The 71,611-nt window shown below is 42.8% G+C and overlaps 3 protein-coding genes across 5 annotated transcripts in view; 1 reads left to right on the plus strand and 2 right to left on the minus strand.

The window, feature by feature from the left end:
• Positions 1–27,352: 27,352 nt before the first annotated feature.
• LOC311136133 (cornifelin homolog A-like) lies at positions 27,353–32,452 on the minus strand. 2 transcript variants are annotated; one of them, XM_084170219.1, is made up of 5 exons: positions 32,370–32,452; positions 31,957–32,012; positions 31,548–31,789; positions 31,042–31,178; positions 27,353–27,920 (listed from the first exon to the last, which is right to left on the minus strand). In XM_084170219.1, the coding sequence occupies exons 2-5, from the start codon at positions 31,995–31,997 to the stop codon at positions 27,789–27,791; spliced, it is 552 nt and encodes a 183-aa protein (XP_084026345.1). In that variant the 5' UTR covers positions 31,998–32,012; positions 32,370–32,452; the 3' UTR covers positions 27,353–27,788. The 2 variants fall into 2 exon arrangements, with proteins under 2 accessions (XP_084026345.1, XP_084026346.1); XM_084170220.1 differs by lacking the exon at positions 32,370–32,452 and having other exon boundaries at positions 27,353–27,592; positions 27,756–27,920; positions 31,957–32,091.
• A 604-nt stretch (positions 32,453–33,056) lies between these two features.
• lars1b (leucyl-tRNA synthetase 1b) lies at positions 33,057–55,744 on the minus strand. Its single transcript, XM_084170086.1, has 32 exons — positions 55,650–55,744; positions 55,195–55,316; positions 55,002–55,089; positions 54,814–54,894; positions 54,572–54,709; positions 54,304–54,465; positions 53,148–53,260; positions 52,990–53,053; positions 52,341–52,408; positions 51,915–52,140; positions 51,654–51,741; positions 46,842–46,918; positions 46,659–46,712; positions 46,409–46,549; positions 46,146–46,223; positions 45,864–45,949; positions 45,567–45,632; positions 45,298–45,380; positions 44,224–44,362; positions 43,689–43,901; positions 43,162–43,219; positions 42,916–42,979; positions 42,163–42,346; positions 41,932–42,022; positions 41,696–41,836; positions 41,083–41,223; positions 37,879–37,989; positions 37,292–37,402; positions 36,738–36,842; positions 35,938–36,033; positions 34,065–34,197; positions 33,057–33,729 (listed from the first exon to the last, which is right to left on the minus strand). Exons 1-32 carry the CDS (start codon positions 55,653–55,655, stop codon positions 33,524–33,526), a joined length of 3,534 nt encoding a protein of 1,177 aa, XP_084026212.1. The 5' UTR covers positions 55,656–55,744; the 3' UTR covers positions 33,057–33,523.
• Positions 55,745–57,030: 1,286 nt separating this feature from the next.
• The window catches only part of LOC311135621 (RNA-binding protein 27-like), a 19,869-nt gene continuing 5,288 nt past the window's right edge, over positions 57,031–71,611 (plus strand). Inside the window, exons 1-17 of one of the 2 annotated variants that reach the window (XM_084169647.1) lie at positions 57,031–57,203; positions 57,933–58,051; positions 58,209–58,336; positions 58,453–58,535; positions 58,796–58,992; positions 59,784–60,086; positions 60,958–61,188; positions 63,955–64,119; positions 65,268–65,414; positions 65,730–65,874; positions 66,120–66,303; positions 66,534–66,755; positions 66,893–67,024; positions 67,170–67,298; positions 67,409–67,483; positions 69,082–69,243; positions 71,030–71,134. In XM_084169647.1, the coding sequence (XP_084025773.1) occupies positions 57,145–57,203; positions 57,933–58,051; positions 58,209–58,336; positions 58,453–58,535; positions 58,796–58,992; positions 59,784–60,086; positions 60,958–61,188; positions 63,955–64,119; positions 65,268–65,414; positions 65,730–65,874; positions 66,120–66,303; positions 66,534–66,755; positions 66,893–67,024; positions 67,170–67,298; positions 67,409–67,483; positions 69,082–69,243; positions 71,030–71,134 (2,586 nt within the window). In that variant the 5' untranslated portion in view covers positions 57,031–57,144. The remainder of the gene's footprint in view (positions 57,204–57,932; positions 58,052–58,208; positions 58,337–58,452; positions 58,536–58,795; positions 58,993–59,783; positions 60,087–60,957; positions 61,189–63,954; positions 64,120–65,267; positions 65,415–65,729; positions 65,875–66,119; positions 66,304–66,533; positions 66,756–66,892; positions 67,025–67,169; positions 67,299–67,408; positions 67,484–69,081; positions 69,244–71,029; positions 71,135–71,611) is intronic. The other variant, XM_084169648.1, reaches the window with a different exon arrangement.

A 71,611-nucleotide genomic window follows, 5' to 3' on the forward strand; every position in this document is an offset into this window, starting at 1 on the left:
AAGGGCAGCAAAGAAGCCACTTCTCTCCAGGAAAAACATCAGGGACAGACTGATATTCTGCAAAAGGTACAGGGATTGGACTGCTGAGGACTGGGGTAAAGTCATTTTCTCTGATGAATCCCCTTTCCGAATGTTTGGGGCATCCGAAAAACACCTTGTCCGGAGAAGACAAGGTGAGCGCTATCATCAGTCCTGCGTCATACCAACAGTAAAGCATCCTGAGACCATTCATGTGTGGGGTTGCTTCTCAGCCAAGGGAGTGGGCTCACTCACAATTTTGCCTAAGAACACAGCCATGAATAAAGAATGGTACCAACACATCCTCAGAGAGCAACTTCTCCCAACCATCCAAGAACAGTTTGGTGACGACCAATGCCTTTTCCAGCATGATGGAGCACCTTGCCATAAGGCAAAAGTGATAACTCGGGGAACAAAACATCGACATTTTGGGTCCATGGCCAGGAAACTCCCCAGACCTTAATCCCATTGAGAACTTGTGGTCGATCCTCAACAGGCGGGTGGACAAACAAAAACCCACCAATTCTGACAAACTCCAAGCATTGATTATGCAAGAATGGGCTGCCATCAGTCAGGATGTGGCCCAGAAGTTAATCAGCATGCCAGGGCGGATTGCAGAGGTCTTGAAAAAGATGGGTTAATACTGCAAATATTGACTCTTTGCATAAACTTAATGTAATTGTCAATAAAAGCCTTTGACACTTATGGAATGCTTGTAATTATACTTCAGTATACCATAGTAAAATCTGACAAAAATATCTCATAACACTGAAGCGGCGAACTTTGTGAAGACCAATACTTGTGTCATTCTCAAAACTTTTGACCACGACTGTATACAGTACATTTTGCATTTTGGCTGTATAAATTAAAATGTAAAATTGTTTTTACTTAGAATTAAATAAGAAAAAAACAAAAAATGCCTTATTAATAGCGCTTAACTTGAGCAGGAGCTCACCGGAGCAGAGTACCGGCACCTTTCATTTTCTACTGCTTGAGCTCCTGCTCCTCTTATAGAATATTGTATGAAAATGTATGCACTCACTAACTGTAAGTTGCTCTGAATAAGAGCGTCTGCTAAATGACAAAAATGTCAAATGTAATATTATAACTAAATGTAAACAGTACCGGCTTTTTCTCGAATTAATTGATGGTCAGATACTTCAGTTGTAACTGGTTTTGTTGTGCCACACTTTTACAGTTGAAAGACAACTTTAGCACTGTTTCAAACTAAACTATCATTTTTTTTAACAATAGCCTGTATAGAAATCAAAATGTCTCTGGTGCTGCAGCATGCGCTCATTCGTTGTCATGCTCTGTTGTGGTATTAATAATAATAATAATAATATGCCATTTAGCAGACGCTTTTATCCAAAGCGACTTACAGTCATGCGTGCATACATTTTTGTGTATGGGTGGTCCCGGGGATCGAATCCACTACCCTGGCGTTACAAGCGCCATGCTCTACCAGCTGAGCTAGAGAAGAAAAAAGATTTAAAAGATTAAAAAATATTCTGCATGTCTCCAATCATGTAGAATGAGGTAGAATTGTATGAAATGCATTTATAAAATGATTTTCTTTCTCAGACCGCAAATAAGAATAGTTTCTTAAACTGCACATCTAATGCTCTGGGCTGGGTTTCCTGCCCATTTAGTGTCAATGGAATTAAGATGATCTTAGTACTACCATGCTTTTGGGAAACCCAGCCCTGGTCTGTTCTAGGAGTGAGGGTAAATGGTAGGCATGTTCTCTGCTATCCACTTCATGTTTTAATTATTATTTTGGGTATAGGTGTTGAGGTAGAGTCAGGTAAAAATATATTTTACTGATGGGAGGGCCGTCAATTTTCATTTCAGAGAAGTCCGATTTTCTCCAGGTATCCCTTATTATAAATAACGTACAGTCCGTAACAACTGAGTTTCATCTTAGAGACTGTCTTAAACAACATTTCAAACAACATGTAGGCCTGTTAGAAGAACAAAACATTTATTATGAAATGTACAGGCAAATCATTATGGAATCCTAGTCTCTCAGCTGGCATCTTTGGTGCTAACGTTAGCAATTCTCGTTAGCTAAGTATCTAAACCTGCTGCAAATGAAATAAATGATAATGGTTTTTTAGCATCTATTTAAAAGACAACGAGAGCAGCATTAAGCAGGGAGTTCCAATATGATCAGAAAACTACAGACAGGTTATATAATGAACAAAAATATAAACGCAACATGCAACCATTTCAAAATTTTTACTGAGTTACAGTTCATATAAGGAAATCAGTCAATTGAAATGAATTCATTAGGCCCTAATCTATGGATTTCGCATGACTGGGTAGGGGTGCAGCAATGGGTGGGCCTTGGAGGGCATAGGCCCACCCACTTGGCAGCCAGGCCCACCCACTGGGGAGCCAGGCCCAGCCAATCAGAATTAGTTTTTCCCAACTAAAGGGCTTTATTACAGACAGAAATATTCAGCACCCCCCCACCTCCCCTCAAACGAGTTGAAGAAGCCGAATGTGGAGGTCCTGGGCTGGCGTGGTTACACGTGGTTGCAGTTGTGAGGCCAGTTGAAAGCACTGCCAAATTCCCTAAAACTAAGTTGGAGGTGGCTTATGGTAGAGAAATTAACATTCAATTCCCTGGCAACAGCTCTGGTGGACATTCCTTCAGTCAGCATGCCAATTGCACGCTCCCTCAAAACTTGAGACATCTGTGGCATTGTGTTGTGTGACAAAACTGCACATTTTAAAGTGGCCTTTTATTGTCCCCAGCACAAGGTGCACCTGTGTAATGATCATGCTGTTTAATCAGCATCTTGATTATGCCACACCTGTCAGGTGGATGGATTATCTTGGCAAATGAGAAATGCTCACTAACAGGGATGTAAACAAATTTGTGCACAACATTTGAGAGAAATACACTTTTTGTGTGTATGGAAGATTTCTGGGATTTTTTATTTCAGTTCATGAAACATGCGACCAACACTTTACATGTTGAGTTTATATTTTTGATCAGTGTAAATCACTGAAAATGACTGTCCATCATTTATTGTATTAGTCATTTCAGGGATCATACTTGAAAATGTCGCAGAGAAGCAATTTCCGGTTTTGCTAATCACTAAGTCAATAAACATGAAATCATATAATTACACTAAAACTGTGTAAGACATCACTAAATACTTCATAATAATAACCCAAATGTTAAAAGTGGCGGAGTTGTCCTTTAAAACAGATCATCATGCGTCAGAGGGAGGTTATGTTAACTATAGTTTGACGTATTCCGCTAGATTCTGTTGGATAATATGTTCAAGGCATTTTGAGGGGGATGACACGGTATAGCCTGTGGTAGGTAAAACCAGACGTTCATTTTCTTGGTCCTAAAGCTCCTGTAGAGTCTTAAAATAAGCTCTACGTAGTTATTTTAATGGATAATGAATTGAATGCCGGATGCCAATATCAGATATGACTGTGGATGGCTCCCATATGGCACCATATTCCCTACATAGCACACTAGTTTTGACCAGAGCACCATGGGCCCTGGTCTAAAATAGTTCACTATATAGGGAATAGAGTGCCATTTGGGAAGCATCCTGTGTCTGACTGAATCACATGCTGCTTCTGGTGGCGGTGAGCCTCACTGAGCCTATGATGCTTGACTGGTGCAGACTAACAGAGTGTTGATGCAGTGAAATGCTGTCTAACTCATTAGTGGGATGCATTATCCCAGCCGGTATGCAAAGTTGTGTCCATTTTTGTGCTTCCTGCACCTAACCACAACAGTAACCACAACAGTCTCCCTGCTTCCTGGGAAAGAACACAGGGAAAGAACACAGGACATCTACATAAAAACAGAGTGAGGAACTGAACCCACAGCTGCCAGATGAAGCAATGAAGCAACCAAGGAAGAGGGAAGTAGAGCATGAGAAGTATCTTTTAGACTTGGAGACTTCTGTCTTTCATATCACATAGCCATACACCTGGCTGCAGCCAAGAGTTCAAACTATAACAAGACCTGAACTACTGAAATAATATGTTCCACGTTTGAGTAAGTTGAGCGAAGAACCTGTGCATACTATTGGTCTGTGGAGGTTGAGGGTCAGCAATTTGAAAGCTACTGCGCAACTGCCTTCGGGACCCACAGTGAGTCTGTCTCAGCTCTCCTCATGCATTACTGTAAATTACTGACTAGCCATGGCTGTTTGGTTAAGTAGTACAGGGGACAAACGCTCCATCATTAATCACACTTACAGTTCACTGATAAACGTTGACAGCACTAAATAGAATCACTGAGTTTCTCATGCATTCCTAAGGAGCTCCACCTGTCTTAAGTGATGGGGTCCTGTGGCTCAAAGTGAACCTTCATATGACACCTAGTGGGAGATGACGAGGTGTGTGTGTGTGCGTGTGCAGGCGTGTCAGGTCCACACTGCTTCTGACCTCACAGATGTTGCTCTCCAGGCTCACGCCAGCCCAGACCACCGTGTCACAATGTGCCAGCCTTATTACAGGAAAAAGAGACACGCTGTGAGCTCATTGGGTTTTATCAGTGTTGTTGAGACCTCCTGCAGGCATTGGCTTTTGAGAAACAGTAGCGATGCAGGGCGGGATATGGATAAGCCATTTGTGCCCTGCCTAGAACTCATGCCTCAAACTCTGAATAATTCAGCAGTCCCATCACCAAACAGAGGCTAAAAGTGTTGCTATTTGTTGTTCACAGGCGGATGGATGACACTTTAACACGCCAAAGGCCCACAACAGGCCCAGTGGAGTGTGCAGGAGAGAACGTGTAAGGTCTTTAGAATCCATGCTCTCATAGTTCCTTATCTACCTTGATACATATTCAGTTAAATAAAATAGGTATTAAATTGAAGCCATGTCCTAAGAACATGTGCAGACCAGCTGGCTGGAGTGTTTATGGACATATTCAATCTCTCCCTATCCCAGTCCGTTGTTCCCACTTGCTTCAAAATGTCCACATTTGTTCCTGTACCCAAGAAAGCTAAGGTAACTGAACTAAATGACTATTGCCCCGTAGCACTCACTTCTGTCATCATAAAATGCTTTGAGAGGATAGTTAAGGATCCTATCACCTCCACCTTACCCGACACCTTAGACCCACTACAATTTGCATACCGCGCCAACAGAGCCACAGGCGACGCAATCGCCATTGCACTGCACACTGCCATATCCCACCTGGAAAAGATGAATGTAACAATGCTGTTCATCGACTACAGCTCAGCCTTCAACACCACAGTGCCCTCCAAGCTCATCACTAACCTCGGAGCTCTGGGTCTGTGACCTGCGTTGTGCAACTGGGTCCTAGACTTCCTGACGGGGTGGTGAAGGTAGGCAACAACACCTCTGCCACGCTGATCCTCAACACGAGGGCCCTACAGAGGTGTGTGCTCAGCCCAGCCAGGTCATCGACTACAGCTCAGCCTTCAATACCATAGTAACGTCAGTATTCGACGTCCATCCATGTCTGAGGACGTCGGGAGATGACATGGAAACCAGACACTAGGGGCAACAGTGAGCGCTGTTACCTTCAATTAGGTTTCGGTTTTGCTAAACCATTGTGGACAGGGATGGCGGATGGGCGTAAGCATCTGCCTCTAGTGTCAAAGGTTGCATGTTCAAATCCAGTGATAGAAAGTTAGAAAGTTTTTGAGATTTTTGTTTTAAGCCTATCCCAAACCTTAACCCTTACCTTAACCATTCTGAGTTAATGCCTAACCTTAAGATTTCGGAGTTAATGCCGAACCTTAACCTTAAACACTTCGAAATTTGACGTTTGCAACAACTTCTACATTTGACTTTTGAGAAACATGGATGAACGTCTAATTCTGACGTGAGACTTTGAGAGCTAGCCCCCTCCTGTACTCCCTGTTCACCCATGACTCCGCTGCCACGCACGTCTCCAACTCAATCGTCGTTTGCTGATGACACAACAGTGGTAGGCCTGATTACCAACAATGATGAGACCGCCTACAGGGAGGAGGTGAGAGCCCTGGTGGAGTGGTGCCAGGAAAATAACCTTTCCCTCAATGTCAAAAAAAACAAAGGAGCGGATTATGGACTACAGGAGGTAAAAGTTAATGTACGTTTTCTGAGAGTGAGACGTCATTGGTCCCAGATTTCAGTCTGTTTCAAGAGGAGATTCACTTGCATGCCTCTTCAGAGGCCGCAGTGTAGAGGGTCAAAAGCTTCAAGTTCCTCGGCGTGCACATCACAGAGGACCTGAAATGGTCCCTTCACACCGACAGTGTGGTGAAGAAGGTGCAACAGCGCCTCTTCAACCTCAGGAGGCTGAAGAAATTTGGCTTGGCCCCTAAGACCCTCACGAACTTCCGCAGATCGAGAGCATCCTGTCGGGCTGTATTACCGCATGGTACAGCAATTGCACCGCCCGCAACCGCAGGGCTCTCCAGAGGATAGTGTGATCAGCCCAACACATCATCGGGGGCACACTACCTGCCCTCCAGGACATCTACAGCAAACGGTGTCACAGGAAGGCCAGGAAGATCAAAGACCTTAGCCACCCGAGCCTCGGTCTGTTCAACAATCTACCATCCAGAATGTGGAAACAGTACAGGTGCATCAAATCAAACACCACTAGCCGGCCTCTGCCCAGTACTCTGCCCTGAACCTCAGACACTGTTACTAGCCGGCTACCTCCCGGTACTCTACCCTTCAACTTGAACAGTGTTCAATAGAGTCATTGAACACTGTTCATTTTAATAACGCTTACATATTTTACCCACATTTTTGTACACAGAACAAAAATATAAACGCAACATGTAAAGTGTTGGTCCAATGTTTCATGAGCTGAAATAAAAGATCCCAGAAGTGTTCCATACGCACAAAAAGCTTATTTCTCTCAAATTTTATGCACACATTTTTTTACATCCCTGTTAGTGAGCATTTCTCCTTTGCCAAGATAATAATTCCACCTGATAGGTGTGGCATCTCAAGAAGCTGATTAAACAGCATGATCATTACACAGGTGCTGGGAAAAATAAAAGGTCACTCTAAAATGTGCAGTTTTGTCACACAACACAATGCCAAAGATGTCTCAAGTTTTTAGGGAGCGTGCAATTGGCATGCTGACTGAAGGAATGTCCACCAGAGCTGTTGCCAGAGATTTTAATGTTCATTTCTCTACCATAATCCGCCTCCAACGTCATTTTAGAGAATTTGGCAGTATATGTCCAACCGGCCCAGCCCAGGACCTCCACATCCGGCTTCTTTACCTGCGGGATCATCTGAGACCAGCCACCCGGACAGCTGACGAAACTGTGGGTTTGCACAACCGAAGAATTTCTGCTCAAACTGTCAGAAACCCTCTCAGGGAAGCTCATCTGCATGCTCGTCATCCTCACCAGGGTCTTGACCTGATTGCAGTTCGGCATTGCAACCGACTTCAGTGGGCAAACGCTCACCTCCGATGGCCATTGGCACGCTGGAGAAGTGTACTATATGCAGGGCTTTACTTAGACCTACAGTAGGCTGGACAATAGAACAAGTCAAAATTCACCCAAGGCTGAAAAACGGCAATAGAACGTTCGCTAAGCTGGAACACTAGCGCGAGCCCATAGCAAATTCATTGAATCGAACATTCACAGAGCCTATTTTGACTGGAATGATGCTTAGAATTCAATTTCGCCTAAATGGCATAAAAGAATGTATCCCTTTTCAGATTACCACTACAATCTGTTCTTAGGACGAAACAAACAAACAAAAAAAACTTGTGTAGAAAGTAAACATCCGCACCTCGATGGTGTCAACTGTGCTTATGTCTGCGTAATGAGGAAGTAGGGAAAAAATGAAAACTTCTGACAACCGAGCTCGCTGCCCAGACTTACATAATTACAAAGAGGAGATTCTCCTGATTAAAATGGTGTCCGACTTCAAAAAATCTAAATATACTCATTGAGAGAAATTTGGCTAAATAGACCGGCATGCTTCTCCATAGGAAAACATTGGGCGGAGCTCAGGGTTCCAATGGCAAAAGGTATTTTGGTGCTAGCATTTGATGACAGCCGAGCTCACTGCCCAGACTTACATAATTACAAAGAGTAGATTCTCTTGATTAAAATGGTGTCCGACTTGAAAAAATCAAAATATACACATTGCGAGATATTTTGCGAAATAGACAGACATACCTATATTTCCCCTATAGAAAACAATGGGACGACCTCAGAGTTCCAAGAGTAATTTTTTGTTGTTGTTGACGTTTTAACTACCAGCATGGGCAGGTCTCATTGCCACCAATAGCAAAGCAGGCATTGTGACGTAGAACAATGGGCTGGGAATAGAACGTTCTGAAGGCGAGTTGGTGCCACAGTACTCAATAGAACTAATAGGAGCTGGCAGGGTGAAAAATGCCCTAAAATAAGGCCTGTTATTTTGTGCTTACTTTAAAACTATGACAAGCAGCTGGGACATATGGTAATATTATGAAACTGGGCTCCACGGCGGATGCAATGATATAGTTTTTATCAGAAAAAAAGCATTGTTAAAAATGTCATGTGTCCAGCCTACCTACAGGGGTTAATGTAGGAGTGGGAGGTATGGGAGCCTTCTGAGTAGTCCTAAGCTGTGTTCGAATACCCATACTAACATACTGTATACTACATACTTAATGAGTATATACTACACACTATATACTATTAGTTAATTTTAGTATACTGTAAACGAACGGTATCCTTTCAGTTGAGCGTACTAGCGCTTCACCAGTTTACCGGAAGTTGATGCTCTTGCTAGCTTATAGCATAACAAATTACTAGCTAGACATTTTATGATTTCGGGTGTGTTCGTAAATTCAATCTGGAGTGCCAGAGTGAGCTCAGAGTGCACTCTGGGCGTTCGTAAATCCAGAGCGTTGTCAGATTGTCAGTTCGTAAATTCAGAGCATTTCGCTCTCGGAGCGTACACTGGATGCTCTGGCCGAGGAGTAGGGTTGATCCGAGCGTTCTGACCTCTCAACGGCAGTCAAACACCCAAGCTAACTGGCTAACGTTGGCTAGCTACTCCCAGACACAAATGAGAGAACACCTCACTCTGACCATTTTACTCACCCTAGCAGAGCTGGTTAGGCTGTTTTCATGTTATCTAGAGTATAACTGTGCTGCTGGCAACAATTTAATTACTCTTTTTTTTGTCACTGCTTTTTTGCAGACGTTTACTGACAACAGCCATATTCAACAGGTGAGCGTTCATAAATTCATCAGTTATTCTGCGCTCTCTGAAATCGGAGTAGATAGCCAGAATTAACAATGTCCATTAAGAACGCACAACTACTATACTACTTAGCTAAGAATGACACGAATAATCAAGTCAATAAACGTTGGGTAGTTAGTTAGATAGCATATAGTTGCCTGGCAAGTTCGATGTATTAGTAGTGTTAGAAATAACGTTAGTTCAAATCTGGTATTGGAATAAGAGAAAACATGATCAAGAGGTATTCAATTCAAGCTAAATTTATTATATGCAAATGTATTTATGATAAGTATGAAGGTTCGAATACGGGCTCACTGAAATACCACGCAGGGCAGACAGAGAACTGATCCATTGTTCTAAGTTCTTCTCCAAATACTCTGACAGAGATAGTTCCCGCTCCCTGCTGGCCTATCAGAGTAGAGACTGAGCGTGGTTTAGACTTACTCAGCCTATCGTTGGCGCACAGGCTGGTCCCAGGCCCTTGGCGCTTCACTGTTGCCAGGCATAAGTTGTTATCATCACACCTTGTCCCGAGTCAGCACCCATAGACACAGTTCCCCTGTACTTTCCCACCCTAACTATAGTCTTGTACCTACGTCCTTGGACGGTTCACAAAGAGGCAGTGTTCGTGTATGTGAGACACAAGTTCTTATCTCCCCCTACTCCCTAACTGCTCCTCACATGAATCACAGCTTGTTATGTTAAACAGTCTATATCAGTACAGCACAAACCTATTATGTTTAATCATTAATGTATTCTTTCTAAGCTAGGCATCACATCTAGTTATAAGAAAATAGATCCCCACAATCCCCCTTTTCACACCCACTGGGTGTGAACCCAAAATAAGAAAACCCAAAATAAGAAATTTCAGGGAAATGTAGGGTGTCACTCATTAAAATACAATACAAACATAAAGAATCACACTTTTATTAATAGGCAATAATGATAATAAAAAGGCCTTCAGTCCTTCCATCTACACCCAACTTGTACTAGGTTGGCTACCAGCCACCCAGGAACATCAAACCTTCACATAAGGAAAGACAAACATTCACAATGGTTAACTTGATTAATAAAGCATAAAACACAGGATTAATAGAACACAAAACACAAGATTAATAAAACACAAAGATTAATACATTTTGGCCCCCTTTAGACACCCTCTAGGGTGTCACTCCACCACCTCACCAATAGCAAACCAAGGGTCATCCTCAGTCAACTTCATCTCAGTATCTGCATCCTCTTCTTGAGCCCCTAGGAGGGGCATCATACCAGCCGTATGCACGACATCTGTAACAGACTTTCTCAAACAAGCAATTACACAGGCAGTACAGCACATTAATATTAGAAACACAACTACTACGGTCAGAAATCCAGTAACCACCAATGATGCGAACTTAAAAATTCTATAGACACCACCCCTTTCTGCCTGATCTAGAGCCAACCTCTTTTTACTAAGTCATAAGAGTGAGATGGCGGATAATTGTTCAAAAGATCCCTTCCGTTGCATCCCTAGTCCAGCCAATAAATCGTTGTTGGTCGTAATAGATATAATTAATCCAATTCACAATTTTGTTTATTGTTACCCATCAAAATAACGTGGTAGTAAACCCTTCCCCTAATTGTTTCATAGCTCGGTATCCATCCGATACCCCCCTTGGTATCCCAATCGCATCCATCTAAATAGGGCTATTCTCCTTCTTGTTAAAACTCCTCCTACATCTGTTTAATCCTTGGTTCCTGGTGACTAATTCTAACTAGCTGAATCAGTAGAACCAGGGCGCATGTATCTAGCCACCCCTTTGGAATTCTCTGCCTTACACTGCCTTTACTGGCACACGCCCACCACACATCGGTTACAGGGGCTGTAAGGTTCAGAATTCTCTCCTGTGCTTCCGAACTTAAGTCTCCAATTGATAATTAGTGATGTCTTTGTTTCTCTTTACCCCCCATCTGGATGTTCAGTCCCCCTCGGTCTCATATCCCCATCCCCAAGTGTATTTAAACACCTGAGTCTAGGAACAATCCGCCGTGGGGTCCAAACATGAATATAATAGGATTTTATAATCCCAATTTGCTTATTGACATGTACCCCACCCGTTGGCTACGTTCCCAACCCTTATTTTGAATCTGACAGTCTGCCCTTCTCTGACTCCCATTTTGTAGGCCACTCGTCCTTGACGGTCAGTATGTCGGGTCGCTTCTCTTCTCTTTTACTTCTTAACAATGGTAAGGGCATAGCATAATTGGTGGTGGATCTTGACATATCAAGACCATTACAGAGACTATGATGCAACTCAAGTTATCCATGTTCCCAAAAACCGCCAACCCTCTCCTGTCCTCAGTCTTTCTGCTTGGTACTACCCCATACTCACACCTCTATAAACACCCCACAGTGATGAAAGGTCGGGGTAGGGGATCTTCATTAACAGAGTTTACCCCCAGACCCTATTGGTTCCAGTTCTTCTCTTTAACTATGTGTGTGTTCAACGGTGTTGGCATGTGGGCCTACCTTTTTGCAGTGGGTAACATTGACCCAAGTGGCTCTCTCAGCTATTACAATGGCAAAGGCAGTGACCAATATAACCTGATAGGGCCCTTCCCAACAGGCCTGCTTCCAGTTTTTCTTCTTTAGGGACTGGATGCTCACCAGTCACCTGGTTAGATAGAGTGGGTCACCTTCTCCTTTAGTTCACCTGTGGGGCACAAAACCTATGACATACGGGTGTGGTTAATAAATTATCTTCACACATGTTCAACTCTCAATTTTTTTTAAAAAAGTATTTTGTCCTCTCCTTCGTATATATATTTATTATTTAATCCTACCATCCCCCTTTTGACACATGATTTGCCCATGTGTCAATATTACCACCTACCTAAACAATCACTTAGGTAATATTGGTAATTTATCATCCAATTGCCATCCCTTATTTATTTTTGAGACTGTCCCTTGCTTCTTTATTGCTCCTATCTTCCTGATCTCATTACTAAATAAATGATCTAGGTAATAGCTGTTTCGCATTAGATTGTGCCTTCCTCTGATTACTGCAGCTCATTGCATTAATTTAGTTTCAAATACCAACTTGTTGTTTATCAAAGCATACTAAAAATGAAATTTAAATGACAACATTTGATAATACCTCAATTTACTTCTATCCCGTAAAAGTAATCCAAGATTTGTACAATTGACTAGCAACAGGTATCCCTCATTCAGGGAAAGCTCTCTCTCTCTCTTCTGTTGTTTTATGGTTCAAATCATATATATTATTACCAAATTATAATCTTCTTCACACTTTTCACAGTATTATAAATTACCCTCAACTTAGTCAAATAAACTATCTTAAAGTCCTCCTCTCATGCCTTTAGAATTTACTAGTGTGGATGATTAATTAACACCAGGTTAAAACAGAGTTCAGAGGCAATTGAAATTATTCAACGAACTGTTCCATCCCATTGTATACCAAACATTACCATTATTCTACATATTTCATAAATGTTACTTATCCCAAGTGTTCATTAAGTCCTCATGACATTCATTCTCATAAGAAATCATATATACCCCAAACTCAGCCAAAACCGAAAAACTCCATAAAATTCACTGTGCGTGCTCCTCTAAGACCTATCACCCTTGACCTGCTGAAAAACCCCCAAAATTGAAACAACAAGGCTTTATAAACATCATACTAGGTGTGTTGTTTTTTGTTTGAAAAACCCAATTTGAAAAACAACAACCACAAATAGCCAGGCCCCACTTAAATACTGCCTAACTTCACTACTGCTCCCCCTAGCCCTGGGCAACATTCCAATGAGATAAGCTAATTATCTTTCTCCTGGTTATAATTTTAGTTAACCTTCAATTACCATCAGTAATCTAAAGATGGTAGTACACACAAAACATGATACAGATATCCCCAGTCCTAACCCATCAATAATTGTTTGTATCAATCTAATTTCTCATAACTAATCCATAAAACCACTCAAAATTCCTAGAGTATACAATGATTATTTAATTGATTACCCTAACTCTGCTACATGTGATCTCATCTCAAATGATCCATTATCAATTATTTGATCAACCCCCTAGGAAAATCTGTCTCCCCTTCTATTGTTCCTGTCCCCCCTGTAAATGTCATATTTCAGTTTTTTAGCCAATACAATCACGGTTACATCAAAAGTAATGCAATGTCTATATTAGGGTGTAAGGTAAATTATTCCTGTTTTCTTTTTCAGCTAAACGTTTTATATCCCTCAGTTAATGGTATTTTCTCCCTAATATATCTTCATACTCTCCTTCTTTCCCTAAATGAGATTTAATCCCTTGCCTTTCCTCTACTATCCTTCTATCATTACTGGATCAATGATAATAACTGTAATAACTATTAATAATAATTGTAATAACTATTTCACATTAAATTGTGCCTTTTTCTGATAATGTTATAATTGTAGCCTATTGCATTACTTTAGTTTAAAATATACGTTTGTTTATTTAACAAATCTAGAACCCACCACAGGCTGGCGCTATTCCCCCAGCACAACAGCCAAAGCCACTTGCATTCCCTGGTCCCCGTAACGAAAATAAATTATCGTTCTAGAATTTACCAACTATTTGCATACACCACTGGTGTTAAGCAACCTATCGAATAAAGGAATAACAATTAGAATTTATCAAAGCACTGCCTTTCAGTCAAGTATCTAGACCTCTACTTGAAATCCCACAGTTCAATCTAACTCGCTTGACTGTCTCTATTTATTTATTTTTCGCTAACCAGAGCCATAAATTATTCTCCTTTGTCCTCAACTCAATTTTCACAGCTCTATCGCCATTTCAGTTCGCTATTCAATTTCTTTAACTGTTCTCTCTGATTAGGCCCTAATTAATAAAACAAATACTTGCTATCGTTGATAAGCATGCATTTAATGATATTCCTATCATTTGAACTATGTACTGTCTCTCACCCCTCCCCTTGCTCCTTCCTACACAACGGGGAAGCCGCGGGGACCTTTTAACATATTTTCATAGACCTTTCTAGAATACATCTACTTAAACTATCTAATTCAACCTTTCACATTTCTCAATCCACGTAGTAATCTAGGTCTATAGCCCCAATGCGAAAGCTTTACCCACTGTCCCTACCTGTGTTCGAACCCGGGACCTTCTACATACATCGCCAGTCACCCCACACATTCCGCGATGCTTTCAAAGTAAATACTTCCAGTTCATAGAGCAAGTGACGTCAAATGAAAATCGCACTAGCTTTCACCTCAGCAAAAACTCTCTCCCTTCACCCATACCAGCCGCCGAATTCACACATACACACAGATTTCACCTTATGCCATTGAAATGCCCAACAAAAATTAATAGTTCAATGGAACCCTCTATTGGCTCTCTACTATTTATACATTACTTCCATAACCACACCAGTCATGGTCCGATCACCCATCAAACCCCATCACATGATCAAACAACGGCACAACCTTAAACTCATATGGGGCGGCAGGTAGCCCAGTAACCAAGAGCACCGTGCCAGCAACAGAGAGGTCGCCGGTTCCAATCCCCGAGCCGACCAGTCGAAAAATCTGCCGATGTGCCCTCGAGCAAGGTACCCAACCCCAATTGCTCCTGCAAGTCGCTCTGGACAAGAGTGTCTGCTAAATGACCGCAAATGTAAATATTCTCTACTTTATATTTCAACCATAAAACAAATTAATTCAGTCTAATTATTTAACCAGTATTTTTCAGGGTCAAACATCAACCGTTAAATTAAATAATAAACCAAATAGCTTCAACTTAATTATTTAAAACCAGTATTATGCTATGTCGAACATCAAACGTTACAGTTCAATTATATCAGTTCAAACGTTTCAGTTTAGTCATACTAGTTATTCATTATTTTACCTTTATGTTCCCAATTGTTATTAACGGGTTATACGGTTTAAGCAACCACAAACCCAACAGTTATTCACAAATTATACAGTTTGGACAGCCACAGACGTCTTTAATTCCTAATTAGTTTTCTATCAAGGTATACAGGTTTATTAATTTTAGTAACCCGCATTCCCTCTTTTATTTCGTCTGCAAACACTCTTTTATTACACTGGGATCATTCACACTCTCATGCATACGACAACACTCTATACTCTAAAGTGTCCCTCTGATCCTAGCCGTACCTAGCTTTTGCTGATACGTGTCAATAGCGTCACCCCTTTCTTAAAGAATTTTAAGTGCCTCCTATGAACCTAGTCATATCTAGTCTGAACTGATATGTGCCATAACGTCGCACTGCCTATCTATTTAAAGTACCTCCTATGAGCCTCAGTCATAGCGTCGCACTGTCTAACTATTTAAAGTACCTCCTATGAGCCTCAGTCATAGCGTCGCACTGTCTAACTATTTAAAGTACCTCCTATGAGCCTCAGTCATAGCGTCGCACTGTCTAACTATTTAAAGTACCTCCTATGAGCCTCAGTCATAGCGTTGCACTGTCTAATCCTACAATTCCCATGGGTTTAACCATCACAATTATCAAACATTTGCATAATATACAATGGAATCGAAGTAGTATACTGTAATCGTTGTTTATAGTGCAATAGGGTTCACTTACATCAAACAGGTGCTTCACAAAATTCATTTGGATAAAGCCAATGTGCAGAACTTTAGTTATATAACAATAGGTGTCTGCTTACCTGTTTTTAGAAGCCCAGGCACTTTGTGAAACACACCGTCCGACGTCAGCGATGTCCAATGGGCTGGATGAATTCCAGCGAAGTTCCGCTACCAGATCACAGTCGGAGGTCACCAATTGTTAGAAATAGCGTTAGTTCAAATCTGGTATTGGAATAAGAGAAAACATGATCAAGAGGTATTCAATTCAAGCTAAATTTATTATATGCAAATGTATATATGATAAGTATGAAGGTTCGTATACGGGCTCACTGAAATACCACGCAGGGCAGACAGAGAACTGATCCATTGTTCTAAGTTCTTCTCCAAATACTCTGACAGAGATAGTTCCCGCTCCCTGCTGGCCTATCAGAGTAGAGACTGAGCGTGGTTTAGACTTACTCAGCCTATCGTTGGCGCACAGGCTGGTCCCAGGCCCTTGGCGCTTCACTGTTGCACACTGTTGCCAGGCATAAGTTGTTATCATCACACCTTGTCCCGAGTCAGCACCCATAGACACAGTTCCCCTGTACTTTCCCACCCTAACTATACTCTTTGTACCTACGTCCTTGGACGGTTCACAAAGAGGCAGTGTTCGTGTATGTGAGACACAAGTTCTTATCTCCCCCTACTCCCTAACAGCTCCTCACATGAATCACAGCTTGTTATGTTAAACAGTCTATATCAGTACAGCACAAACCTATTATGTTTAATCATTAATGTATTCTTTCTAAGCTAGGCATCACATCTAGTTTTAAGAAAATAGAGCCAACTAATGTTAGGTAGCTAGCTAACATACCATTACATACTGCTGTAATGATATGCTATGCGGTTCGTAAGGATAGTGTAGTCAATCAATTGTCAGCCAGTCATTACTTTATTACATTGCTTAACATTTTCTTAACATTTGTCATAATTAGTTAAAGCAATGAATTTGTATCCGCTCTCGTTGGACTTCGGCTGCATATTTTCCGCCATTTTCTGAAGAATTGCATTATGGGCCCTAAAAGCACGGAAATAGTGTCCACTGCTTGTATACTTCGTATTTTGGAGAATTTAGTACAACATCCGGGAACTTCCATACTATGACCAATAACCATACTCAATGTACTTCACAAATAGTACTGTTAGTGCGGTTAGTATGAGTATTCGAACACAGTTCTAGTCTCTTCACTCCACTTATTCAGTCCAGTCCACACATGGTCATGACTCACAACGTTCGCTCGCGCCTGTTACGCAATGGTCACACTCTTATCTCCAGTAAAGCTCATTCCACTTGGCTGAGCAGTGAACCCTCTCTTTTTCACCACATAAGCAGCTTCAATTAAAGATGCCTGTCAACCTGATTTCCATGCACTGGTGAGGCAGGCATTGAAAAGATAGGGACTTATACGCTAAATGGCATATATTATTACTTTATAACTGACCGTTTCTACAGTGGGGGAAAAAAGTATTTAGTCTGCCACCAATTGTCCAAGTTCTCCCACTTAAAAAGATGAGAGAGGCCTGTAATTTTCATCATAGGTACACGTCAACTATGACAGACAAAATGAGAATTTTTTTATCCAGAAATCACATAGTAGGATTTTTAATGAATTTATTTGCAAATTATGGTGGAAAATAAGTATTTGGTCAATAACAAAAGTTTCTCAATACTTTGTTATATACCCTTTGTTGGCAATGACACAGGTCAAACGTTTTCTGTAAGTCTTCACAAGGTTTTCACACACTGTTGCTGGTATTTTGGCCCATTCCTCCATGCAGATCTCCTCTAGAGCAGTGATGTTTTGGGGCTGTCCCTGGGCAACACGGACTTTCAACTCCCTCCAAAGATTTTCTATGGGGTTGAGATCTGGAGACTGGCTAGGCCACTCCAGGACCTTGAAATGCTTCTTACGAAGCCACTCCTTCGTTGCCCGGGCGGTGTGTTTGGGATCATTGTCATGCTGAAAGACCCAGCCACGTTTCATCTTCAATGCCCTTGCTGATGGAAGGAGGTTTTCACTCAAAATCTCACGATACATGGCCCCATTCATTCTTTCCTTTACACGGATCAGTCGTCCTGGTCCCTTTGCAGAAAAACAGCCCCAAAGCATGATGTTTCCACCCCCATGCTTCACAGTAGGTATGGTGTTCTTTGGATGCAACTCAGCATTCTTTGTCCTCCAAACACGACGAGTTGAGTTTTTACCAAAAAGTTCTATTTTGGTTTCATCTGACCATATGACATTCTCCCAATCCTCTTCTGGATCATCCAAATGCACTCTAGCAAACTTCAGACGGGCCTGGACATGTACTGGCTTAAGCAGGGGGACACGTCTGGCACTGCAGGATTTGAGTCCCTGGCGGCGTAGTGTGTTACTGATGGTAGGCTTTGTTACTTTGGTCCCAGCTCTCTGCAGGTCATTCACTAGGTCCCCTCGTGTGGTTCTGGGATTTTTGCTCACCGTTCTTGTGATCATTTTGACCCCACGGGGTGAGATCTTGCGTGGAGCCCCAGATCGAGGGAGATTATCAGTGGTCTTGTATGTCTTCCATTTCCTAATAATTGCTCCCACAGTTGATTTCTTCAAACCAAGCTGCTTACCTATTGCAGATTCAGTCTTCCCAGCCTGGTGCAGGTCTACAATTTTGTTTCTGGTGTCCTTTGACAGCTCTTTGGTCTTGGCCATAGTGGAGTTTGGAGTGTGACTGTTTGAGGTTGTGGACAGGTGTCTTTTATACTGATAACAAGTTCAAACAGGTGCCATTAATACAGGTAATGAGTGGAGGACAGAGGAGCATCTTAAAGAAGAAGTTACAGGTCTGTGAGAGCCAGAAATTTTGCTTGTTTGTAGGTGACCAAATACTTATTTTCCACCATCATTTGCAAATAAATTCATAAAAAATCCTACAATGTGATTTTCTGGAAAAAGAAATCTCAATTTGTCTGTCATAGTTGACGTGTACCTATGATGAAAATTACAGGCCTCTCTCATCTTTTTAAGTGGGAGAACTTGCACAATTGGTGGCTGACTAAATACTTTTTTTCCCCACTGTATAAGCATAGCAGATTAAGGCTACACTTGAGGTGATTTATTCTTTTTTTTAATTACCCCTCACTCGTGATCCTTTTTCCTAGTATAGTAACACTATATCGATTGTTACCAAGCAAAGGACATATTTTGTACAACAAATGTGCATGGGGCTGACATAAACTAGGTTTCCATCCAATTGCATAAAGAAAATATGCACATTTTCCCACCAGTGGTGTTTCCACCAAACTGACTTGTTGCGTGATGACTTAGTGCACACAAAATGTACTTTTTCGCTTAAGTTTTCATGTACCTGCAATATTCCATATGTTCAATATGAATAATAAAGTCATGTCGAGACACAGATCGCGTTAATGTTTGTTTATGTAGAAGCGTTGCATGGCTCACACACATGTTCAGTGGTAGACTGACTATCATAAACTGTAGTACTATGGATCCACCATAAGGTGTCATATTAGGTTTGTGTTGTCGTAAACAGTTTAATGTTACTGCACTTGCAGTGGGGACATGGGACAGTGACTTTAGGGTGTGAGAATTCTGCCTCATCAGCCCCGGCAGCGTTGTCGGGCACGGCTGAGACTGGGACCGGGCAGGGACACGTCATGTCCCCAGCCCCCGCTGATCCTCAGGAGTCCACCCCAGATGTCATTCCAGATCCCCCCTCCACTGCTGTGGAGTCTGGGGGAACCCTCTCCCCAACTCCAGCAGCATCACCACGCGGTAGTGAACCTGTTGCTGACCGGACTCTATTCCACCAGATCATCACCAGCCAGAGCTACTTGGCGAGCTGTCGCCAGCGACAGAGGCCCTGCCTGCCTCTGACTCTCTGCCTGTCCCTGCACTAGGGGGACCATCCAGCAGCACCGGACCTGTCTGCTGCCATCTCCAATGATCGGTCCACCCCTGACCTTGGCCCATCGGGGGACCCAGCCACACCACTGTCACCAGCTGCTGACAGTACAATTTCTCCTGACCCAGCCACAGCCCTGGGTCCCATTCCAGGTGTCCAGGCTGCCCCTGCCCAGCGTGCACCACCTGACCCAGCTCCTGTCCTGGTCCTGCTGTTGCTGGACTCAACCCCCGACGTGGCTGTGGGGGACACACCAGACCACACTGGGGGCGACCATCCAGACCTCGCTCCCCAGTGTCCTGTCCCAGGGGCCTTTCAAACTCTCCCTGACCTGTGTGACCTGATAGGTTGCTAGGGAGCTTACTAGGGGGCCGGACATCTGCCCATCCTCTTGACTATAGCCTTTTGATTTGAACAGTTGAAAAGTTTTGGTGTGTGTACTAGGATATTTGATTTAATTTATATACAGTATGTTAAAGCACTTTGGCTTCACTAATAAGAATGTTATCAGTTTATCAATTATCAGTTTCTGTCTTCAGTCCTATTTAAATAGGATAGATGGCCTATATGGGGTACTATATAGGTCAAATGTGATAGGCTGCCTATAACCAGCCTGAGTAGGCCAATAACTAAATTCCCATTCAGAGTTTAGAGTAATTAATCGAATTGGAAATGAGCCCCACCTACTCAGCCAGTCAGGAGCTGCTACTGCGTAGCATACTGCATACTTTTTACTAAGCGGCACGTGCTAAATAGACGATGAGTACATAGTATGCAGTTTAAGTATGTAGTACGCTACAGTCGTGGTCAAAGGTTTTGAGAATGACACAAGTATTGGTCTTCACAAAGTTCGCTACTTCAGTGTTATGAGATATTTTTGTCAGATGTTACTATGGTATACTGAAGTATAATTACAAGCATTCCATAAGTGTCAAAGGCACTTAACAATTACACTTGACAATTACATTAAGTTTATGTAAAGAGTCAATATTTGCAGTGTTGACCCTTCTTTTTCAAGACCTCTGCAATCCGCACTGGCATGCTGTCAATTAACTTCTGGGCCACATCCTGACTGATGGCAGCCCATTCTCGCATAATCAATGCTTGGAGTTTGTCAGAATTGGTGGGTTTTTGTTTGTCCACCTGCCTCTTGAGGATCGACCACAAGTTCTCAATGGGATTAAGGTCTGGGGAGTTTCCTGGCCATGGACCCAAAATGTCGATGTTTTGTTCCCTGAGCCACTTAGTTATCACTTTTGCCTTATGGCAAGGTGCTCCATCATGCTGGAAAAGGCATTGTTCGTCACCAAACTGTTCTTGGATGGTTGGGAGAAGTTGCTCTCGGAGGATGTGTTGGTACCATTCTTTATTCATGGCTGTGTACTTAGGCAAAATTGTGAGTGAGCCCACTCCCTTGGCTGAGAAGCAACCCCACACATGTATGGTCTCAGGATGCTTTACTGTTTGCATGACACAGGACTGATGGTAGCGCTCACCTGTTCTTCTCCGAATAAGGTGTTTTCCGGATGCTTCAAATAATCGGAAAGGGGATTAATCCGAGAAAATGACTTTACCCCAGTCCTCAGCAGTCCAATCCCTGTACCTTTTGCAGAATATCAGTCTGTCCCTGATGTTTTTCCTGGAGAGAAGTGGCTTCTTTGCTGCCCTTCTTGACACCAGGCCATCCTCCAAAAGTCTTCGCCTCCCTGTGCGTGCAGATGCACTCACATCTGCCTGCTGCCATTCCTGAGCAAACTCTGCACTGGTGGTGCCCCGATCCTGCAGCTGAATCAACTTTAGGAGACGGTCCTGGCGCTTGCTGGACTTTCTTGGGCGCCCTGACGCCTTCTTCACAACAATTGAACCTCTCTCCTTGAAGTTCTTGATGATCCGATAAATAGTTGATTTAGGTGCAATCTTACAGGCAGCAATATCCTTGCCTGTGATGCCCTTTTTGTGCAAAGCAATGATGACGGCACGTGTTTCCTTGCAGGTAACCATGGTTAACAGAGGAAGAACAATGATTTTAAGCACCACCCTCCTTTTAAAGCTTCCAGTCTGTTATTCTAACTCAATCAGCATGACAGAGTGATCTCCAGCCTTATCCTCGTCAACATTCTCACCTGTGTTAACGAGAGAATCACTGACATGATGGCAGCTGGTCCTTTTGTGGCAGGGCTGAAATGCAGTGGAAATGTTTTTTTGGGGATTAAGTTCATTTTCATGGCAAAGAGGGACTTTGCAATTAATTGCAATTCATCTGATCACTCTTCATGACATTCTGGAGTATATGCAAATTGCCATCATCAAAACTGAGGCAGCAGACTTTGTGAAAATTTGTATATGTGTCATTCTCAAAACTGTAGTATGGGTATTCAGACACGGCCAGTGTCTGAAGATAAAGTATGTTCTGAAGAGGCTGTTAGACATCCTTGGGGTTTCTTCACTTTTATTTTTCAGGGAGACTTCAAAAGAAAATGGTGATCAATAGCTACTAACTTTTATTAAAGATTGACATGTTTGAAAATGATATGAATGTTTTGTTTTTGGTGTTAGATTTGATTGTGGGTCATTTGAGGCATTTCTCCAGTCCAATCCACCCAGGTCATTATTCTCCTCAATTTAACTTTTAAAGTTTTTTCCCACTTTTTGTATTTAGTTACTTCCTAAAAGATCTCAAAGTCCTCTACCCACCAATACAACTCTGCCCCAATTCCTCCCCTCCCTCTTTGGCTCGCTGAAAGGATGAATGATGCAGACTTTGGCTCACATACAAAACAATGTCTGTTCTCTTTTATTATCATCCAAGCATGCCTGAATCTAGCTCTACCTGAAGTATAGATGAGACCCACATTACTCTGGTCCACGTCAAGGTTCTGCCCTTAGGGTTGATGTGTCATCGAGTGCTATGTGAGAGGTCCTCATGTACCGCTCTGCTCTCGCCGCCGACAGGCTGTCGTCTGCTAATGTACGCCAGAGTGGGAGCCAGCACAAATATGGTATAATTGAATCCCTGATGCCACTCTTTTTCTCTTCCCCATCACTCTCTACAGTCTCCTTTTCTAGAAGTCTTCATGTCAGCTCGCCTGCCTGCGCTCTCTCTCTCTCTGTTTGTGTGTGAATAAGCAGCCACACTGGGTTTTGTGCTGAGTGAAGCCTGAGCTATTGCAACTCAAACAGTCAGATGCTTCATCACCCTCCACTGTACTCTGTTCACTTGAGTGACATGTCACCCAGAAAATATGTTTAGATCACTCACAAGCCTAAATTGGACATGCTTCTAGGATCTTGTTGTCTATTTGAAGACAGATAGCTCACATCTATTTTTAGTGCTTCATACTTTTGAAGTTTTGTGAAAGTATAAGTCTCTGATGGGGGAATGGTATGATCAGTTGACAAGAGCTATGCTTCTTTAAATAAGCTATGGTGGAACGATGAGGCTTGAACTCTTGTTGTCTCATTTCTGGACAAATAAAATTCCCCCAAATTCCCATTTCTATCCAGACAAGGCCTGCCCGTAACATTTAATCTCTCTGATTTACCTATATGTACTGGAATGTATCCATCTTACACCCTACATTGTATAATGATTCAGTGATGAGAGACACTGAAAAGTATAGTTCCCACTGTTTCTGGGATAAGAAATGGCAGAAAGGTTGTTTGCCAACACCTGCTTTCTATTCCACTTGTGTATATTGACATAATGAAGGGAATATGAGAAGGTGTCGCCACAGTGGAAGGTTGAAGCGGACCCCCAGCCTGCGAGGAGAATCCCACAGTCACGGGACCATACATGCAGCTCAGTGATAAGCCAAGCCATTTACTGCATTAGGTATCAAATGCACTGTGTATGGAAACCAGCCTTGCATCTCCTACATCTTAGAGGAGCTAGCAATGGGTTGCACCCCCCTGCGGCCTGCAGCCCAGTACATTACTTCACTTCAAGTCTTCATTGATTGAAAATACGTTTCCCTCACCTATTTTTTTCACTGGACTTTAATCAGCTGCTGATGAAATAGTGTCAGTGTGAACTCCAGCAGCTCTGTGTTAGAAAACTAGAGATTATTGGATAAAAGGTGGTCTGACCTACCTCCCCACTCCCCTCAATCCCTATTCCACTACAGACAAAGAGAATGATGACAATACCTGCCTGAGATACAATCTGTCGTATTAATAAAGATAAAATAATGACTTGGTATGGGTAATGGAGTTTGGTTAGAAACGCTGTAAGTAGAGAGCCAACATATGTATGCAGCCAGCTAGGTTTCAGCATGAAATGGCTGTTCAGTGCTGTGGCCACTGAGTTAACTCCCTGCTGTAATTAGAATCTGGACGCCTTCCCTGTCGAGGGAGCGGGACTACTTTAATATCTTTGAAAGGATCTCGATGATGCCGAGGTGTGGTAGTCAATCTGTTATAAAAGATTTGATTTAGGGATTCTACTGTAGTAGGACAGTTACACTATCACAGTGAGGGGGTGTGTGAGTGGGTCATAGTTTGATAAATATGCTTATTCTAGGGATCTGATCGTGTTTTAATGAGCTCCACATAGCTGTTTGTTTTGATGTTTTACAGAAATCTGGTTCATCTGTTCTATTTTGTGTGTGCGTCATTGCATGCACACCTTGTGCTGTGCTGTCTTCAGGTTCTTTACCCTTATGCTATGACAGTCATTATCTTTATCAAACTGTGTCACAAACAGAGCAGTATGCCGAGTGTGAGGGGTCATGTGGTGTGGTCCTTATGATTAAGTGAGAGCTAGGGTGGGTGATATGCTGATTATGTGAGTAGCTTAGAGAGTGATGGGTTAGACAAGAGCCAATCACAATATTCCCTAAGAACACAATGAATAATTCCAGTCAGGGATCTAGAATCATAATCAAATCTACCGGTCTAGTAGTCTGATCACTTTTCTGTAGTTGTCCTTATATGTTTATAGTCAAGGTAACAAACCTCTTTAGCCCACATCCGAAGCCAGGGAGAGGAGGAGCAACCATTAAGAAAGAGAGGAGCTATGAGAGAGGTGCTATGATCCATCTTCTGCATCAGTGCCACACACACATAAACAGCATCAATTCCATTTGCCACAAGTCGCCAAAGTGAAAGCCTTTAACAACACCCAACATGAGACACCAGCCATGGCAGATGAAAGAGCCTGTATGTAGAGCCAGATAAAATACATTATTCAACACCAGGTCCCAGAACAACAATCCAACCATCCTCATCATGTGATGTCACTTCAGCTTAGAGGTGTGAGCCAAGACGAGGAAGAGAAGAGAGAGAGATGGGGTCCTTCTAACCAACTAGGCATGCCTGTTCTTCCATCCATTCATAAGGCTGGAGGGGGAAAAACAAGATGAAATGGATTCCAGAGGGAAGCAGCAAAGACATGCCCCTAGCCAAGACAGATGCAGTGGACCATGGCACTATCAGAGGAACAGAGGAGACTCGCCCTCCAAAAGCATGACAGTGGTAAATAGGCAGAATAATGACTGTCAACCCCTAACTGCCTTGGGGAACAGTCTGCGACTGACTATACATGCAGTATGTGTAAGACAAAATGCACCGCCCATTTCCCCTTTTTTTTCCTAGCTGGGAAGAAACTGAAATATTTCACAGATTGAAATCCCCCTCCTTTGGCAACGGCAATCTATACAGTGTATTGCTGTCTACTTATCTGCAGAACTTGCTGACTGCCAGGCTCCAAATATCAGAACCGCCCTCCCTATGTGCGTGTGCTGCTGCCTGGGAAGTGGACTCTTATGTAAGCCCCAGGTGACTGTTGTTGCCCTGGATAGAGTTATCACCAAGGGGACAACTCACTGTGCCAACTTCCCAGATCCCCCTGCACCACACCTCCTTTCCTTCCTTCATCTTACCCACGTCATACACTTGTACTACTAGAAGCTGAGAGACAGACATGCTCTGTAGGAGGGATGGTATTGCAGACAAGATGAGTGTAAGAAAAACCTTCTTGGGTTGCAGAAATGTCAATAAATCCAGTCACGTATTCCACTTATAGCAATCCTTTAAACGGAATCTGAATACTGACAAGCAGGAGCAGTTACAACATCACTGCATGGAACGGAAGCATTGAGACAGTGTGTGTAAAATATAAAACATTATTTAACAACCTACCATGCTGTATGAGAAGACTACAAAAGGGAGGCTGTGTATGCATCTACAGTATCAGTGCTGTTGTTGTTTTTCCCCTCCCCTCCCTCTCATCATCTCCTGGGCTCTGCAGTAGTTTGGCTCCAGCAGTCCCACACCCCAGGGGGTCTCACCACAGACCAACAGCATCACCTACACACCTGGTGCACCAGGCAGGGACACACACAGCCTTCCGTTTCCCTGCAGAAGCCAAGGGGACAGCATAGCAGAGCAGCAGTACTGCAGCTGAGGCAACACTGCCATCTGCTGGTAGGTATATGCAAAAGCGGTTGAATGCAACTGCTGTTGACACGGGTCACTAAAAGGCGCTCGCGTGCATGGGCAATCCGATGTCTACATTGGCAGTGCAGCATTTTCTGGTGATAAAGCCTCTGCAGAGGTCAGGGCATTCATACCTCCCGCCCCCATCTACCGTCAACCAATAATGTCAATGCGGAGCTATACGGAGCTCTCCACAATGTTACAAAACTTGGGAGGTACACTGTGATGCAGTACAGAGCTCAATTAGGCATCTGCATGCATCTGGAGGCTGCGCGATTGCGTCACACCTTCCATACCGAGTCTCCGACCAATTTCGGTTCAAGTTTAAATTGTCTTTACAGGTGTGCGCATGCATAGAGGTTCGGTAACAGTTTGCTCATAGTTTGACTCGGCTAGGCGAGGCAAACGTCTGTGCTCGCATGCTCCCTAAAGTTGAAGAGGCGTAGACTTCGGCCACCGAACTTCGATTTGCCTTCTGAAAAAAATGTCGTGTGCACGAACATCTGAAAAAAAACCTGCCGAACACCAAAATTAACAAAAACGTCACAAAATGTTGTCATAACATATGCGTGAACTGTTTAGACTGGGAAGCATTCGACAGGCTAACGGCAATACAGCAGGTTATACTGTCGATCTGGCTCAAACCAGATTGTCATTAGACAACCCTAGTATCACCATGCTACTATCACCATGTTACCAGCTACCCATCCTCTTCACAAAGACTGCTGTTCTAATCCAGGGAGATTAAATGGAAAGGACTATTTGGATATTTACACTTCTTTTTATGAACTCATTGTAGTAGACTTTAAAACGTGTTCCGTATTCGACATATAATGCTGTATGAAGCAATAGACAGTAGATGTACATCAATAACATTGAACAAATTGCATATTCAGCCTTTGGATACACCCCGGTTTTGTAAATTAATAACATTTTCATATCCTGGTGCTGACTAGCATGAGGTTTAGAGAGGGAGGTACGAAATTAGATTAACGTGATTGTCAGCCGCAGGGTATTGTCTGAGATAGAATTATAAAAAAATAATACAAATCTGTAAATAGGTTTTTATTATTTCATGGCGTACATGGATTGTTTCATAAACGTGACTATGAATTTAATTTACCAACATTTATAACCCTTGTCTGGTAAAGTAATTCTGATGTTACAGATACTAAATGGGCAAAAACACTAAGCCTACAGCAAGTCCCCACTCCCAAATAAAGAATAGTATTCCTAACCAAATGGTTCTTCTTAACTAAACCAACTCATCATTAATTTAACATATACTGACTCATCTTTAAGAGGAAAGTCCTCAGAAACCTTGGATGATAATGAGGGCTCATAAGAAACCAAATGGGCACCTGTGGTATGATGACCCTCAGACACCTGCAAAAATCACAATAAACATCTGTGACATTGTAATATGCAGACACCTGTGATGTACAAATAAAATGACATGAGCCTCTGAAGGTTCTATACACAGCCAAGGTTGTTCTATTCGGAATATTCTAATATCCCATAACATACATGAATGCGACGTTGTCCTAACCTGGATTAATGAACCTAGTACACAGCCATGTTGTCAGGAGCACTCCAGTGCAGTGGACACCTGGTAGGTCTGGCTCTTCATCCTCCTCTTCATCTCTCGGATCATCTGACAGATGGCCAGGGGGTAGCAGCAGTACACCGTGGTCCAGTCCTCACAGACACTGCCCTACACACACACAGACACAGGGCCGGGTCACATTTGCTCTCAGGCAAAATGGGGTTTAGCCATCTTCAGCCTGGCTGCAGAACAAATGTGGTGGCATTGTCTTTTACTGAGTCCTTTCATAACAAATCAGAAACAAATTGACAACCGCATGCCATATAAAATAAATGATGAAGTGATCCACTGTTGGTAGAGAGGGAGAAAGTAAATGTGAGTGACAAATTTCATTGTACACTAGCATAAAGGCCAACCTAAATATCTTGAAATAAAGACAGTGATACTGAATTGTTCTGTGAGTGAACACTGCTTTTGTGCCCATGACACCACCCACTGGGCACACACTGATTGAATCAACATTGTTTCCACGTCATTTCAATGAAATTACGTTGAACAAATGTGGAATAGACGTTGAATTGACATCTGTGCCCAGTGAGCAGCAGTTGTCTCTTGGGTCTCTAAGCCTTTAGGGGCGATATCTACTAAGCTAACGTTTTTTAAATTGTTTTAAGACTGTCATACCGTGGATCATTTAGCTATTTGATTTAGGACCCCTGTAGATATCAAAACAAATATTACAAAATGATTTGATGAAACATTGAATTTGGCCATACTGTTATAGCCATAGAAACGCAATGAATAACACATTCATACATGGCAAAACTGATAGTAAAAGAAATACATCAAAAGGAAGTATGTTTTCAAGTGTCTGTCCTATATCTGAGAGATATAAGAAAGCTCAGGAACATATTTTCTTTACCCATATTTGACCCCTTTAGTTTTGGCACATTCTACAGTATCTCCTATTCATTTTTACTGTCCGGTACTGGGTTACCGTCAGACGAGTCTTGTGAAACAGCCGCCATATCCGTGTTTGTGAGAGTCTTAGTTTTCGATTGTGGGGTCCAAATTGTTTCTGGCTCAAACCGTTTGGACTTCAGATGTTTTTGTGAAAAGTAACCTTTCGGCGTCCTCTCATGTCTGACAAACACCGATCTTGGAAAACGCCTGTCTACTGCATAGGCAAATGGCCAACACCGGCGGATTCAGTGGATTGAGACGCAGCCCATGCAAAAAACAGAACGTCTCTAGCGTCAACACACGGGAGGCCATACTCAAACTTTTGCTTACACCCAGGGTCCATACTTGCGAACATTAGAAAACGTTTAAGTAAAAAAAAAATCTGCCAATTAAAATACAACGTGATAAAACGCAGCATGTTAGCTGTTCCCATTAGATAACCTGGCACATTTAGCCCTATGCTAACCTGACCTGCTGGCAGTGATTATGTCAAATTCTGCATTAGCCAATCAAAGATAGATTTTAAATCGACCAACCAATGGCATTTCGAGAGCTTGGAACTATAAGGTTCTATCTGCAAAAATATGATTCTGAGATAATTGGCTTTAAAGTTCCAAACTCTTATTGGTTTAAATGGTGCAAATATCTTGTATTCTTTTGAACTTAACAACATGAATTTGGTTATTTAGACTACTATGTAGGTAGAGAACATGGGACAGAACAAGGCTGTCAATAACAAAATGTTGACAAAGATGCAGATACAACCAAGCTTTACATTTCTGAAAATAGGTCAACTTGGCCACCAGAGGGATATTTTAAATCTCCAGATTCAAGGTTTACTTTTGTTCCACTTGGTCTGTCACAATTGTACTGTGCCAATATTTCATGACACATCCTTGACTAGGCTACTAGCTACTAATGTTCAAGAGCCAGGTTTTCGCACATATGACAAAATCCCACGTTTTTACTTATCCGTTTCAAACACATCCATGTGCTTTTTCGGGAAAAAGATAAGAGGTCTATACAACATTTAAGTTAATCATACATTGTAAAAAGAGTTGAAGAGCCTTATGGTCTTGGCAAATAGCTGTCATGTACCTCCATTACTGAATCAACTTTAGGAGACGGTCTTGGCGCTTGCTGGACCTTCTTGGGCGCACTGAAGCCTTCTTCGCAACAATTGAACCTCTCTCCTTGAAGTTCTTGATGATTCGATAAATGGTTGATTTAGGTGCAATCTTACTAGCAGCAATATCCTTGCCTGTGAAGCCCTTTGATGACGTCATGTGTTTCCTTGCAGGTAACCATGGTTAACAGAGGAAGAACAATGCTTTTAAGGACCACCCTCCTTTTAAAGCTTCCAGTCGGTTATTCTAACTCAATCAGCATGACAGAGTGATCTCCAGCCTTGTGCTCGTCAACACTCTCACCTGTGTTAACGAGAGAATCACTGACATGATGGCAGCTGGTCCTTTTGTGGCAGGGCTGAAATGCAGTGGAAATGTTTTTTGGGGGATTAAGTTCATTTTCATGGCAAAGAGGGACTTTGCAATTAATTGCAATTAATCTGATCAATCTTCATAACATTCTGGAGTATATGCAAATTGCCATCATCAAAACTGAGGCAGCAGACTTTGTGAAAATTTATATTTGTGTCATTCTCAAAACTTTTGACCACGACTGTAGGCCTAATAAACTTGATTATTAGCAGTGCTTGTCTACAAGGCTGAAGAAAGATGCAGCTCCTCATTAAATGTATTCTTAATCTTCATTTTCAATGTGTTGGCTGCACTTCCCTTTACTACACACTAAATGTAATTCTACATTTCAAAGGAAAAACCTATATCTCACCTGGGATTTGAACTTGCAGCAAACCGCGACAATTACCAGGAGCTCACTATACTGAAAATGTGATGCATGTTTTAGTATCATTGATTAGCAGATGGTGTCGTTTGACTTCTGTCAAGGAAGTGTTCGATCACGTCCAACTACAGCAACATTTGTAATTGGCTGATGCAGAATTTGTTACAGGAAATAATCACTGCAGGCTGGTCAGGTTAGCATAGGGCTCCATGTGTCAGGTTATCTATTGGGAACAGCTAACATGTAGCGTTTTATCATGTGCAACTACATCAATGATTTTAATTGGCTGATGTGCATTTTGAATGGAGAAAAAGTTCAAACGTAATTTTTTTCTAATGTTTGCAAGTATGGACCCACAGGGTTTTATTTAATAAAACATGATGACGTCACCGATTTCCCCACAGACATCGACCTTAATAACACCCATTAACCCTCCTCTTCATTATTGCGTAACAATCCTCACCCGTATCTTGTATCTCTCCCTGATGCCCACCCGCATGGCGAACGTGGAGCCAGGGAGCAGGGGCAAACACAGACACTCCCCGTACTGGTGGGCCAGACTCAGGTCCAAGCAGCAGGGCGCAAAGGCCCCTAAGAGACCTGCATGGGCGGAAAGAGAAATATAGGGCTAGGTTTAGTTCTCTGCAATTCTCCACAACATAGTAGTAGTCGGTTAAAGACAACTTTTCTAATTTGAATACATGTTTAGCAACCCTACAGAGTTTTGATAGATTGATGTGGTATAATGCAAGAAAATCGTCATCTTTATGAAAAACCCTCTATAAAAACACTGAACTTCTTTAATTAACAAAGGTAGAGCATAACAGGCATTAGGCCTATGTAAGATAGCAGTATAGCTATCCACCATTTGACTAGTTCAGTTACCCAAACCGGTAACTTTGTGGCTTTCACATTTAGCCTGAGTGTGTGTGCAATGCACTGAGATAAGCCCAGGGCTGTCTGCCTCACATGTAGTCTTGTCTCCACACACGTTGAACAGGCTGCTATTCCAGTCCCCTCCAGTCTGAGTGATGGTGGTCACTGTCGTCTTGGTTACCCCCAGGCCAGGCTGTGTGAGCACGGGAAGTTCCATCGTAGCAGCGGCACTTTGTGGGTTCCAGCCTGCACTTCCTGTTCCTATGTCCCAGCCCCCGGCTTCCTCCTCATCACCTGGGGCCTGCTGCGGTGTTGCTTTGGTGACTGGTGCATAACTGAGATAAACAAGACAAACAGCAGTGGCCTTTAAAGTATAGAAATGAATGTAGGATTAGCAGTACTGCAATGTGGTTCGTATAGGGGAATATAAATAAACATAACACCTCAAAAAGGGCTTAAGAACATGTTGGAATGATTCCAATGGTAATGGCCAAACACTTACTGGTCTGTGGTGGCTGTGACTATGGCTGTGGTATCCTCCATGCTGACTGCTGCTCCCTGCCAGGGAAGGAGGGGGGAGACTGGGTGAGCTTCCCACTAAGATGGGGTGTGCGCCTCCAGATAGGGCTGGAGCTCAGCAGCCCTGCCAGTGGCTGCTCTTGGAAGATAAAACATTTTGGTCCTCCTTTACTAGGGGCTCGTAACGCCCTCTTAATACAGTGTGAAATTGCAAATGCCACACCACCAGTGTAGGGGCCAAGGCCAGGCCAGAGCTTTTCAGCCAGCTAGAGAGCCTGTGGATCAGTAGGTTCATACCCCCAACAGAGAGCTCTCCCGCAGAGAAAAAATACTCACACAGGCATAGAGAGCAGTGACAAAGAGAAAATCATTGTAAAAGAAAAATGCAACACTTACCTCAATCACAGACACCAGCAAAGTGCTACCATGGAGATCTGTAGTAACGGCAAATTAGTCTCTCACAACCAAAGACACACACTAAGTGAGCGTCTGCATGTACTGTTGTGGTTGCTGTCTTAAAGCATTTCCTCTTAACGCATGCACAGCGCACATCGACCTAATCAGATCTGCTTTGACTGTATGACAGTAATGTGCTGGGGAGGCTCGTGGTAAATTAAGAAACATCTCACCATGCTTCTCTGAAAAGCCGAGAACATTTTCTGTTGAAAGCAAAAAGCAGAATGTTTCTATAAACACACACTACAAAGTAGAGATAAAGGTAGACTGTGTTTCAACTGCATGACTGATTTCCAAAGGGCATCTAATTAGCAGTGCTCATACTGCCAGTAGATTGGCTTCAGTCCATTATAGAGATGTTTTTTTTATTTCATTCATTGTTGTTGTGTTTTCTAGGTTGGTCATGTTAGCAGCTGGCAACCTAGAGCAGGGTTTCCCAAATTCGGTCCTGCCCCCCTCCCCCCCTAAAAAACTTCATGAATTGGTTATTTGAATCAGCTGTGTAGTGCTAGGGCAAAAACCTAAACCTGCACCTAAAGGACCACTGCAGAGGGAGCTCAATATGACCATAATATGGGCCATATTATGTTCCAATATGGATGAAAATAAAGAAATGCACCACCCAAATACGTTAAAGATGTATTTATTTAATTTTGGAAAATTTGCGTCACCTTGTACAATTACTCTACTTTCGTCCATTTCTTAAAACATCATGACAGACACTGTAGTGCTGAAACATAATTGCATTTCATATTTCACATATGATGAGAGGACAAGACGAGTACACATTCTATTTTTGAATAGAAAAGGTAAAGGCAAGACTACTTCCTGGCTATTCCCCACAGAGCTGTGTATGTTCCATAGAGCACATACTAACATCTACAGCAGAAAAATGCTGTCTTGTCATTCTGCTACAGCCTCCTGCTTTTCAGTCCCACCCCTCTACACAGAGAGCAGGGGCCTGTTCAAATGCATCCTTCCTACCTTCCTTTAGATAATTACTGATATCTATGAGATTAGCCCTCGTCAGACCAGTGATTTCCACAAGGATGGAAGCATTGTAAAAGTATTAAAACAGGCCCAAGTCTTGTGCTCTATTGTACCAGGTACACCAGGGTGTCTCCTATGTCCACGCTGAGGCCATTGTCTGTCATGAGGACCTTCCTGTCAGCCAGGCAGATGCCGAAGGAGGACTTGTCAGAGATAGGCAGCTTGCCCTGCTCCTCCCTCCCCAGGATGGGAACCTGGCGAGGCCCCAAGACAGGGTCCTCAAAGCGCATTAGCTTCACTTTGGACAGGTCTGCAAGGGGACAGGAAGACCTTGTAAATGCTTAACTTCAAATCAGGTCTACAGGACATAACAGGAGACATGTTGAACAGCTAATTGTATGATCAGAAGTTACTGTATGGAAACTAAGAGTAGGGTACTCATCTAATTACTACTAGACAAACAATTAGTACAGCTAAACGAACAATGTATACTCCCTCAGTAAAACTAACTTTAAAAGTGAACTCAAGGAAACCGCAATAGCCCAGGGCAGGCTATTAACAAACCATGATAAAATATGGTTCAATTACACGGTATCAATAGGAAAGCAGTGAAGTCGCAAGGTCTTTAGGGGTTTAATAATATACCTTTAATGAATCTGTTGACTTTGGATAGTCTGCGGATGATGCTGTCTCTGCTGTCACCCTGTCGGATGTCAATGGTGGTGGTGAAGAGACCGTTGGATGGCTGGGGGTTGAGCAGGGACACTGCAACACCCGGCTAGGGGACACAAATACACAGCTCACTGGTCTGAACTAAATGCATCATTCATCAAGTGTTCAAATCATTATACAGACATACAGTACCAGTCAAAAGTTTGGACACACCTACTCATTCCAGGGTTTTTCTTTATTTTAACAATTTTTTACATTGTAGAATAATAGTGAAGAGATCAAAACTATGAAATAACACATATTGAATCATGTAGTAAGCAAAAGTGTTAAACAAATCTTATATTTTTTTAGATTATATTTTGAGCCACCCTTTGCCTTGATGACAGCTTTGCACACTCTTAGCATTCTCTCAACCAGCTTCATGAGGTAGTCACCTGGAATGCACTTCAATTAACAGGTGTGCCTTGTTCAAAGTTAATTTGTGGAATTTCTTTCCTTCTTAATGCGTTTGAGCCAATCAGTTGTGTTGTGACAAGGTAGGTACAGAACATAGGCCTATTTGGTAAAAGACCAAGTCCATATTATGGCAAGAACAGCTCCAATAAGCAAAGAGAAACAACAGTCCATCATTACTTTAAGACACGAAGGTCAGTCAATACGGAAAATTACAAGAACTTTGAAAGTTTCTTCAAGTGCAGTCGCAAAAACCATCAAGCGCTATGATGAAACTGGCTCTCATGAGGACCGCCACAGGAAAGGAAGACCCAGAATTACCTCTGCTGCAGAGGATAAGTTCATTAGTTACCAGCACCTCAGCCCAAATAAACGCTTCACAGAGTTCAAGTAACAGACATCTTAACATCAACTGTTCAGAGGAGACTGCGTGAATCAGGCCTTCATGGTCAAATTGCTGCAAAGAAACCACTACCAAAGGACACCAATAAGAAGAAGAGACTTGCTTGGGCCAAGAAACACGAGCAATGGACATTAAACTGGTGGAAATCTGTCCTTTGGTCTGATGAGTCCAAATTTGAGTTTTTTGGTTCCATCCGCAGTGTTTTAGTGAGACGCAGAGTAGGTGAACGGGTGATCTCCGCATGTGTGGTTCCCACCGTGAAGCATGGAGGAGGTGGTGTGATGGTGTGGGTGTGCTTTGCTGGTGAAACTGTCTGTGATTTATTTTGAATTTTAGGCACACTTAACCAGCATGGCTACCACAGCATTCTGCAGCGATACGCCATCCCATCTGGTTTGCGCTTAGTGGGACTAACATTTGTTTTTCAACAGGACAATGACCCAAAACACACCTCCAGACTGTGTAAGGACTATTTGACCAATAAGGAGAGTGATGGAGTGCTGCATCAGATGACCTGGCCTCCACAGTAAACAGACCTCAACCCAATTGAGATGGTTTGGGATGAGTTGGACCGCAGAGTGACGGAAAAGCAGCCAACAAGTGCTCAGCATACGTGGGAATTCCTTCAAGACTGTTGGAAAAGCATTCCAGGTGAAGCTGGTTGAGAGAATGTGTGTGCAAAACTGTCATCAAGGCAAAGGGTGGCTACTTTGAAAAATCTCAAATATATTTTGATTTGTTTAACACTTTTTTGGTTCCTACATAATTCCATATTTGTTATTTAATGTCTTCACTATTATTCTACAATGTAGAAAATAGTAAAAATAAAGAAAAACCCTTGAAAAAACCCAGTGTCTGAAAATAAAGAAATAAAAAGGTATTTCTCAAAACTATGTTGATGCAACTATAATGATGCAATGAGCATCTACAATTTGCCAGCTGTTTCTCTGTATGGAGGGCTACTCAAGCAGAAATAGTGGCAGGATTTACTTCGGATCTGAAGACACTGAACGGTTTCCCTGGGCAACAGTCCTCCTTTATTTTGTCATCCGCCTCTGATGCGAACACCACATCTATCTGATCAAGCTGGGGATGAAAAGAGGAGAAGGAGGGATTGAGGGAGAAACGATTAACACAGCAGTTTAATATTTGATAGGGCCAGTGTGATATGCAGTGTGTGTTTGGAGCGCTGTGAATTCATACTGTGGTGAACAGGGGGAGTGCAAATAAAAGAGAGGTGGCATTAGCCTGAAATCCTGATGCGATTGGCACTGCTGCAAAGTTACCCTGATTGCACATTCAAGGCAACGGTTGTTGTTTCAATTGAGACTGGCTACAGAGGGGATTACAAACTAGATACAGTTAGTTAGACGTCCTGGTGTGCCAATAAATGCCTCTAAATAAACATCACAGGCTGGCTGAATCACTCTGGTCAATATGGGAGTTAATACAGTAGTAATAAAGTACACATCTCTAGTGGTGACTTAGCTTGGATGGATAATGAATGAGGAGGTTAGATTGATAAAACACAAAGGGCTGTATGGCATATAAAAATAGCTGCATTCTACTCTCGAGGTGAGGGATAGATTGACAGGCAAACTAAAAGAGAAGTCAACAGGAACAAGGGATGTTTAAAAACAAAGGCTTGATGGATGTATGCACTTGTTTCAGTGATTACCAGGGGGCTAGGAGTTAGAGAATTAATATCAGGTTGTAGAGCCTATCCTCCACAACTTATTCCATGAAACATGCAGTGCTGGGAGAAAGTGAGGGAAGTGTATTTGGTGTACCTCCAGAGAGTTAGTCAGATAAACTATGTTCTCCAGCAGCACGGCTCGCTCGTCAAACTCCAGTTCCAGGTCCAGAACCCTGGCACCATTCTTCTCCAGGTTTTCCTGAGAAACACAACACAACACAACACACACACACAGCAGTTAGCCTTAATGTCCTCACGTTCACATCCACTTGTTTGACATACAGTACGGTTTTACAGTCCCAACACAGGCAATCATCTGGCTTGGAAGATTTTGTTTGTTTGATCACTTTGGCACAGCCATACGTCTAGCAATACACCATGCTAAGCTCTGAACCACTGATCAAGGATAGCAAATCACTGTTGTGCTGCCCCTGTATGAATACAAGTGATCTAATTAAGGATACCCTGTCCTCAATGTGCTTTCTAACTGTACAGAGAGATGTTTTTTATTTGTATTAGTCTCCTTGTGAGAATGCAGAGCCTGGCAGAGGTCAGCCTATAACTGTGTTATAGTGAGACCTCACCACAGAGTACAGACCAGGGCCCTGGGGTGAGGAAAAGGGCCAACCCTCCTGTCCTCAGACTCACCTTGATCATGGCCACGAATGGCATCACTCTCTTCATGTACTTTTTGAGCTCCGGCAGGGCACCAAGCTCCATGGCAATGACCTTGTTATCAGGCAGAGCTCCCTTGTTGCTCTGAACACACACAGGGAAGAACAAACACACACAAGGAACACGCACGCACAGGGGGGAGAGTGTCAGAGTCTATCATCAGGGGGATTCCAGGTTGTCAGCAGAATTACATTATCTGCTTTTGGGCAGATCACAGCAGGGTCTCTCCATTATGTAGCAACTCCTCCCAAAAACAACAGGAGGGAACATCTTGAACTCACATACATTTTATAACTATCTATTTCTAAAAAGACTAAGGATGTGTCTCAAACGGCACCCTATTCCCTATATAGTGCACTACTTTTGACCAGAGCCCTATAGGACCCAGCCTATGGGCACTGGTAAAAGGTAGTGCACTACATAGGGAATAGGGTGCCATTTGGGACTTAAAAACCTAGTTGAGTCAGGTTCATAGTGGATAGTGGATTCTTTCCCCCAGATTCCCTCGGTCTGCCTTGTATGATTCCCTATCAAGCAGATTCCTGGGGGTTGGTACTTGCCTTGTAGTGTTTTCCCAGCAGCGAGAGAGCGCTGTGCTGCCAGGAGGGGTACGTCTTGGCCACGTAGATGGTGCAGTGGGAGGGCTTGGCCGGGGGCTTCACGTCGCCCTTCTGTTGAGGGGAGGGATGGGCACAGACACACAGACAGAAAACAGAGAGCTCAGTCAGTCTGCAGTAGCCTGCTAGTACTGTTCCAGTCTTATTAAACAGCAGCAGTAGCGTTACCCTGGCTGCGATGCTCATCAAAGTAGGCAGTCCTGATCCAGCCTGACATCCATTATCGCACCGCCTGGGTTAACATGACATGACTGAGAAAAGTCACTCTAGTTAATGCTGCCAAGCCTACTCTCTGCTCCGTTATACAAGATCACCATCTGCTGAAACCTATCTGCAGTATTCATTGTCCCCCTCTAAAAGCTACTGTGTGAACTAGTCTCAGTGCCAAGTGGAGCTGGGCAGCCGTGAACTCATTTTACATGACAGCTGTCATCTCTTCTAGTTACCATGCTGGACACTTTGCCGTCACGTTCTTTTTTTTCTCTCTTCTCAGATGACTAGTGGAGGGTGTGTGTGAACCATACATTAAATATGTCTAGTCCCCATGGTAGGATGCTACAGCTAGTCTAATGGTCTCTAAATATGTCTCTTTGAAGTAGAGTGGTTCTCACTGATGGTCACTAAGGGCTCGATTCAATCCGTATCGCAGAAGTTCAGCATTATAGTGCGATTGAAATGTATAGGTTATTTCCGATTGAGTCCTGGCTGAAAGTATACAAATTCAAATATTGTTGTAAAAAACAAGGACAACTCCAATAAAATGTATGAAAGAGAGCGCGTTCAAGTTGTTAATAATATACTCCTTTGCCATAGAATTACATATAGCCACAACCATATATGAATTATAGGATATCTGTGCTCCCTGCTGCCTCCAGACACTTACTAATGGAAACTCAGGGTTGAAATATAAAACAAATATACAGTGGGGAAAAAAAGTATTTAGTCAGCCACCAATTGTGCAAGTTCTCCCACTTAAGAAGATAAGAGAGGCCTGTAATTTTCATCATAGGTACACGTCAACTATGACAGACAAAATGAGAAAAAAAAATCCAGAAAATCACATTGTAGGATTTTTTATGAATTTATTTGCAAATTATGGTGGAAAATAAGTATTTGGTCAATAACAAAAGTTTCTCAATACTTTGTTATATACCCTTTGTTGGCAATGACACAGGTCAAACGTTTTCTGTATGTCTTCACAAGGTTTTCACACACTGTTGCTGGTATTTTGGCCCATTCCTCCATGCAGATCTCCTCTAGAGCAGTGATGTTTTGGGGCTGTCGCTGGGCAACACAGACTTTCAACTCCCTCCAAAGATTTTCTATGGGGTTGAGATCTGGAGACTGGCTAGGCCACTCCAGGACCTTGAAATGCTTCTTACGAAGCCACTCCTTCGTTGCCCGGGCGGTGTGTTTGGGATCATTGTCATGCTGAAAGACCCAGCCACGTTTCATCTTCAATGCCCTTGCTGATGGAAGGAGGTTTTCACTCAAAATCTCACGATACATGGCCCCATTCATTCTTTCCTTTACACGGATCAGTCGTCCTGGTCCCTTTGCAGAAAAACAGCCCCAAAGCATGATGTTTCCACCCCCATGCTTCACAGTAGGTATGGTGTTCTTTGGATGCAACTCAGCATTCTTTGTCCTCCAAACACGACGAGTTGAGTTTTTACCAAAAAGTTATATTTTGGTTTCATCTGACCATATGACATTCTCCCAATCCTCTTCTGAATCATCCAAATGCACTCTAGCAAACTTCAGACGGACCTGGACATGTACTGGCTTAAGCAGGGGGACACGTCTGGCACTGCAGGTTTTGAGTCCCTGGCAGCGTAGTGTCTTACTGATGGTAGGCTTTGTTACTTTGGTCCCAGCTCTCTGCAGGTCATTCACTAGGTCCCCCCGTGTGGTTCTGGGATTTTTGCTCACCGTTCTTGTGATCATTTTGACCCCACGGGGTGAGATCTTGCGTGGAGCCCCAGATCGAGGGAGATTATCAGTGGTCTTGTATGTCTTCCATTTCCTAATAATTGCTCCCACAGTTGATTTCTTCAAACCAAGCTGCTTACCTATTGCAGATTCAGTCTTCCCAGCCTGGTGCAGGTCTACAATTTTGTTTCTGGTGTCCGTTGACAGCTCTTTGGACTTGGCCATAGTGGAGTTTGGAGTGTGACTGTTTGAGGTTGTGGACAGGTGTCTTTTATACTGATAACAAGTTCAAACAGGTGCCATTAATGCAGGCAATGAGTGGAGGACAGAGGAGCCTCTTAAAGAAGAAGTTACAGGTCTGTGAGAGCCAGAAATCTTGCTTGTTTGTAGGTGACCAAATACTTATTTTCCACCATCATTTGCAAATAAATTCATTCAAAATCCTACAATGTGATTTTCTGGATTTTGTTTTCTCAATTTGTCTGTCATAGTTGACGTGTACCTATGATGAAAATTACAGGCCTCTCTCATCTTTTTAAGTGGGAGAACTTGCACAATTGGTGGCTGACTAAATAATTTTTTTCCCCACTGTAACATACTGATCTGCATGTCAAAATGTAGACAAGGTTGAAAAAACATACATGCTAGAAGATAAGAATATATAGCGCTCCGCCATACATGCATGTCAATAAAACAGCCTACTACACACTGATAGGCTATAACTTCAGGCTCACATTTTAACTGTCTAGGACTGCAGAGAGAGAGAGCTCATTGGTCTCTGCAGTGCTGTGAGAACATGACTAAACAATGAGATCTAAATGTCACTATTGCGTAATGGCTGCACAACTTAGTGAGATTTGCCTGTGGCCAACGCTGGTATATTCATGGATTAATGAAGAGACTTGTTTTCTGGCTCACTGTGCTCTGTGAAAGGGAGAAGATTCTGCAGGACTATTATGTCCCATTTAACAACTAGGCTATTCATCAACACTAACCACAAAGGTACATTTCAAAACTTAGTTCAGCTCCATAAAGCACTTAGACATTAATATTCAGTCACTCTATTACTGTGGTACTGGTATAAACGTTTTGTCATTGCAATAAAATGGCTAGTTCCCAGTTGGCTGTGTGCCCAGATCTCTCCGCACCTTGGCAGAGCACGGAGCGTTAATGTGACCTTGCTCTAGTGGGGCTGCAAGTAGCTATAGGTCTTACCTTGCTCTTGGGGGGTGCCAGGTAGGCCTTGAGGCGTATTCTCAGGTCATGGGCTGTCTCCATGACGTACTGAGAAGAGCGCATCAGCACCTCGTCTACTGGACCTGCCACGGGCCACAATGCTTTCATCAGAGAGACAGTCTGGGGGAGAGAGGAGGGGGCATTATGGTGATATTTATGTCCACGACAACCTTTTTTTGGGGGGTTGTGGTTCCAACTTGAGTAGGGAAAGCTGATTCTACATCCTTTAATTAAAGCAAAAAGTTACAGGACTACAAAAAGGGAAACTGTATAGAAAATATAGTTACAGTATGTACATGCATAACCTATTCAAATGTGTTGATATTCGGAAACAAAGTACAGCCTTTCATTTACATTTACATTTTAGTCATTTAGCAGACGCTCTTGTCCAGAGCGACTTACATGAGCAATTAGGGTTAAGTGCCTTGCTTAATGGCACATCGACAGATTTTTCACCTAGTCAGCTCGGGGATTAGAACCAGCGACCTTTCGGTTACTGGCACAACGCTCTTACCCACTAAGCTACCTGCCGCCCTCAAGGTTCTGATATGGACGCATGGCCTTTAGAGGTTGTCATATTGTGAGCCCTTACCTTGCCCATGAGACCCCAGGTGTGTTCACAGAGGTGTGGGCAGATGGGGGCCAGCAGCAGGGTCTGCTTCTCAATGAACTGGAACACCAGGTCCCGGTGCATCCCCTCGATGGCCAGCTCCCTGTACTTATCCTTGGCCGCCTGCCAGGACACACACGCACAGAGTTTAGGGTCTCATCACCGGTGATTGGGAACACTGCACACAGCCCAAACACTGACAGATGTCAGATTGTTACCTGGAACTCAAAGAAGCCGCTCTTCAACGCCTCCTTGTACATCATCCTCTCATAGTGCTGCTCTGTCTTGATGATGCCTGCATTCATGTCACTGAACAGGGGGAAAGAAGTCAACAAGTCTTAGAACTATGCTACGGTCAGACATTTCTCCTCGCTGGAGATCTATTAGTTGAAGTTTGGATGACGATTCCACACTAATTTAGTCTCATTGGACATTGTAAAGTACTGCACCTGGCAAACACGCGGTCATTGAAGGTGTCGGCTGGCCCGGTCCTTAGGTTGTTCTGATTGGCTATCATCTCCTTGACCCACTCCACCCAGGTGTAGAGGCGCAGGATGCCAGCGTCGGCCATGGCCTCCACAAAGTTAGCGTCTTCCACTGTGTCTCCCGCGTCCGCCAGGGCCATGCGCATCCCTGGGCAAAGGCACACACAACATGGTAAGACTGTGTTTAACACTCAGGGCACACACACACAAACACACTGTATTACAGCCGCACTGCTAGAAACAAGCACTCAGACACTAAAAGCTGAGTTTTAGCAATTTGTATAATGATGCATAATAACAGTCAGAGCTTCACAAAATGTCCCCTCCATCCCCCCTCCTGTCTTCTACAAAAGTATGTGAAGGCAGTCCAACTTCTACATAAATAACCAGAACGAAGCACTCAGCCTCAGGCATGGCATCAACTGAAAATGACTCATCTCCCATCACCACTCTGGGACAGATGGTATCAAGTAGGAAGAGGTGGTCAAAAGGAAGGCAGGAGACGCCATCCCCACTGCTCTGCTCCCTCTTCCTCTTCCTCAAATAAAGCAAGCCACCCTCCCATCAGAGGAGAAATAGAAGGAAACATACAGAAGTAAAGAATGACTAATTGATTATGCTAATTACTTCCGGAGAAAAGTCTAAAATAACGACTGTTCCTCTCATAAAGCTTCCTAGTAATTAGGAAGCATCGCGTTAAGAGGCTGGATTGCTTACCGTCAGCAGAGAACTTGGCGATGGCATCACTCAGAGTGAGGAAATTGCCCGTGGATTTAGACATCTGATGAATAAAACACAGACGTTTGGAGGATCACACACACACACTTGTTGTGTAAGACACTGACGTCTTCAGACAACATCAAACACACCGCTCCCATCATCCCAGAGCAGGAGACAGAGAAAAAGGAGAGTTCATTGCAGTTAACAAAATCAATTTTTTAGAAGGAAAAAGGGAAAACGCACCTTTTCAGAGTTCAATAACAGGTGACCATTGGCTCGGACTGCCTGCGGCCATTTTCCGCTGTGTACACAAAGATAATCTCCATCAAATTCAAAGGAATCTTTGGAGAGATTGTCTTACCACCCATACAATCTGCACAGCGCCTTACCCATAACTGGTTAGACCCTGCAGTGAATTCCCATTAGGCTTAAAGCTGGGCGATATGGACAAAAATCCATATCGCAATAAATGTACTGAATTATCACAATAACGATAAGTTGAACGATAAGTTTATAACAATGTGCAACAGTTACTTTTTTATATTACCCTTAAAACTACTACTTTGAATGTTGTGGCTACAATTGTCTCGTTTCATTTCAAACTCTACTAAAGGCTACTTATCGTTATTATTGATATCAGTAAAACGATAAACGGTTGGTTCAGTCGGTATTGATAATTTATGGATTATCGTCCCAGCTCTAGCTTTCCTACAATGTACATCGGATTCAGTCTTTTACGATTATTACGTCACACCTGTGGTTCGTCTCACCTGTCGTTGGGCCACATGGCCACGTGGTTGTACAGGTAATAGGACAGGTGGTTGGGCACCAGGTCCTTCCCAGACACACGGGCATCCACGGGGTACCAGTACTCAAACTCCCTCCTCAGCCTCTGCAGGTGCTCCTTGGGGATGTCCGTCTTGGGGAAGGGAGAGCTCTTAAAGAAGATGAAGTCCCACACCTCCCTGGTCATCTGCTCTGGCCTTACAGAGAGAGAGCACAGGCACAGACTCAAGATTATGAAGTGGCTCCAATAGTACTGTATCTATAACCAACTATAGGGCAATAGCAAGGGATTTAAAACTCTGGCACAGTGCATTTGTCCTCTTCCTCGAAAAGGTATGCATGTGCAAAACAGTACATTATGATCATATACATCTCCAACTACTACAATACAAACTTTCTATTCAACACAATAATGTGTTGAAAAGGACATCCGAACGTGCTATAATGTCTTCCGTCTGCATCTACAGATGCCTATTGCCACTAAATAAGAAGACCATGTGAGAGTAGAGTGGCGCATACTTGATCCCTAGAGGCGAGGGTCCCTGTCCGTTGAGCACTCCCCCCTGGAGGAAGTGAGCCACGGTGTAGTAGGCCATGTAAATGGTTGAGTCAGACAGGGACTCGATCAGCCACTGCTGGTCCCATGGCAACCTTGTACCTATGGCAACAAGCACACGGGACAAAAAAAGGAAGAAAGAAAAACACTCAACCACCTAGTGTGAACGGTAAGGGATATGCTTATCATATCATTACTATGGCTTAACATGCTGAGTCCACCAATGAAATGGAAAACCGATCATTAAGCATGTGAAACGTGTCCTTCCTGCAGTTTGGCACATGACTTACTAAAACACGCTTCTTTATTGTGGGTATTTTGTCTCCATCTTAAGCCCATGCAAATCACCTCACTTTTACACCATCCCAAAAAGCCTCTGAATGGTTACTGATGGTCTCAAAAGACGTGCTCTGGACGTGAGATGTCCCAGAATGTTTTCTGACAATGTGACTACCTAGGGCTCGAGTTACAGACTATATTTTAAAGCTATAACTAGGCCCAGAGTTTTGTCAGGTCACATGGTCAGTAAAACCTCCTGGCTCTGCACAGAACCCGCTGTGCTGTGACACCAAACTCCACGGAGCCTGCCACGTATCCCCTGTCCCCCTCCCCATGTCACCCTCCTCCTCAACCCCCGTCACCCTCAACCCCCCGTCACCCTCCTCCTCAACCCCCCGTCACCCTCCTCCTCAACCCCCCGTCACCCTCCTCCTCAACCCCCCGTCAATCTCTTCCTCAACCCCCCGTCAATCTCCTCCTCAACCCCCCGTCAATCTCTTCCTCAACCCCCCGTCAATCTCTTCCTCAACCCCCCGTCACCCTCCTCCTCAACCCCCCGTCAATCTCTTCCTCAACCCCCCGTCAATCTCTTCCTCAACCCCCCGTCAATCTCTTCCTCAACCCCCCGTCAATCTCTTCCTCAACCCCCCGTCAATCTCTTCCTCAACCCCCCGTCAATCTCTTCCTCAACCCCCCGTCACCCTCTTCCTCAACCTCCCGTTACCCTCTTCCTCAACCCCCCCCGTCACCCTCCTCACCCAGGCCGTAGGTACGAGAGCAGGCGTGCTCCTGGAGCCAGTCCAGAGTGGCCTCAAAGTTCTTCCTCGTCTCATCACAGAACCTAAAGAGTCAAACACATACAGGAAGCACAGTTTGAACATTGTCTCATTGACCAGATGGACACACAGCCAACGAAATCCTCAACACACTGACACATTACTTTGACAAGGAGCTTGTTAGCGGTGGCAGAGTATAATCACTGAAGAGAGCTGGGGTAGTTGAGCAACAGAACAGCGGAATAACTCACGTCTCCAGTGGCTTCAGGCATTCCATGGCCTGCTGCTTCCACTCTTTGTCTCCATAATCCAGATACCTGTCAGACGGACACCACCTACTTTAAGAATTTAGCTCAGAAATGTTCAGTTTCTCTAATAATTACCCTTAGAGACTTGCCTATGCTGTCAGGTAGCCTTGGATCCACACTGAATATCGCTCTGTTTCACCATTGTTTCAGTGAATATATATACAATACAGAAAAACTGCAATAATCAGTGTGTATTTTCAGGCTAGCTTTCAGAGGCTCCCATCAGGCCCACACACTCACCACTGGTCGCATAGTGCCACCACACACTCGTCTGCAGAGCGTGACATCACCTGCTTCTCTGGCTCCATGTAGATCAAAGCTTGGCCCTGGAACATTGGTAGAGATACAGGTTAGAAAACAGAGAGACATATCAATGAAACGTATCAAACACATCATACAGGTCAGAGAAAGAACCAACATTAGCATACAGCCCACATTGTAAGCAAACAACATAGTTGCAGAGAATAAACATGAACGCAATAAATAGATTGGTATCAAAATAATTGATTTCAACCAGGGTACCTTCTCCACCATCATCTTCTGGATGGGTTTCTTGACATCCTGCACCTTTTGGCCCTTGTAGCCTTCAACTAGCATGATCTGAGAAAAGAAAAATCAGAGAATATGTGGATGATGATTTTTCATATACTATTGTATGTTGTTGTATACCTCTGATGCACATCTATAGCCCTCAATATCCATAACTGTCCAACGGGGATAAATAAAGTTTTATTGTATTACATGAATGCATAGTTGAGATGTTACGTGTAGCCATTAGGACTCACCCCTTCATAGAAGCCCTTGAGGTAGACCTTCTCCTTGGCCTCTGCCAGCTTCTCACGGTCATTTTGGCTCTGGATCTTCAACTCGTCACACACCAGAGGAGCAGACATGTTCCCATAGCCAGGGATCTCAATGATGGGCACCTGGAGAAGTAGGGCAGCAGTGAATATTAGGCACACACTGCACTGTCTGATAATTTAGGATCAGATAAAGGATGTGAGAGGCAAGGGTGTCAGTGTGACTTCAGCTTACTGGCTCAAAAGGTAGGACCATCTTGTCTTCGATACCATATTTCTCTCTCAGGGCCTATAAGAGGAATCCAAGCGATCTCCAATTAATTCAATGACCAAAACACATATGTTGCAATGCATAGGTTAACTAAAATAGACCAGTAGCCACAAACGAGTTTTGTACAGTTAGTACTGTTAGTGTCACCTGTTTCTTTTTGATATCCCTGAGGGCAGCGATGTCATCAGGTGCATCGGACGGTACGCTGGTGACAATTCCAGTGCCTGGGAGTCACAAAACAAGTGGACCTAAGTCACATGACAAACACAACCAACAACATCTACAAACACAAGAAATGCCCCTGCTGTGGCCTCAGAGAATGTCATTGCCTTCTCTATCAAACACAGGATGTTGTGCATTAGAGAGAGAACAAAGCCATAGATATCTGTATTCTGACATTTCAATTCAGTCAGACCATATTGATGCAGATGCATCAATGCCTGGAGCAAAGCGGACCAAAATAATTAATTGTAATGACTCATAGCAAAAGTGGCAATCCAAGAGCAATGCTGTGTGAGTTGTGTGCAGCATCCCCTCAGGTGTACATCAGTAACTGTCACCGAACTTGTCTGTCAGCCCTGCATTAAAGAAAATTAATAAATAAAAAAGTAGACCAGTTTAATTTAAGGACCAAAAAATACACCGCTGTGACATATAGATGTACCGATGTTTTATGACCTGAAACACAAAACGACGCCGGATTCAAAACGTATAATTTTTCAATTTAAATTATTATACAAAATTCTTGCAACCAATAGAATGTTATATATATATATGGGGGTTACAACCATCCCAGCTTTGCAGATTTTGCTGTGAAGAGAATCATTAGATCATTTGTTTTGGTACTGTCCATATGTAGCTTGTTTTTGGTCACAGGTTCAGGAATGGCTGAAGAATTGCAACATTTACCTGGAGCTAACTCTGCAAATAGCACTGCTGGGTGATTTGAAAAGTCATAGTCAAATCGATCAATAATATAATAATACTCTTAGCAAAAATATTTCTTTAATTTACAATCTGTAGAAACAATGAGAAAGGTTCAGAACTTTGTGAAACATCACAGCACAGTAAAAAAAAAAAAAAAATAACTGGATGGTGTTCTGAAATAGATGGGAGGGGTTGAGGGTAGCTGAAGGATGGCCCTAAAATCAAACAAAAGATAACTATTGTAAAATAAATGTATATACAGTGCATTCGGAAAGTATTCAGACCACTCACCTTTTTCCACTTTGTTATATTGCAGCCTTATTCTAAAATGGATTAAATGATTTTGTCCCCCTAATCAATCGACAAACAATACCCCATAATGACAAAGTGAAAACAGGTTTTTAGAAATGTTTGCAAATGTATTACAAATAAAAAACAGAAATACCTATTTTACATAAGTATTTAGACCCTTTGGTAAGAGACTCGAAATTGAGCTCAGGTGCATACTGTTTCCATTGATCATCCTTGAGATGTTTTTACAACTTGGAGTCCACCTGTGGTAAATTAAATTGATTGGACATGATTTGGAAAGGCACACACCTGTCTATATAAGGTCCCACAGTTGGCCCAGCGTCGTCCGGGTTTGGCCGGTGTAGGCCGTCATTGTAAATAAGAATTTGTTCTTAACTGACTTGCCTAGTTAAATAAAGGTAAAATAAAAAATAAAATAAAAAAGGTCCCACAGTTGATAGTGCATGTCAAAGCAAAAACCAAGCCATGAGGTAGAAGGAATTGTCCATTAGAGCTCCGAGACAGGATTGTGTCAAGGTTCAGATCTGGGGAAGGGTACCAAAACATTTCTGCAGCATTGAAGGTCCCCAAGAATACGGTAGCCTCCATCATTCTTAAATGGAAGAAGGTTGGAACCACCAAGACCCTTCCTAGAGCTGGCTGCCTGGCCAAACTGAGCAATTGGGGGAGAAGGGCCTTCGTCAGGGAGGTGACCAAGAACCCGATTGTCACTATGACAGAGCTCTAGAGTTCCTCTGCGGAGATGGGAGAACCTTCCAGAAGGACAACCATCTCTACAGCACTCCACCAATCAGGCCTTTATGGTAGAGTGGCCAGACAGAAGCCACTCCTCAGTAAAAGGCACATGACAGACCGCTTGGAGTTTGCCAAAAGGCACATAAAGGACTCTCAGACCAAGATTATCTGGTCTGATGAAACCAAGATTCAACTCTTTGGCCTGAAAGTCAAGCATCACTTCTGGAGGAAACCTGGCACCATCCCTATGGTGAAGCATGGTGGTGGGAGCATTATGCTGTGGGGATGTTTTCAGCGGCAGGGACTGGGAGACTAGTCAGGATCGAGGGAAAGATGAACATCGCAAAGTACTGAGAGATCCTTGATGAAAACCTGCTCCAGAGCGCTCAAGACTTCAGACTGGGGCGAAGGTTCACCTTCCAAAAGGACAACAACCCTAAGCACACAGCCAAGACAACACAAGAGTGGCTTCGGGACAAGTCTCTGAATGTCCTTGAGTGGCACAGCCAGTCTGGACTTGAACCTGATCTAACATCTCTGGAGAGACCTGAAAAAGCTGTGTAGCGACGCTCCCCATCCAGCCCGACAGCGCTTGAGAGGATCTGCAGCGAAGAATGGGAGAAACTCCCTGATATTACGTCTTTTATACAGGATTAGTTAATGTTAGATATTATGAACTGCATAGGACATTCCATGTATTTATTTATGTCACTGTTGGGTGCCAGAAGGTATGCAGGCCAAGGAGGTCTAGGGGGCCCACTTGTGTTAATCTTAGAATGAGTACGTGATGGAATATCCTTATTAGGGTGCAAGCTGACTGGGTTGCAAGATGATACTATTGTTGTTGGGAGTGACACTCAATAATGGTTGGCAACTGTTGGATGGAATTAGCTTACAAAGCCGTATATAAACAGAGATTTTGTCATTCAGATAACGAGGTGCAACTTACTTATGCTGAATCCGGTTCTGTAATATTAAATACTTGGTACCAACTCTCCATCGAAGTGTTTAACTATTCTCTTGCACCTGAATTACTTGATACCGGAGAAAATCATCAAAACACTCCCCAAATACAGGTTTGCCAAGCTTGTAGCGTCATACCTAAGAAGATTCGCTGCCAAAGGTGCTTCCACAAAGTACTAAGTAAAGGGTCTGAATACTTATGTAAATGTGATGTTTTCTTTTATCAATTTGCAAAAATGTCTAAACCTGTTTTTGCTTTGTCGTTATGGGGTATTGTGTGTAGATTGATGAGAGAAGAATACAATTTAATCAATTTTAGAATAAGGCAGTAACGTAACAAAATGTGGAAAAGGTCAAAGGGTCTGAATACTTCCCGAATGCACTGTAGAATGTATAAGCTGGAAGTAGAAGCCTAAGTGTTGTTGTCCATTAGTTTACTTCAATTAGGGGAGGAGTGGTAGGGTTAGGGGAAAATAATAAAGGAAGATATATACAAAAAAAAATATATATATATATACACACACACACACACAGTTGAAGTCGGAAATTTACATACACATTAGGCAAAAAAATTTAACTCAGTTTTTCACAATTCCTGACATTTAATCCTAGTAAAAATTCCCTGTCTTAGGTCAGTTAGGATCACAACTTTATTTTAAGAATGTGAAATGTCAGAATAATAGTAAAGATAATTATTTCTTTCAGCTTTTATTTATTTCATCACATTCCCAGTGGATCAGAAGTTTACACTCAATTAGTATTTGGTAGCATTGCCTTTAAATTGTTTAACTTGGGTCAAACGTTTCAGGTAGCCTTCCACAAGCTTCCCACAATAAGTTGGGTGAATTTTGGCCCATTCCTCCTGACAGAGCTGGTGTAACTGAGTCAGGTTTGTAGGCCTCCTTGCTCGCACACGCTTTTTTATGGCGGTTTTGGAGCAGTGGCTTCTTCCTTGCTGAGCGGCATTTCAGGTTATGTCGATATAGGACTCGTTTTACTGTGGATATAGACACTTTTGTACCGGTTTCCTCCAGCATCTTCACAAGGTCCTTTGCTGTTGTTCTGGGATTGATTTGCACTTTTTGCACCAAAGTACGTTCATCTCTAGGAGACGGAACGCGTCTCCATCCTGAGCGGTATGACGGCTGCGTTGTCCCATGGTGTTTATACTTGCGTACTATTGGTTGTACAGATGAACGTGGTACCTTCAGGCGTTTGGAAATTGCTCCCAAGGATGAACCAGACTTGTGAAGGTCTACAATTTTTATTCGGAGGTCTTGGCTGATTTATTTTGATTTTCCCATAATTTCAAGCAAAGAGGCACTGCGCTTGAAGGTAGGCCTTGAAATACATCCACAGGTACACCTCCAATTGACTCAAATGATGTCAATTAGCCTATCAGAAGCTTCTAAAGCCATGACATCATTTTCTGGAATTTTCCAAACTGTTTAAAGGAACAGTCAACTTAGTGTATGTAAACTTCTAACCCACTGGAATTGTGATACAGTGAATTATAAGTGAAATAATCTGTCTGTAAACAATTGTTGAAAAAATTACGTGTGTCATGCACAAAGTAGATGTCCTAACCGACTTGCCAAAACTATAGTTTGTTAACAGGAGATTTGTGGAGTGGTTGAAAAACAAGTTTTAATGACTCCAACCTAAGTGTATGTAAACTTCCGACTTCAACTGTATGTATGTATGTATGTATGTATATATATATATACACACACACACAAAAAGGAAATGATGCAGGTAATTACATTGATGGAAGCCACAATCTGCAATATTAAAGCTGATCTACCCCCTAATAAAAAAGAAAAATTATAAAAGTAACCGTCATCGTTGTACTCCATTTCAGCAATGTTTACTGTGCTCTACAATGACTTATGGCTCCCTCACTTTAGTTCTTCAAAAGGAGGAGGAATGCCTCAAGGCCTGTCTCAATCTACTGGAGCAGAGACAGGACGGATGTAGTTAAAAAGCTGTATTTGGAGCATTCTCAAGACTTTATTCAAATACCTTTGTCCTCCTTGATGGTAAGCATGGGCAGAGCATAGATGGTCCGGTAAGACGTTAGCGGGGCACTAAGAGCACATCCAAGAATATCCTACAGAGAAGGTAAAAATACATTTACCACTATGAGTGTGTGTGGTCAAACTCATAAGGTGTGCACTGTGTGCGTGTGTCAGAGGGTACTCAGGCTATATAAGTTACATGATTGCGGCGTAAGTGTGTGTGTGCAGACACTTACACATAAGGATGTAATTTAAATGTGCACACCTTTCCCAGCACATCCATGATCACTGTAACCTTGCCGTTCTCCTTGGTGAAGCCTTGGTAAGACATGTTCCTAGCCGACCTCCTTGTGCTAATGAACACGTCTCCACTGGCCATCTCAAAGGCTATGTACTTGATGTCAGGATGGACCCAGCAGTTAGTCTGGCCAAACATGGTCTCTGGTCTGAGAGTAGCTGCCACCAAGAAGATGTTCTTGCCTTTAAGACCACTGAGGGTAACAGGGGAACAGTTTTCAGAAGAGTATTTGCAGAAGGTGGAAGGAAGTCTTTCCCCAAGTAGCAACAAATGTTACCTGCTATGAGGACAAACTGCTATGTCTAAAATGTAACAAAGTTGATTGTATATAATATCAATGACAATGTAGGTCATGCTAAAAATACAGTATGTCTAGTCTGCTACATACAGTACCTTAGTTTTGCAGGGTAGGGCTCTACAACCTTCATCTTGATGAGGGTATACTCCTGTGGTCCAACTCCCTAGAATGTAAATACTTTATTACAGAGCTGCAGTCACACAACAGAGGGACACACCTCATTGAGATTATGTCCCTGCCATCCAGGACATCTATTACAGGCAGTGTCAGAGGAAGTCCCTAAAAATGGTCTAACTCCAACCACCCAAGTCATTGACGGTTCCCTCTGCTAGAGCACGTCAAGTGGTACCGATGCACCAAGTCTAGAACCAACAGGACCCTGAACAGCTTCTACCTCCGAGCCATAAGACTACTAAATCGTTAGTTAAATAATTAACCAAATAGCTACCCGGACTATCTGCACTGTTCCTTTTTGCACTACATTTTTGACTCATCACATACGCTGCTGCTACTGTTTATTATCTGTCACTTTATTCCTAGTTATATGTACATATCTACCTCAATTACCTCGTACCCCTGCACATCGACTCGGTACGGGTACCCCGTGTATATAGTATACTTTTCTATTCTTTCTCAATATTATTTCTCTCTGCATTGTTGTGAAGTAAGTAAGTAAGCATTCCATTGTTACCTGTTGTTTCCGAAGCATGAATAAAATGTCATGTAGTGGCCAGAAAATCTTACCTCTCCAGTCTGCCTGTCATGGTCCATACATGGCTGTCCATCTTTTGGAGAGTAGATGGTATACCTGCAAAAGGTAATAGAATGTAATTCAATGTAATAATGCTACAAGGCTTATGCATTACATGGTTATAATAACCCTTTCCAAGTTCTAAACATACCTTTTACCAAACTTGATTTTCTTCCTCTCTTTCAGGGTGATGAACTGCCACTTCACGAAGGAGTCGTAGAAAGGGTTGACATCGGTTGTGATGAAGGAGCGTCGCCAGTCCACCTGTAATATAATTATGCTTAAGAACCTGGACAGCACCTGAAATACTTTTTCAAAGTGAACTGATGCATGGTTGTTGATCTGTACATTTAGGTCTGAATCTTAACTTGTGACACACACATTTAACTTTCAAATAATCATACATTGATGTCAATGGGAGATTTGCAGGAAAATTCGTTACAAACAGAGATCTCAAGTTAGGATTCAGTTATCAAACAAATGTATGTCTATTAGTTAAAGTGTAGAAAGTAACACAGTGTGGTCAAAGACTTTGTAACTTAGTTGTAGTCAAGATCAATGTTCCCTCTAAGCTGTGCGCAGGCGCGCAGTAGCCCAAGACTGCCGCCTGCCGAGCAGAAGAAATATTAGCCCACAAAAAGAAGCACGAGACTGAACTCAACTTTCTAGAGCAGTGGTCACTACCGGTCAATCGCGATGGTTAAGGCAACTGCACATACCGGTAACATTATTTGATAACTGGTTAGATGCCGTTATGCATTTCCCAAAATGTGCTTTACTTTAATGTATTTGTAAGCTAGGTGTTGATAGCAACTGGCTGACTCAACTGGCTGGTAGGGCTAACGTTAGCAGGCTAATAGGGCTAACGTTAGCAGGCAAGTTGGCTAGCAACCTTGCAAGCTAATTTGTAACAATGAATTCATAAACTATTTGCTTGTAAATTGTCTGAACATTTTATTGAAACCAGTAGTAATGAGTGCAAACTATTTGGTTTAATTTGAAGTTATACATTACGTTATTTCTGTTGGAGTTTACAGTATAGGGAATAGGCTGGCTTGCCGCGCCCTCCATATTATTCACACCACGCAAAAACATTTCCCGGCATGACATTGGCATTTTGATCGGTTTTATGTAATAACTTGAAAAATAGAAAAGTGAGGTGTAACTTTGCATTCTGACTTTTAAATGCATATACTAATACAAATCCATATGTTATGTTTTTGCTACCTACCCTTTAACATCAGGATTCCTGGTACAGTATAAAAGAAACAAGCTCAGTTTACTGGTTTCTTGTCATTATCACTCACCTTTACACCCATCATCTTCAGGTCTTTCACAGCCAGGGGTGGGAAGTACTCCAGCCAGTGCTCCGCATTGGCAAATGGCACTATCTCCATGTCACTCAACCCCAGAGACTTCATAATTTCCCACTGGAACTTTGACCCTCCAGCCTTTGCCACTGCTTTGCTCTGATGATCACACACAAGGGATTACAATGAGATTACATGGTGAATGAATGGGAACAATCTCCCCCAAGCACATGAGTAGTGCAGAGGATCAACATCAAAAGTTCACCTTTTTGCCCTTAGCTTTGTCCTTGATGATGAACTCATCTGCAAACTTGGGCTTTTCTTCTTCCTCCTCCTCCTCATCCGGAAACTGTGGTGGATTGCCGTAAACCTCCATCTCTCTCTTCAGCTTGTCTGCACAGGCCTGTGGATTAAAATAAATTTTTCTGTTTCTCTTTTCTCTTTAATAATTGCCAACCATGACCATGTATGATGTACACAGCAAGCAAGGGATTAAGAGTAACTCACTTTGATTGGCATTCCTGTACAATGGAACCCAAATGGAAATAGGCATTGCTTCCCTTTCAAGCGCTGGAAACCAACAGCAAACTACAAAGAAATAAACACAGACGTGAGCAAAGTGTAAAATGAATCTTTCACAGAGGATCTTGAAGACTTACATTTAGTACTATAAGTCAAATCTATATAAATCTTACCTCGCACTTCGAAAGGCAGAAAGTATGACCAAGATGCAGCCTTCCATTCATGTAAGGGTAGGGGAAGTTGACAAAGTACTTGTTTTTGCTACAAAGGAGAGGGTGGTACATTAGAACTAGGTTGGGAAAAGTGGGCATGAAAACTAAAATAGAGGGTTGATGATCATAACAACAACAGTCCCAGTAGACTTACTTTGTGCTTTCCCCAATAGTGGTGGGTGCATCACAATCAAATGTGCTTTCCTTCTCCCATTTCTGCTGGATTTCCTCCTCTATCTTTCTGAGGAAGTCCAACTTTGCTGTTCCCTTTCGCTCCTAAAATCAATGTACAGTAATGTATAATTTAAATGTACATGTATTATTATTATCAAACAACATCAAATAGGCGTCAGCATTCGACGTATCAGCCGCACATGATGAATTCAACCATAGAAGAGGTTAACTAGATAGCCAGACGTAGCTCTCCTGCCGCTGACTAGTGTCGTCTTTTCTAAGTAGCTTCTAGCTAGCAAGCGAGTTCAAGTTAGCTAATGCTAATGCAGCTAAGTGCTAGCTAACAAAGTAGTTGGCTAGCTATGCATAATATGACTCGCATTAAACCTGAAAAACATCATACATGCAAAAGTGGAGTAAGTAGCCACGACATACCGTCATTTTGATTCAGAAAAATACAGAAAACGGTCAAGACTGAAAATATGTCAAGAAAACCCACGCCACCAGCTTCGGCACTTGGCTGATGACGTGTACACTACTGCAATGGACTGCTAATTCACACCACGCAGACTTCTGGGAGATGTAGTATAAGCGAGTGCCCATTCACAGCAAATGGATGCAGACTACTTTCTCTGGAGTACAAAAAGACAATCAGAATATTCAACACATAGACATATATATATATATATATATATATATATATTTAGTCATTTAGCAGACGCTCTTATCCAGAGCGACTTACAGGAGCAATTAGGGTTAAGTGCCTTGCTCAAGGGCACGTCAACAGATTTTTCACCTAGTCAGCACGGGGATTAGAACCAGCGACCTTTCGGTTACTGGCACAACGCTCTTAACCACTATGCTACCTGCCGCCCATATATATGACAATGAGTGAGTGACAAGGAGTTGGAATGATGGCACAAACAGACTTGCACTCAAGCTAGAGACAACTAGCTAGCCTACATTTGCTTTGCCATGGAGTTTTGGGTCATTATTCTCTCATTTACTGCAGTTGTTATTTTAAAGATTTCAACATATTTATGCTTTTTTTGTTTGTTAATCATAATTAGACCAGTGAAGCCACAGATGGCTACTGGTCCCTGCACTGAAAAACAGTAGAGATTAAATATAATGTATGCACTCACTAACTGTAAGTCGCTCTGGATAAGAGCTTCTGCTAAAATGTAAATGTATATATTTGTCCAAAATTAACAGGGGTGAAATTATTTTGATAAGATTTTAGACATGGTCTGCATTTAGGCCACTTGTTTTCCTACCAACTGAGTCAAGAGTCAACCCTGGCCTGGCTCCACTAAGTATTATTGAAACTTTGAAATGTAATTTTTAAATAGATTTGCAAAACTACAGAGAAATCCTACAAAAGTAGAATGATGATTACCCCTTGGCTTGGTCGTCACTAGTTACCGCATCTACAAATAGCTAAACCCAACCCTAACCTTAAATTAAGACCAAAAAGCTATTTTATTGTTTTCATACATTTTTACGATATAGACCGTGTGACTGTGATAACTAGTGACAACCCCTTGGCTTGGCCAGCTGATTGGTTTACGACATGCCCGTTATGTTGCGGTTAGTGCTATCTGGAATCCTTGGGACGTCCATAACCTAAACTTAAACCTAACCCTAACCCATCTCTAAACCTTACCTTAATCCTTATCAAACCCTAACCTTAATCATTTACAATTTCAATTTCAATGGGGGTAACGTCAGAGTTGGGACGTCCCAAGGATCCAAGATAGCAAGGGACGTTATGTTGCCATGTCTGTGTTTGAACGTAAAGCAATTCGTCCGACCTGCAAGGGAAGTGATTAGTGAAGGCCTAAGCTTAATATACATTTATAGACGATGAAAGTAGGAATATCACAACACACCTTGAACTTATAGTCATTATTATTAAGTCGTTTTCACGATGATCATAGAAAATGTGGAAGCTTTGAAGTCGTGGCTCGCAAAACTCCTGGAGCCAATGTGAGTGATGAATTGAAACGACATTTAGCTAGCTAGTTTGCACGAGTTAGCACGCTAGCTAGCTACGCCACTGCTAGCTTGCTATGTGGCAAATCAAATACCAATTGAACGTTTGTGGTGTACATTATACGACGTTATACGTAATGCATATCCGGTATGTTGAGCAAATTGTAAACACTAATCCCATTAAGACATGTGTTTGGTGTCGTTGCCGCAATACATTTAGCTAACTAGCCAGCTGGAAAGCTTAGCTAGCTAACTAGTTAACTTTGTCTGGCTACCAGCTAACTAAAGTTGGCTAGTTCAACTCAATCAACATCGTCCCAATCAACGTGAAGCGTTGATATTACTACTGCACATCAAGTGTGGCTTGTGATGTATGGGTAACTTCTTAGGATATTGAATAAGCTAGGCTGGCATAGTTGTAAATGTAGTGGCTTAGGTCGCTTAGCTACCCCTATACACTGCTAGTAGTGACGTCTAGCATTTATAGCCAACTAGCTAGCTAGCCAGTTAGGAAGCCTGACATCCCAGTTTATATAAGTGTGTGTTGTCATTGCTAGCAGATATGTTAGGTAGAGTTAGATTAGTGTCTAACCCACTGCCTCAATTCAACATCTCTAACTTTCTGTCCTTAGAACCCTCTTGGCTTGGTTACACATTATTCTTGACAGATATTGTCTGATACAAACCCTGTTCTGAGCAATATGGATAATGTTGCTTTTGCAGATGTGATGCTGACCCCTCTGCTTTAGCCAACTATGTTGTGGCTTTGGTAAAGAAGGACAAACCTGAGAAAGAGCTGAAAGCACTTTGTGCAGATCAACTGGATGTCTTCTTACAAAAAGGTAGGCTACACAACTCATTAATGTCATTGTTGTTTTGCATCACATAAACTAGTATTTCCATTGTGCAAACATGTAGGGGACTGAATGATGATAGTCTGAAATAATTCAAGAGAAATGTTTATAAAAGTGTTATGCCTTGACGCTTTCCCTATTGCAGAAACCACCGGGTTTGTTGATAAACTCTTTGAATGTTTGACCACCAAAAACTACTTGGGTAATCCACTTGCTAAGGAAGTTCCCAAGGAGGACACCAAACTCCCTGTGCTAAAACAGGAGGCTGTGGAGGTAAGGGCATTTGTTGTACTGGCTTCATGCATAATCCTCTCCATTGTATTATGTATGATGTCGCAGTCTTTAATGGTTGGCATATAGCTCATTATTGTTATTTTCTTAATCTTAAGGCTGAAAATGTAGAAGAGGATAGGGGGGATAATAGGAGGAGAAGAAGTCCACTGAGAAACCGCTCTGACTTCAACGAATCAAGGTAAGGCTGATATCTATGTTTTTGTTAATTTCCTGGTGCTCTCCAGTGAGTTCACCTCTTGACAGTGTTGAAGCTCTCTGGAGGTCAAGATGTTGGTTTAATTAGGCCCTTATGTCTAACGATCTTTGACACACAATGTAGGTCTTGTTGTTGAAATGCTAGTCACCATCAATAGTACAGATTACCATTAAAAGTTCAGTGCTGGATAAAAAGTGCTGCTAAATGACCAACCAACATGCCTTGATCGCCTGACCACACAGGGGCCGCGATGACCGCAGACGAGACGACCGCAAGCGGCGTGACATGGACCGCCACGGTAAAAGCACAGATTCCCACCGAGAGAGGCATGACCGGCACGGAGGCAACTCTCGTGGGCGCAGCTACAGTCGCAGCAGGAGCCGCAGCCGAAGTGGGAGCCATGGCAAGAGCAGGGACAAGGAGCACAACCGAGGGAGAGGTGAGACTCACAGGGGCGCAGACATGGACAAATCTGCTTTACTTCAAATGTTAACCCAAAAGGTTGAAAACAATTATTTTCTAAGAAGAGGCAAGATTAAAGAAATGAGCCTATTGATTGGACTTGTACTGGGGTTATCGTTAAATATCCTCTGTGGTGTGGATGTCTCATAATAGGGATTATGTTCAATTCTGGGCAGTGGTGGGAAAAGTACTAAATTGTCATACTTGAGTAAAAGTGATACCTTAATAGAAAATGACTCCAGTAAAAGTGAAAGTCACCCAGTAAAATCCTACTTGAGTAAGTCTAAAAGTATCTGGCTTTAAATGTACAGTGGTGGAAAAAGTACTACATTGTCATACTTGAGTAAAAGTAAATGCTATACATTAAATTCTTTATATTAAGCAAACCAGACGACACAATTTTCTTGTTTCTCATTTTACGGACAGACAGGCACACTCCAGTAGGGATTACAACAAGTTATATTCATAGGTGCGTGAATTGGACCATATTGCTGTCCTGCATGAGCATTCGAAATGATACGAGTATTTTTGGTTGTCATGGAAAATGTATGGGAGTAAAAAGTACATATTTTCTTTAGGAATGTAGTGGAGTAAAAGTTGTCAAAAATATAATTAGAAGAGTAAAGTACAGATACCCTCAAAAACGACTTAAGTAGTATTTCAAAGTATTTTTTACTTAAGTACTTTACACCACTGGTTCTGGGTTATGTTAAGTTTACATTGTGACCTTTGGGTTAAAGCTTTTCTCTATGTCTGTATGTTCAACAGATTACAGGTCAAAGTTTGAAGTGGAGAGGAAGGAGCCTGAGAGTTTCAACTCCACCTCTGGGTCCCTGGGCACCCAACAGCAGCAGCAACACCAGCATCCTCCGCCTCTCCTGCCAACCCCCCAGCAGCACCCGTTCCCCTCCTCCGCTGGCCAAGCTGTCCCCAGCTCTGTTACCGTGGTAGCGCCTGCTCACCTGCCCGACAGCACCACGGAGAGCTGGTCTAATTACTATTCCAATCACAGGGAGGGCAAGCCGTTCAGCAAGAGCACTTCAGTTAAGCACCGCTGTCGCGACTACGACGGTAAGGGCTCACCTCTGGGTTATTCTGGGGAAAGACTTATCAACTGAAATTGTCTCTTCACTCTGATCTTAGGTCGATATTATGAAATGAGATGTTACCTATGACTCTTAGCCCTACAGTTTATCTAGCAACAATATCTGGGTTTTATTTTTGCCTTGATTTAACCAGGTAAGTCATTGAGAACCCATTCTCTTTTCAATAATGACCTGTTGTTTATGTAGCTAAACATCTCTGTTTTAATGACTGAAAGACTAACTCATCCATATCCAAAATAGTTTCTAATGTAATGCATATACATGAAAAAACTTGTGAAAGGATGTTGAATATTGAAGCAGGTGGCCTCAGATGGCCTTCTAATCATTGTATGTGCTAGGTTCCTCATCTGTAGAGTTAAGCTCTTGTCTACAATAGTCAAATTGTACAAATATTTACAGTCAGATCAGCCAATTGTTTGTTTATGAATTAAATGCAGTAGGTTGGTTGTAATCTAACCCTCAGTACGTGTGTGCCTGGTTTAAAGCACCACTAATGACCCAGGTTGACCATCCTTCCCCTGATGGTGCAGATCAGGCTTAGAGCTGCTTCTCCAAGGGGACACTGTTTATATTTATCCAACAGTCTCAACAGTGCAGCGATATTTCACACTCTGCCCCACCTTGAGGGTTCAGAGAATAGCCTGGATGTTATCAGGAGCTCTAAACAAAAAGGTTGCAAAGCAGATGCATCTAATTTTGGGCTGATATAAGAAATGTAATGACTGGGGGGGGGAAAGCAATTATTGGAAATAATCTTGCTGAGTGCAATTATGGTAAGAATGTAATTTATAATTTTTAATGCAATTTTCATCTATCTTCCTTTCCGTCTTACACAGAGAAAGGTTTCTGTGTGCGTGGTGATCTATGTCCCTTTGACCACGGCAATGATCCTCTGATTGTGGACGACGTCACGCTGCCTGCCATGATCCCGTTTCCCCCACCTGGCATGCCACCACCGGCCCGTATGGCCATGCCACCCATGACCGAGCCGCCCCCTGCCATCAGGATGCCCATGCCCCCCCACGGCCAGCCGCCCCCACCGGGCATCTTCCCTATGCCTCCTCCTGGTGAGTAATGTTACCATGTCTCTCCTATGATGCCCTCTCCAATTAGGGCATCACTCCTGACCTCCGAATGCTTACCAGTCAGTGTTTGACATAGGCTAAGGCCAAGAGTTTTTCCTGGTCAGGTCACATGATTAGGAAAAACCCAGGGCCCTAGCTTTAGCTCCTGGTGTGGTGAGAGTCATTTTAGGATGCATGGGTGTTTGTTTACATTTTGCCTTGATTTAACCAGGTAAGTCATTGAGAAGCCATTCTCTTTTATAATAATGACCTGTTGTTTATGTAGCTAAATATCTCTGTTATCGACTGGTCGATCTCCAAGGCGTTCCTCGATAAAGCCTGGCGTTCCTATTTTTTTTCCGCTTCATGCTGTTGGTGCACTTGATTCAGCAGTCCTAGTGCCGGGAAGGCAAAGTGTTCCCATTTTGAACCATTTCATGGGTTTGAAGGTGGTGGAACTCTGCCTACCCGGCAGGCCCAGAGAGTAAATCAAGTGCACCTATAGGCCTTCTGCTGGCCAATCGGATAGCTCAGATCACCGTGTCTGCACAGTTTTCTAGACTGTAAAAAGAAGTCTCAAGCGCACAGCAAAGTTGATACTGTGAGATTTTAAAACCATGACTAGAGAGAGACTCAACGAATACAGCAAAGCACTGCTGTTTTTATTAGTAAGTTCATGTTTAAGTTGTTATACAGCACTGTCAACACTTCGTTCAACAATTTTATAAGCCATAAAATGCGCATTATCCCTACTTCAACTTGAGTTTTGCCATCAGCTGGAAGACTGTGTCCCCTTTTGTCAGCGGAGGGAGGGAGCGTGGCGCAACGGTGAGTTGGGTGAGAGGCAGCCTCACTGCTGCTCTCTTCCTCCCCTCAGATTGACCATCAGATGCAGGCCATCGGTCCAGTAAAATAAAAAATGATTATGCTCAACAAATTATCTATTATCAGTGTAATCATAAACAGTACCTACAATTTTGAAATAGAACAACATTGGCAGGGCAACTCAAGCATAGCCACTATGCAGTGATAATGTATTGGGCATATAGCCTACAACAAACCACATTGCTACAGAACTGTTTTTAATAGGTTATTATTGCGTAGGCTTATGTTTTTTAAGTCAGGTTTTGAAAGAATTCTGAGCGGTAGATCTCGGCTTGCATTTAGATTCAAAGTGATCTTGACTCAGAAAAGGTTGGTGACCACTGGTTTACATAATTGAGTAGGAAGCCGTTTCCATTTGTTCAAGGTAGAGGACTTCATTCCCACGGTATGCCTGCGGGTCCCGACAGAGATCATTGCAGCGCGGTCTGCATTTTTCATGCTGCAGGCGGTCAGACCACTTTGGGATGAAAATATTGTAGTTATTGGTTGATACGGCCCAGTAATACAGATAGCCTCATTTAATGGGCCACGTGAGAATCTCTGGTAATTTAACTTATTTCTTAAGTAATTTTTGCACATTTGATATTGCCTATATGGCACAAAATGGCTAGGACCATGGCTGGCACGTGAGCTGCGTCACATACGCCTAAAATAAGATTGCGGTTGGGTTTGGGACCAGTTCTTGCGGTAGCGGGTGGGAGTTGGACAGAAAGACAGCTGGTGGGGTGGGATGGGGTATGAAAAGCTGCAGGTGTGCTGGATGAAGAGATCAGTCCCGTGCGGACCTCTAGTTCAAGGCTTGCCTGTTAAATTGAGAAATAGCATGTCATAAGGACTGTTTGTTGTGTTACATACATTGAACAAAAATATAAACGCAACATGTAATGTGTTGGTCCAATGTTTCATGAGCTGAAGTAAAAGATCCCAGAAATGTTCCATATGCACAAAAAGCTTATTTCTCTAAAGTTTTGTGCACAAATTGGTTTACATCCCTGTTCGTGAGCATTTCTCATTTGCCAAGATAATCCATCCAACTGACAGGTGTGGCATATTTACATTTACATTTTAGTCATTTAGCAGACGCTCTTATCCAGAACGACTTACAGTTAGTGAGTGCATATGTTTTTTTTCTTTCATACTGGCCCCCCGTGGGAATCGAACCCACAACCCTGGCGTTGCTAGCGCCATGCTCTACCAACTGAGCTACACAGTGCATATCAAGATGCTGATTAAACAGCATGATCATTACACAGGTGCTCCTTGTGCTGGGGACAATATAAGGCCACTCTAAAATGTGCAGTTTTGTCACACAACACAATGCCACAGATGTCTCAAGTTTTGAGGGAGCGTGCAATTGGCATGCTGACTGCAGGAATGTCCACCAGAGCTGTTTTCCAGAGAATAGAATGTTCATTCAATTGACTGATTTCCTTATATGAACTATAACTCAGTAAAATCTTTGAAATTGTTGCGTCCAGGCTCTGTCGTAGCCGGCCGCGACCGGGAGACCCATGGGGCAGCGCACAATTGGCCCAGCGTCGTCCAGGGTAGGGGAGGGAATGGCCGGCAGGGGATGTAGCTCAGTTGGTAGAGCATGGCGTTTGCAACGCCAGGGTTGTGGGTTGGATAAAATAATGTATGTGCTAACTGTAAGTCGCTCTGGATAAGAGCATCTGCTAAATGACTAAAATGTAAATGTAATGTTGCATTTATATTTTTGTTCAGTGTAGATACACACCTCAGAGAAACGGCTGTCTTTGTTGTTGTCTTACCCCTATACTGCCTGTCTGTACTTTACCTAGCCTATTCTGTTTAAGAGTTTATTAAGTAAATGGCTTGTGTCTAGTATTAGCTGGGTTCAGCTTGGAATTGTATCTCCCATAGGGTCCCTATTAATACCAGCAAGTGGGATAGATACTCCCAACCACTCAGGGACGAGTTCTGCCTCCTCTCTGGGACCGCCTGGAGTGGGACCACCTCCTCTTCCTCCACAACCTCCTCCTCCATCTTCTTCCGTCTCTCTACACCCCCAATATTCTCAGTCAGAATGTAAGCAGCTGTGATTTTCTCAATTGGCAAAGTGGTATTTTTAAGCATAACTCCCAAATTATTTTACTTTTTGTCAGTTTGTTTTCTTTGACATACATTGACTTTCAAATCCATGTGAACCAAATGGTATTTACATTTACATTTACGTCATTTAGCAGACGCTCTTATCCAGAGCGACTTACAAATTGGTATTGTTCAGTTTGGCTGTAGTAAGTGAGGAAAGACAGAGAAATTATATTGGTTTAAAATGTTTATGGTCACATGGTTAATTCACGTGTTGCGAATTATTTCATTTTTTGAGTGGTGGTGTTAGTTTTGTTTTTGTGTCCTACTGCCTGGCCAGCATGATCTAGTCATTTCTTTAGGGTGCAGTAACATATTCTGACCAGAGGGTCACACTATTTCTGAACTGAACATCTACTGTTGGTGCGGTAAGGTGCACGTTAGATAAGTGTTAACTCTATTTGACTAATCCTGCCCACGTAAGTGAGGAAATGAATTAAATGCAGTGCATTTCTCTGCTCTTAATTAAAAATATATATACAGTACCAGTCAAAAGTTTGGACATACCTACTCATTCCAGGGTTTTTCTTTATTTTTTACAATTTTCTACATTGTAGAATAATAGTGAAGACATCAAAACTATGAAAAAACACATATGGAATCATGTTGTAACCAAAAGTGTTAAACAAATCAAAATATATTTGAGTTTCTTCAAAGTAGCCACCCTTTGCCTTGATGACAGCTTTGCACACTCATGGCATTCTCAATGTAGAAAATAGTAAAAATAAAGAAAAACCCTTGAATGAGTAGGTGTGTCCAAACTTTTGACTGGTACTGTATATATTTATATATTTTACTTGCTCTGGGTGTCTCCATGCTTCAGTTTAGAACATGCATTCTTGACAGTCCCAAGCCATTGCCTATTCTATAGCAAAATCAGACTTTATAATTTTGAGCGCAGTAGTATAACCATACTTAGTTTTTCCTTCTAGTGTATCCAACATATACATACATGCATATATACATACAGTTAAAGTAGGTGTTGTTTTTATAGATATGCCTATTTGGGAATTGTCTCACTCTCCACTGTGTGAAATGCTGTTTTTAGTTCTTCTAATGATGTGTCCCATCCCTTGTGTTGCCAGATAATTACGACCCAGAGGGCTACAACCCAGAGTCTCCAGGCATCACAGCAGCCAGCCGGCCCCAGTACAGGCAGTTCATCCCCCGCATCCAGACCCAGAGACCCAACCTGATTGGCCTCACTTCCGGAGACGGCCAGGGATCCAGAGGTATCACATGTGGGTGTATCCTGTCCCACTTTAATGAATCTATCCCTTGTACTGAACAGAGTCACTTTAGTTATTTATTGGGCTTTTCCTCTGCTCCTAACCAATACTAAACATGAGAAGAGTTCCATATGGAGAAGTTACAGCTATTTTAATGAATTTGGAGAACATGATCAAACAACTCGAACCAGACTAGGATCTTAGAAAAAAGCCATGCACAGCTAGAATCACTTTACATATCCTTATTGTCATCCAGACACAGCGGTCCAGATTCTAGCTGTGTCATTATGACTGACTGACTTTTTCTCCTTTTCCCAGCAGCTAACATAGTGATCCAGACAGAGCCGGCAGTGGCCAGTGTTCCCAGCAGTGTGTCCCGATACAGCAACACAGAGCAGGAGAGCAGGAAGAGGCCCCTGGGGCCCATAGAGGGCCCGCTGCCCAAAAAACCCTGGATGGACAAGTAAGAGAACACACACAGGGGCCATCCTCCACCACTGCAGAGTTGTGGGTGATTCCAGTTTAATGGCAGTTTTTATTTTATTTGACGTTCCTCCGTATGAGTACAATGAATGTCCTGAATTTAGATGACTTGTTACTTGACCCAAACTCTGCTTCACTTCCCCTATAGACCACCTCTGACCTCACAGATCACTGTCAATGGCTCCTCTGCCCTGTCACTCACGTCTGTGTGTCATTCTCTTCCAGGTCAAACTACCAGGCCAACAACCAACTCAACTTCCCCAACAACAAGCCCCAACACGGGGGCTTCCCCAAGAAGAATCACTATGTCAACACTAGGCTGGAAGTTCGCAAAATCCCCCGAGATCTCAACAACATCACCAAATTGAATGAGCACTTTAGCAAGTTTGGTACCATCGTAAATATTCAGGTAAGAGTAACATGACTGTAGTTGACTATTTCATTTGCTTTTTTTATCGACAGCACTTTTACTCACAATTCCTTGATATAATTTGTGCCACTAAAAACAGGAACTTTTTAGATCAATAAATGTTAGGGCGTCTACGTACTTTCGAGGGTAATCAAGGACAAACCTGCTTGCCTTCATCACTACTACCTTTATGTCCTCTGACCTGTCTCCTCCCGTCCCGTCTCCAATAGGTGGTATTTGGTGGCGACCCAGAGGCAGCTCTGATCCAGTACACAGCCAACGAGGAGGCACGGCGGGCCATCTCCAGCACTGAGGCGGTGCTCAACAACCGCTTCATCCGTGTGTACTGGCACCGTGAGGCCAACACCCAGCAGCAAGGACAGGGCATGGGTCAGGGGGACGGACCGAGCCAGAGCTCTGCCATGGGGCAGCAGCAACCCAACGTCCACAAGGTGAACAGCGCACTTGTGACTACTGCAAAAACCATTCATTCAACCAGCAGTTTTGGTTTTGAACAGAGAAGTTCTAAGTTCCAGGTCAGCAGTGATCATCATTCATGTTATTACTTTTATCTTTCTGTATAAACCAGCAGGTGATAAAGCAGCACAGTCCCGGGGCCTATGTGCTGAATAATAAGATGGTGCCCAAACATTGCCAAGGTGTTGGGGCTGTGGCCGGGGGCAAACTGGCCGCCCTGCACCCCAGCGCAGACCCTGCAGTGGTAAGCAGTCAGATCTTATGCTCTGTGGGTCTGAGTCTGCCCCTATGCAGGTCTACAGCATGGTGTTGTATGACGGTAAAGAAAGTGGATTGACACGGGGGGTAAGGTAGTAATCAAAAGGTCTGTTTGTCTCTTTCTCTCCTAGGCACTCCTCTCCTCCTCTGGGGCCCTTCAGAAGGGACCCTACATGTCCACAGTCCTCAAGGCAACGTCCAAGTCACTTGGTAAAACTGCCAAAGCACTTGAAGCACTGGAGGTCTTGAAAAAGAAGCAGGCAAGTCATTTCTGCCGTCAGCATTTTGAATAACCTTCAGTGTTTCATCACCTTTGATACAAAGATCAAAATTCCACTCTATTCAATTGTGTGGTTTGTTCTTGGTTCAGGAGACATTGAAGTTGCAACAGGACATGAGGAAAAAGAAGCAGGAGATGCTTGAGAAGCAGATTGAATGCCAGAAGGTAAGATGGTTGCTTATATTACATATATACTGAACAAAAATATAAGCCCAACATGTAAAGTGTTGGTCCCATTGTTCATGAGCTGAAATAAAATATCCCAGAAATGTTCCGTATGCACAAAAAGCGTATTTATCTAAAATGTTGTGCACAAATCTGTTTACATACCTGTTAGTGAGCATTTCTCCTTTGCCAAGATAATCCATCCACCTGACAGGTGTGGCATATCAAGAAGCTGATTAAACAGCATGATCATTACACAGGTGCACCTTGTGCTGGGGACAATAAAAAGCCATTCTAAAATGTGCAGTTTTGTCACACAAAACAATGCCACATATGTCTGAAGTTTTGAGGGAGCGTGCAACTGTTGTCAGATAATGTAATGTTCACTTCTCTACCATAAGCCGCCTCCAACGTCGTTTTAGAGAATTTGGTAATACGTCCAACCGGTCTCACAACCACAGACCACGTGTAACCACGCCAACCCATGACCTCCACATCCTGCTTCTTCACCTGCGGGATCGTCTGAGACCAGCCACCCATACAGCTGATGAAACTGGGTTTCCACAACCAAATAATTTCTGCACGAACTGTCAGAAACCGTCTCAGGGAGGCTCATCTGCGTGCTCGTATTCGTCACGGGGTCTTGACCTGACTGCAGTTCGCCGTTGTAACCGACGTCAGTGGCCAAATGCTCACCTTCGATGGCCACTGGCACACTGGAGAAGTGTGCTCTTCACGGATGAATTCCGGTTTCAACTGTACCAGGCAGATGGCAGACCATGTTGTTGTGTGGGCGAGCGGTTTGCTGATGTCAACGTTATGAACAGAGTGCCCCATGGTGGGGTTATGGTATGGGCAGGCATAAGCTACGGACAATGAATACAATAGCATTTTATCGTTGGCAATTTGAATGATGAGATCCTGAGGCCCATTGTGCCATTTATTCGCTGCCATCGCCTCATGTTTCAGCATGATATTGCACGGCCCCATTTCGCAAGGACCTGTACACCCATTGAGCACGTTTGGGATGCTCTGGATCGACGTGTACGATGGCGTGTTCCAGTTCTTGCCAATATTCAGCAACTTCGCACAGCCATTGAAGAGGAGTGGGACAACATTCCACAGGCCACAATCAACAGCCTGATCAACTCTATGCAAAGATGTATCGCGCTGCATGAGGCAAATGGTGGTCACACCAGATACTGACTGGTTTTCTGATCCAAGCCCTTACCTTTTTTTCTTAAGGTATCTGTGACCAACAGATGCATATCTGTATTCCCAGTCATGTGAAATCCATAGATTAGGGCCTAATTAATTTATTTAAATTGACTGATTTTCCTTATAACTGGTTAATCTTTGAAATTGTTGCATGTTCCGTTGATATGATATTTTTGATCAGTGTAGTTAATAATTTAAAGGATACCACCACCACCTTCCATTTTAGATTTGTACATGAGCCACATGCAGTGATCATCATCACGTTGTCCATTCACTATCAAAACCAAGGACACCAGTAAGACCAAAAGAGCCTGTGTGTTGTGCTGAATACCCTGCTTGTCTAGCACTGATTAGTCAATCTCATGGCGTTCCTCCTATAGGCTCTAATCAAGAGACTTGAAAAGAACCGGGCCACATTGAAGCCAGAGGAGAGGGCCAACCTTATGAAGACTCTAAAGGATCTGACTGACAAGATCTCCCAGCTCCAGAACGAGATGAACCCAGCTTCCCACTCAACAGCCCAGTCCAAGACCAAGATAGATGTGAGTCTACATGTTTCAGCATGATATATATCCATATATACAGATACAGTGGGGGAAAAAATTATTTAGTCAGCCACCAATTGTGCAAGTTCTCCCACTTAAAAAGATGAGAGGCCTGTAATTTTCATCATAGGTACACGTCAACTATGACAGACAAAATGAGAAAAAGAAATCCAGAAAATCACATTGTAGGATTTTTTATGAATTTATTTGCAAATTATGGTGGAAAATAAGTATTTGGTCAATAACAAAAGTTTCTCAATACTTTGTTATATACCCTTTGTTGGCAATGACACAGGTCAAACGTTTTCTGTAAGTCTTCACAAGGTTTTCACACACTTGCTGGTATTTTGGCCCATTCCTCCATGCAGATCTCCTCTAGAGCAGTGAAGTTTTGGAGCTGTCGCTGGGCAACACGGACTTTCAACTCCCGCCAAAGATTTTATATGTGGTTGAGATCTGGAGACTGGCTAGGCCACTCCAGGACCTTGAAATGCTTCTTACGAAGCCACTCCTTCGTTGCCCGGGCAGTGTGTTTGGGATCATTGTCATGCTGAAAGACCCAGCCACGTTTCATCTTCAATGCCCTTGCTGATGGAAGGAGGTTTTCACTCAAAATCTCACGATACATGGCCCCATTCATTCTTTCCTTTACACGGATCAGTCGTCCTGGTCCCTTTGCAGAAAAACAGCCCCAAAGCATGATGTTTCCACCCCCATGCTTCACAGTAGGTATGGTGTTCTTTGGATGCAACTCAGCATTCTTTGTCCTCCAAAAACGACGAGTTTAGTTTTTACCAAAAAGTTCTATTTTGGTTTCATCTGACCATATGACATTCTCCCAATCCTCTTCTGGATCATCCAAATGCACTCTAGCAAACTTCAGTCGGGCCTGGACATGTACTGGCTTAAGCTGGGGGACACGTCTTGCACTGCAGGATTTGAGTCCCTGGCGGCGTAGTGTGTTACTGATGGTAGGCTTTGTTACTTTGGTCCCAGCTCTCTGCAGGTCATTCACTAGGTCCCCCCGTGTGGTTCTGGGATTTTTGCTCACCGTTCTTGTGATCATTTTGACCCCACGGGGTGAGATCTTGCGTGGAGCCCCAGATCGAGGGAGATTATCAGTGGTCTTGTATGTCTTCCATTTCCTAATAATTGCTCCCACAGTTGATTTCTTCAAACCAAGCTGCTTACCTATTGCAGATTCAGTCTTCCCAGCCTGGTGCAGGTCTACAATTTTGTTTCTGGTGTCCTTTGACAGCTCTTTGGTCTTGGCCATAGTGGAATTTGGAGTGTGACTGTTTGACGTTGTGGACAGGTGTCTTTTATACTGATAACAAGTTCAAACAGGTGCCATTAATACAGGTAACGAGTGGAGGACAGAGGAGCCTCTTAAAGAAGAAGTTACAGGTCTGTGAGAGCCAGAAATCTTGCTTGTTTGTAGGTGACCAAATACTTATTTTCCACCATAATTTGCAAATAAATTCATTAAAAATCCTACAATGTGATTTTCTGGAGAAAAAAATCTCAATCTGTCTGTCATAGTTGACGTGTACCTATGATGAAAATTACAGGCCTCTCTCATCTTTTTAAGTGGGATAACTTGCACAATTGGTGGCTGACTAAATACTTTTTTTCCCCACTGTATGTCCATATCATATGGGGCTGTATTACTTTATTGCGCCATCACCGCCATATACAGTATTTGCTTAGACAATGTAGTGCAAGCATTGTGGAAATCCAAACGTAATATCAATGGCTCTGTTTGATTTGTGCTTTCCCTCAGAAACAAAAGGAGCTTCTGGATGCAGAGCTTGATTTCCACAAGAAAATGAGTTCTGGAGAGGACACGACAGACCTGAAGCAGAAACTGGGTCAGCTGCAGGTTGAGGTGGGTAGACAGGGCATCCATACTTTCGGAAGTCCTCTCTCTAGCACTAATGACCATGTCTGGAATGTGGCAGTGTTCTGGCATACTGAAATACTAGTGGCAGACTAGACAACTCCAAAAAATTTGCAACCTTTTAGAAGAATGGTCTGAAGCGAGCAACAGGGCATCACCTTGGATGTGAACGTATGCCTTGCCCCACAGCTACTCTCTTGTCTGCTGCTAGTCACATACAGTGCCTTTGGAAAGTATTCAGACCCCTTGACTTTTTCCACATTTTGTTAGGTTACAGCCTTATTCTAAAATTGATTGAATTGCGTTTTTTCCCCCCCTCATCAATCTACACACAATACCCCATAATGACAAAGCAAATACAGGTTTTTAGACATTTTTTGCTAATTTATTAAAAATAAAAAACAGATCACATTTACATAAGTATTCAGACCCTTTACTCAGTACTTTGTTGAAGCACCTTTAGCG

Source organism: Coregonus lavaretus (genome assembly GCF_964263955.1).
Source record: "Coregonus lavaretus genome assembly, chromosome: 10".
Lineage (NCBI taxonomy): Eukaryota > Metazoa > Chordata > Actinopteri > Salmoniformes > Salmonidae > Coregonus > Coregonus lavaretus.

Excerpts from the sequence above, each read along its gene's own strand:
- LOC311136133 (XM_084170219.1), bottom strand. The coding sequence starts at position 31,997 with ATGGAGGATACCACAGCCATAGTCACAGCCACCACAGACCA. Across the intron at positions 31,179-31,547 it reads GTGTGGAGACAAGACTACAT|GTCTCTTAGGGGCCTTTGCG; the intron begins GTGAGGCAGACA and ends CCGCCCATGCAG. Across the intron at positions 27,921-31,041 it reads GGGAGAGATACAAGATACGG|GGCAGTGTCTGTGAGGACTG; the intron begins GTGAGGATTGTT and ends GTGTGTGTGTAG.
- lars1b (XM_084170086.1), bottom strand. Across the intron at positions 54,710-54,813 it reads GTACAGGAATGCCAATCAAA|GCCTGTGCAGACAAGCTGAA; the intron begins GTGAGTTACTCT and ends TTTAATCCACAG. Across the intron at positions 45,950-46,145 it reads AGAAGATGATGGTGGAGAAG|GGCCAAGCTTTGATCTACAT; the intron begins GTACCCTGGTTG and ends CCAATGTTCCAG.